At 41.3% G+C, this 72,089-nt stretch overlaps 3 protein-coding genes and 2 long non-coding RNA genes across 6 annotated transcripts; 1 reads left to right on the top strand and 4 right to left on the bottom strand.

The window, feature by feature from the left end:
• Nucleotides 1-28,415: 28,415 nt before the first annotated feature.
• LOC141760768 (uncharacterized) lies at nucleotides 28,416-44,836 on the bottom strand. Of its 2 annotated transcripts, none has more exons than XR_012592445.1 (3): nucleotides 44,707-44,836; nucleotides 29,007-29,087; nucleotides 28,416-28,559 (listed from the first exon to the last, which is right to left on the bottom strand). It is a non-coding gene; the product is annotated as an uncharacterized LOC141760768 (long non-coding RNA). The 2 variants fall into 2 exon arrangements; XR_012592446.1 differs by lacking the exon at nucleotides 44,707-44,836 and adding an exon at nucleotides 34,293-34,399.
• On the bottom strand, nucleotides 31,277-33,551 carry LOC141760764 (uncharacterized). The gene is made up of 2 exons (XM_074623828.1): nucleotides 31,906-33,551; nucleotides 31,277-31,760 (listed from the first exon to the last, which is right to left on the bottom strand). Exons 1-2 carry the CDS (start codon nucleotides 33,511-33,513, stop codon nucleotides 31,617-31,619), a joined length of 1,752 nt encoding a protein of 583 aa, XP_074479929.1. The 5' UTR covers nucleotides 33,514-33,551; the 3' UTR covers nucleotides 31,277-31,616.
• Nucleotides 32,647-43,234, top strand: LOC141760766 (uncharacterized). The gene is made up of 3 exons (XR_012592444.1): nucleotides 32,647-32,754; nucleotides 37,928-37,969; nucleotides 43,140-43,234. It is a non-coding gene; the product is annotated as an uncharacterized LOC141760766 (long non-coding RNA).
• On the bottom strand, nucleotides 36,264-38,774 carry LOC141760763 (uncharacterized). Its single transcript, XM_074623827.1, has 2 exons — nucleotides 37,100-38,774; nucleotides 36,264-36,954 (listed from the first exon to the last, which is right to left on the bottom strand). The coding sequence occupies exons 1-2, from the start codon at nucleotides 38,705-38,707 to the stop codon at nucleotides 36,811-36,813; spliced, it is 1,752 nt and encodes a 583-aa protein (XP_074479928.1). The 5' UTR covers nucleotides 38,708-38,774; the 3' UTR covers nucleotides 36,264-36,810.
• Nucleotides 41,476-43,987, bottom strand: LOC141760765 (uncharacterized). Its single transcript, XM_074623829.1, has 2 exons — nucleotides 42,312-43,987; nucleotides 41,476-42,166 (listed from the first exon to the last, which is right to left on the bottom strand). The coding sequence occupies exons 1-2, from the start codon at nucleotides 43,917-43,919 to the stop codon at nucleotides 42,023-42,025; spliced, it is 1,752 nt and encodes a 583-aa protein (XP_074479930.1). The 5' UTR covers nucleotides 43,920-43,987; the 3' UTR covers nucleotides 41,476-42,022.
• Nucleotides 44,837-72,089: the final 27,253 nt, after the last annotated feature.

The raw sequence follows: 72,089 nt of genomic DNA, 5'->3' as shown, positions 1-72,089 counted from the left end.
CGTTTTGGATCACTAACTTTCAGATTCTGTATAATTAATCAGTGTACTCAAGCCATTTCTTCATGTTCTTAGAGGCGCAGTGCGTAGGATTTGGGGGCATCTAGTGGTGAGGTTGCAGATTGCAAAGATGTCTCCAATGTGCCAAGGGTGTAGAAGAACTACGGTGGCCGACGCAAAAACGTGAATGACTCTCTGGTTTGTCCATTTTGGGCTACTGTAGAAACAATACGCCCTGCCCCGTGAAGAGAAGACCCGCTCCTTATGTAGATATAAATGGCTCATTCTAAGGTAACGAAAACACAATTCTTACTCTCAGGTGATTATCCACTAAAGAAAACACTAAATGTTAGACACTGCTCCTTTAAAAGATTTGCAGCTCTAATACTGGCTTTATTAAGCAGCCCGAGTATCAGCCAGACAACAAACCACAAACCAATACAGTTTGTCTGAAATATCTCCACATAGGATGGATTACTTTCTTCATCTAGCACCACCAGCAGGTATAAGCTTTCACTGATCCTGAAAAATGATTACATCTACTTTATAGATCGGCACAAACCTTTTGTACAAACAATTCATGGTTCCTAGACGATGACTTTTTGCCCAATGATCATCGGGTCAAAATTGCAATTTGTGCCATACTTTTGTTATGATTGAATACCAGCAATGGCATTCCCAACAGCCTCAGCTGCACTTTAGGTTTAGTGCTAATTAGCAATTGTCAGCATGCTAATATACAAGACTAAACATATTGTCATTATAACAGGTTAATATTGTGATTGTGAACACGATAGAAAGCTGACATAAGTATTTAAAGGTGCAGTGTGTAGGATGTAGCGGTGAGGTTGCAGATTGCAACCAACTTAAACTTGTCCCGTGTGACAAGCGTGTAACGGAACTACGGTAGCTGGCATGAAAATGTGAAAACGCTAGTGACCCTATCTAGAGCGGGTGTTTGGTTTGTCCGTTCTGGGCTACTGTAGAAACATGGCGGCCAGCTCTGTGAAGAGGACCCACTCCGTATGTAGATATAAACATTCTAAGGTAACAAACAAAATCCAAACTATTCTTATTTTAGAGGTGATTATACACCAAGGAAAACATAGTTATTAATATTATATGCCATTTATGCCAGTAGATCCCCCTAAATGCTACACGTGTTCCTTTAAAGCAATTACAAGGATTTTTAATTTTGAGTTGATTTTGGCACTGATGACAAACATTAAGAATAACTACAAAGAAATAGTCAATAGGTCATATAGAGGCATCAGTATTAGATTGAAACAGTTTCATAACCAGTTAGAAGTTCCTCGCAGTAACTTTAACTAAAGCATCGCTGCCTTTTGTGTCCAAGTAAAGCCTCCAAAACACCACTAGCATGGCTGTGGACTCTTAATCTTAGTCTACAACTAGACATTTGGTTGAGACACACTTTTTGTCCATAAATTATTTTTGAAATATTGCATGGACAAAAACACATTTCATCGCAAAGCTTAAGTAAAGGAAAGCAAATCAAAAAGTGAAGACTACATTACATTTTGTTAATGCCAAAGAGTTTTCATTAGCTGCTGTGTGGACACAGAAGAAGGCAAGTTTACACAATGTTTTTACACAATAGTAATCCTAATATAGTATCGGGTTCGAATCAGCACAGGCCTATAGCTAAAATGGAATTAGCAGATGACATCCTCCTATGAAACGTAATGCTTCTTTTCACTAAAATGAGGAAAACTCTTATCGAGTAGCATATTAGTGCGGCAATAAAAAAAAAAGAAAAGACTATAGCTGTGAGGTTACTATTTTTCGACACAAAATAGGGGCTATTTTTCACCCTGACAAGTGTAATGTGGCCATGTTATTGGCATAATGTGCCAGTGAGATGAGTAACAGGAGCTTCTTATTGGCCTCAACCTCCTCGTGTGAAAAAGGCTGTCATTTAGGTTGAAATTAAATTAGTGCGCTTGACACTTTGACACCGCAGTTCAGTCCCCCGTCCCCCCGTCTGCCCCCGAGAGTCATCTTTCAATTTCGCGAAATCAGAATTACGTTGTCAAATTGCCGCCTTGTCTCAAGATCCATCGCTCTCTCCCCCCCTTCATGTGGCAAGTGCCCACTGCACCTCTGTGGAAAGATTGAGTAATAGATTGATCTCAGGCAGAAAGAGGGATGGAGGGAGGCGTAGAGAGAGAGAGAGGGAGGGGGGGGGGTTACTGGAGAGGTAGCTGAGTGAATCAGATCTTCATTTTCTACCACTTTGACATGTGTCACAGTGGAGCCTGCCGCGATTACATAACAATGAGGACCCGCGGAGTTCACCGCCGGGCGGCTGCGATATCTGCCTGATAAATATACTCGGGGGCTTCGAAGGCGGGCACGCAACAAGCCACGTTTTAAAGGCCAGTGTCACATCAAGTGGTCACAAAGCATTATCAGCACAGCGTGTCGCGGGTAATGACAAGACAGCGCTGAGCACAGTTGCAAATTCCCTTTAAATATATGTCTGATCGCTATCAAAGCTCACCTGCTGGAAAAGAAATATTATGTCCAGCTGGGAAACAGGCAAACCAATTTAACATGTGCTGTAATAGCTGGAATATACTATATTATAAAAGTCAAACTCCTGTATGTTTAGACTTCAAAGAGAATTATTATCTATTATATCATGACAAGCTGTCTCAAAAAAAAAAAAAAATCACTTAAATATTAAATACCCTCTCCAATTTTTGAATAATAACATGGTTCTTTGTCATATAAAGCACTACAATGTGGATTTCCCCGCATATGATTTTCTTTCATGTCAGTACATCTTTACATCATCCTCCACTAAAGAAAAATAGTTCTCTCATTTTAACTTGGATGTTTGACCTTCACCGCGCAGAATAATGTATGTGCAATTTTTTTGACACTGAAGGGCTGTTTTCACAGTCATCTGCTGGAGGGAGAAAGTTTGAAGTGGAACTGAATAGACTTTTCAGTGAAGTACTGTGGGAGTCATCTTGTGTCCAGCGGTTGCATTTTTTAAAATGATCAGTATGTGTATATTCATAGATTCTGAATTTCCCAATGATGGAGAAAGAGAAGATGTAGTTGTAAGAATTTATAACTCCGTATTGAATATTTGTGGAAGGGAGACGTTAATTAGAAAATGGTTTGATCTAACGCTTAAAAGGTATAATATGTAACCGTTGTCGGTTGCAGTTTGTAAATACACCACATTCAATGTTAGCCCCTCCTCCACAGCTCTGTGAGCCAAAAGGGAGACGGAGAGCAGCGACGGTCGAGCGAGCTATAGAATGACTGAAGAGAGGGAGCGGTGTTAGTGAGAACAAAGCAGCAAATCAGAAAAATAAAACGTTACTTTCTGATTGTTTCCCGGTGGTTACGTTAAAAAAACACGCAACTAACTCCCCACGACTACGTACAACTCTGCAGGAAGATGCCGAGTTGCCGGATTTTGAATGAATGCAGGCTTCCTGTCTGCTAGCTGTGGATCAGCACTGCTCTCGTCAAACTACAGACACACACTGATCATAACACAATCCGTTCCCATCCGTGATATACAGCGGTTTTGGGCGTGTGATAAAGCGGCGATATTTTGGCCACCTGAACGGGCTGCACTCACACCCCCACACGGGGCCAAAAGGCTGTTTGCAGACGCCCAAAAATATCCAGAGTAAAGCAAAATAAGAAGAAAATAGAAAATACAGGCACCACCACACACTTCTAGTGGGGCATACGTGATGATTGAGAGAGATTATTTTATCATCAGTTTAATACATTGTGTTTTAGTTAACTCTTGCATATAATACCTTTAAACAATTAGTAAATCTATCATTTAGTACATCAAAAGAAAAACAATTAATGTTCATAATTGATTAATCATTTAAGTCATCTGTGTTGCAAACACTGCCAACTACTTCCTGATTTCATCTTCACAAATGTAAAATTTGCTGCTTTTCTTCATTTTATGTCCTTGAAGATTGAATATATTCGGGCTTTGGACTGTTGATCGGACCACACAAGCATTTTGAAGATGTCAGGTACAGCTCTGGGGAAATCATGAATGGGCATTTTTATAGACTGATAATAATCTTTAGTTGCAGCCCTACTGTAGTTTTGTGTGAATTTTAAATGCACCAATAGACCATTATTCTGAGTGACTACTTACTAAAAAGCCCAATAGAATTTAAAATTTCAATGCAATCTTCAAAAAGACCTTGGGGGTCTGAGTAGAAACTCTCAGCATTGCCTCTGAATTATCCAGCTAACTTCCCGAAAGTCCTCAAGTAAAAAAAAGTCACCTGAGCGGTGTAATCGCCTCAGATTTGATAAAACAACTCTTCACCATCCCTGCCTTGTCTGTCAGCCGGGTGGAGACTGATGGCCGGTCTCTGATGTGGTGCAGAGCATTAACCATGTCATGCATTTGCACAGAACGGTCCTCCATCACCTCCGCGAGCACTTAGCCCGGGCGGCGGGGGGAGACCCGGCTCATCCCACCCCTGACGGCTGAGACCATTAGGGTGATGCACGGCGGCTCATTCCTCATCCTACGCGGCGAAGGCTTGATGGATCCACTCCAGCCCCAGGCTCCAAATGAGGCCTCCCCTCGGTTGGAGCAGGTATCGGTGGGGGAATAGGCGTGGGCGCAGTTGTGGATGCGTGATGGAGAGTTATGAGGCTGAGCCGTGTGTAAAAGGGTGCAGAGGCACTTCCCTGCTGACCGAGGAGGTCACGGGTTCAGCTCCTTGCTAAAGGACAGTTAAAAATCTCATATTTATGAGCTATGGCACAGAGAGATACATTTTGTACAGCCAACATGGTGAACAATAGATGTTACAATAAAGGCACTATTCATTTTAGATAAAGACTCTTTTTTACATTTTATGATGATGGGAAATTTTAGCCGTGAAACCGAAGAAGAAAAGAGTAAAGCGAGTGGTAGGAAGCCATGTAAAAAGCTTTAATGGGCCAATGTGCTACTTATGTTATTAAATCTTCTGCACTGACACAAATTCAATTCGTTTGACTGCCTTAAATTTGGTTTCCCGACCTGAAATGCAATGGTAGGCATTCTGTTTTGTTGATAATTAATCACCAAGGTGAGAATGATAAAAAAATATATAAATTACCAAACTGTTAAACAACCTTGTTAACAGCAAAAGATACCCCCTTTCAGCACAATTCCTCTCTGATAATGAAATATAAAATACTGCTTACTGTACAAGTGCACACTACCAAACACACATCCTCATGAATACGCACACACACACACACACACACACACACACACACACACACACACACACACACTGAATGCAGTATAATGAATAATCACAAAGTCATAATTACCTTCTAACAACCTTTTTCTCACTACAGTGCATCTTTGTGATTGAAGTCCACCCACATTGAGTTAATTGCATTTATTCCCCGATGCCACAAATATGCAATTAAAATGCAGGCATTACACACAGCCCTGCGAAATCATCAATACGGCGCCGTAGTTAAAAATAGGGCCGGTGTTTTTGCCTCTCGAGTGCAACCTAAAATTTGTTTCTGGAGAAGTGAGGGGCAGTGAAAGACGTGGCTCTGTTTGAACTCTGTTATTCTGCATTAGCATCGCTGTTAATCTACTTCGATTGGAAAGAGATTTAAAGTATTATTGTAATGTAAAAATCAGCCTGGTAACAAAACATTATATGTGGTTAATTTTGGTGGAGAAAACATGACCTTTTTTAAAAATTAATCTCAGGAGTGAGTCAGGAATGAAAAGCTGAATACACTAAAAGAATGTTGAATCTTGCTGGTAGTGTTACATCACATTCCTCTCTCCTCTCGGTCTCCACTGTTTGTTTTATTTACCAAATATAATTAACTCAAGGGGGTTTCCACAGGTTAAACTGAAGCGGCTGCAGGTCACATCCATTCTTCAGTCTGTTCAATGGTTAATCAAGAATGTGTGCTCTTGGGAGGCCAATTGGAGTGCAATTACAGCAGGAGGAAAGTAAAAATATTTGGTAACAACTGGAGCTACCAATGCTGGTTCTATGTGAATAAGTTTGTCCGAACGCACAAAAAAAGGCGTATGAATGACATAATAATGCGCAAGGACATTTAGCATGTAATAAGAACGCCTTTCTTGGCGTGGATGGGTCCAACAAAGACAACTTTTAACCAGGAGACCGGTGTTCTGTTTTGTAAGTTAAGTTAGTGACTATTTTCACGTGTCTTTTAGTGACATTTATGACGTGTTTTTCGTACTTATGTTACGTTGCTTCTGTACGTATTTTACGTACTTATCTTAAGCCCAAGCATGATGTTTTTCCTAAACCTAACTAAGTGGTTTTGTTGCCTCAACCTAATTGCGGACGTTACCGTAGTTTTGTTGCGTGGCGTACAAATGACACACGAGAAGAGGTGTACAAAATGATGTTAAAATGCGTCCTCATGACACGTGGAATATCCTTTTAATGTTGTTATATATATATACGCCTTCCCGTGAGACTGGGTTGGTTAGACACTTGACTATAGTCGAGGATATAGAACATGCTGTAACTGTACAGTATATGTCTGTAATAATATGTCTTTCAGTCTATGTGATACAAAGGATTCTTGTGATGCAATTTTGGAGGAATCTGACGATATTGTAAGTTTAATTTTATTCAGTCATTTTGTGAATACTTAAAAGGGAAACTCCACTGGTTTTACACATCAAAGTCTACAGTTTACATGTCTTGGGGAGGATCACTGCATATTTGAAAAATTGCCTTTCGTGGCTCCAGAGGGAGCTGATAAATTGAGAGAAAACTAACAAATTTCCTTGGTTGGAGCTGAAGATTACAAGTTTGAAAATGAAAAAAAAAAAAATCTGGGGTTGCAATGTTAGAAAGAAATGAGCTTTACCAGACCTCTGTAGCCCGCTTTTCATTTCTACTTGAGGCTAGCTGTAGCAGCTCAAGGACACATTAGCTGCATAACACACCCTGATCTCTAACTTTTCGTACTCAAGTTGTATTGTGGGCGCTAGTTTTTGACAAGGAAGATGAGTGTGGATCAAAAAAAGATGTCCCTGTTTTTTTTCTTTTACTGTCCATCTTGAGTCTGACAGTGTTATAGGGGTGTAAAACTAAAAATGTAATATGAAGCAATGTCTACTTGCAACCCCTTCACAGTTCAAAAGCTGCAAGAAACAATGAGTGGTTTTCTCCTATTAGACCATTTCATTTTAGCGCCACTACAAACAGTTCAATTGATTGGTTAATCTGCCAATAGTTATTTTGATCAATTAATGCATTGTTAGATCTATAAAATGTAATAAAATAGTGAAAAATGCCTTTTCATAATTTCCTAAAACCCTAGGTGACTTTTTCAAATTGTTCATTTTTGTCCATCAAATAAGTCCAAAACGCAAAACAATTTTGAATTTACAATCACATGTGAGAAGCTGGAAGCAGGTAATGGTGGGCATTTTACTTCAACTAATCCTTGATTTCCAATTGAATACTTTAGAGACATCAAGAAGTCAAACTATTTTTTCACAAATGTACCTTAAAAGGGAGATTTGTCAAGTATTTAATACTTTTAACAACATGGGAGTGGACAAATATGCTGCTTTATGCAAATATATGTACCCTTTTGAAAATGGACATGATGTTTTTTCCTCGCCAAAATTTAGCGCAAGTTTGGAGCGTTATTTAACCTTCTTCATGAGCTAGTATGACATGGTTGGTACCAATGGATTCATTATGTTTTGGGGTTTCATGCCACTATCTTCACTATCGCTTCAAAACTGCAGCCTGATACAACCTCTGGAATATTGATTGTGTTAATACGTTAAAACAAATTAATGGCGTTAAAACAAATTTGCGTTAACATGTTATTATCACGTCAACTTTGACAGCCCTAGATGCAATCCATACATCGTCTTAATGGAGGAGCAAAATACAGTTTGAAACTAGAGACCATCACGCTATGGGATCTCACCAGCCATGACGCCAAATTGTATGGACTAGTGCACCATAAATTGGGTGGGGTCAATGGCCCTTTCTCTTCTTCCTACCCCCCTATTTCCGGCACCCTTTGCTCAGACCACACCTATCTTCAAACTCTCAACTGAGATGACAGCATATGACGATATCACATTGACAAAAATCTGTCCACAGACAGACAGACAGATGTATAAACAGCTGGCAAAGACCTCAAAACTGCTTCTGTGGTAGTCCCTCGCTACAATATAGGGCTCTCCAGTACCACATTTTGCCATAATGACACACAGACTCACAAGGTGAAAACAATGCCAGTGAATAAAAAAGTGGATCATCTATTATGGCTGCATCTACAAAACTTTGCTTTATGGGAAACCATTATCGGTGTTGTTTACATAAACGCAAGGACAAATTCCTATGGGAGGGAGAGCGAGAGAGAAAGAGAGAGATAGAGATGGAGGCCTGAGCATAAGTCATCATCTCTTCTAATGAAACACACCGAGTATTCGTATTGATCAGAGCCAGCCTGAGGGCCTGTACATGTGTCTGTGTTTGCTGGAGGCTGACATTTAGAAGATTGTGTATATAGGTAGAGTGTGTTTCAGTGTGTGTACTGTATGCGAGAGAGCAGAAGTACAGTAGACACGTTGAGCACAGAGGCAGAAACTCTTAATAATGCAGCTCGTCGAGCAGGTTGGCCCCTTCTCCATTCGCTCAGGCAGGTTGGTAGAACTGCTGATGATGCAATGTGCTGACCCAAATACACTACCTGCTCCCAGCAGACTGCGCCAGCTGGGGCAATCTCTGTCTCTCTCTCTCCCTTTCTCCCTCCGTCTCTTTCATAAACCCTTACCTCTCTTTTCATTTCCTCCTCTGATCGTTGGGGAAAAAAAGAGGGGCTCAATTGTATAAGCTCTTTCCTTATTGTCCTGCTTTTGCCCTTCTCTCTCTCTCTGCTTAATAGTGCTTTGCAATGTGCAACACGATCACACTCACAAGCCTTCAATGTCTTCTTTCTGGTCTAATTTTTTTCCTCACAATACCTTCTGTTGCGTGGCCTGACAAATGCCTATTATATGCCATTGTGTTAGCGAAGGAATCAAAAGCGAAGACGCTCGCTCGTGTAGTGCCGCAGACATAAAGGCTGATGAAACCGCTCACTGACAGGGTGAGGACAATTGTGCAGAAAATGAATCACAGATAGAATAAGAGCAGCCTTTTTGATCAGCTGCACGAGATAACGTCGACCAACACGTCGCTTGACCGCGCTCTCGCGCTGGTCAACTACAAACGTACCAATGGGACCAATTTCTCGCTCATTGCCCCTCACTATACAGGCAGATCAACAAAAAAAACAAAGCCATTACAAAACACTCCGGCTTTTTCTATTACCACTGGGCACCCAGGGGAACTGCTGTATGGAGCTGAAGCTGTATCCACCTGTAAACAGTCAGTACAATACCTGCAGGGTCACCATACATGACAGCCATTGTACCAGTGGTACAATGACATTTGGTTTAAATGTGGGCAGAAACAGAGCAAGTCCAAGACACTTGAGTCCAAGTCAAATGTCAAGTCAGTCGAGACTAGTCCCAGTCACATCTCAAGACATGTCGAAGGAAGTCTCAAGTCTTGTCAAAGCGAGTCTTAAGTCAAATCTGAAGTTGAGGTAAAGTCCATATCAACGGATTAGTCAGTCAACGCAAAAAGCCCAAGTCACTTGACAAGTCAGTCGAGACTAGTCCAAGTCACATCTCAAGACATGTTAAAGAAGGTCTCAAGTCTCGTCAAAGCAAGCCTTAAATCAAATCGGAAGTTGTTGAGGAAAAAATCCATATCAAGAGACAAGTCACTAAAGACAAGCCCAAGTTGCATCAAGTTGGTCGAGGGAAGTCCATATCAAGTGATGAGTCAATCATGACAATCCCGAGTCGCATCAAGTCAGTTGAGGTAAGTTCAAGTCAAGTGATGAGTCAGTCAAGACAAGCCCAAGTCGTGTCAAGTCAGTCAAGGTAAGTCCAAGTCAAGAGACGAGTCAGTCGAGACAAGCCCAAGTCACTTGACAAGTCAGTCGAGACTAGTCCAAGTCACATTTAAAGACATGTTAAAGAAAGTCTAAAGTCTCGTCAAAGCAAGCTTTAAGTAAAATCTGAAGTTGTTGAGGTAAAATCCATATCAAGAGAAAAGTCACTCAAGACAAGCCCAAGTTGCGTCAAGTCAGTCGAGACAAGTCCAAGTCACTTGACAGGTCAGTTGAGTTTAGTCCAATTCAAGGGGACAAGTTGGTTGAGACAAGTCAAAGTCACTCCGTAAGTCAGTTGAGAGAAGTCTCAAGTTGTCAAAGAAAGTCTCGTCAAAGCAATTCTTAAGTTAAATGTCAAGTCACTGATGGAAAATCAATGTTAAGTCAAAAATCTAGCAAATTCCAAGTCAATCCCAAGTCTTTCAGAACCCTGAATGGTGTCTGTTCAAATGCATAGGTCTAGTAATTAAATATCCACGGTGTGTAAGGCTTGATGGTCACTGTCCCAAAGTCAAGTCGAGTTTTTAAGGAGTCAAGTCTCACAGCAGACAAGTCCAAGTGGAATTTGTAGAATTTAAGTCGGTCCAAGTCAAATCTACCCCTCGGTGGAAGTAAGGATAATAATAATAATAATAATAATAATAATCTGGCCCTTTGTGGTTGGTTCTACAGAAGCAAGGAGTTGTTTTAACAAAGGGCAAATGCAACTGTGTTCAATTGACTTGTCCTTGATTAAACAAAAGACGTGAAAGAAAACACTAAAACCAAAGAATTGAGTGTTTCCAACAGAAAGCCCACTCGGGCTGTGCACATTCAATGCCACATTGGCTTCATCGGAAGATGCGAATGAAGAAAATAGACCGCCAATGGTTCATCGACTGCCTGTTCTGACTGCATTTTCATAAAGAACATTGGTTTGCGTTGCATGCAAGACAGAGTATAGAAAATGTATCGCTGTCAGAATATCAAAACTCAAACCAGAGATAATTCTGTGTAACCATAGCAGTTCTGAAACTCGAATCCTTTTTTTCGTGGCTGGATCAGTGTGGTTTTTAGCGAGGGGGCTTATGCGTATAATTACATAGACACACTTATTTTCTGCATGACAGCCTTCCTGCCATAATAGCTTCTGTTTTCAGGGGGAAAAAGAAGAATGGGTATCAGGTAAATTGGAATTCTCTCATGTTTTTTTCACTAAGCCTGTGTCCGAAATTACTTTTTCTCTTTCTTTTCTGAAAGGATGACTGTGTAACCAAAATGGAGAAGGCTAAAAGGGGCAAGTTGATATGGGGCTGTAAATCTTCACGTTAGATGCTACTCTAAATTCTCTTTTCATTCAGTGTCATGGACAGCCTGATGAATTCAGACTCCTCGCCTGGCACCACCAACAACTGGTTTAAGAATCAATTACTTCAACATGCTGCTCTTAATACCTTCATTTGCATATTTAATAGGGCTGGAAATCTCTTGGTACTTCACTCAATTTCCATTTCCATATTTTTTCTGTATTTTGATGACATCCGCCAACTTTTGACCACAGGGCTTTGGTTTGTGAGATGTTAATGAATGAAATATAAAAGGTCGCTGACAACGAAACATCTTCCCTCGCTTGGCCCTCATGTTTCTTCTAAATAGAGGTACAGAGGGCAATATCAAGGCATTCATTAAGAGGTTGTGGTTCGCACTTATTATTCAGTTATCGACCCTAATCTGAAATTTGCATCATGCTTTATTCTTTATTCAGTGGTAATCGATGTGTGCGAGCCTGTTGAGTTTTAAAACCGGTGATTGACATTGATAAATGGGGGTGCCAGTACAACACAGAACACAAAAACTGAGCCGAAGGAGACGAGACGCCGTGGAGGTGCAGAGGGACGCATTAGGGAAGAAGAAATACAAAATCATTAAACCCGAGGAAGATACGTGGAGACGGCCAACGTTTTACTGGAAGAGGTAAAGGAGAAAATAGATGATCCAAGTCTGTGGAGAAAGAAGAAAGCCTGGTTTTCAAGTTGATGTGCAGACACCCGATCAGACAGCCCTTCATCCCTTAACCCCCAGCCAAGAGTAGAGTAGCGAGATGAGAGGAGAAAAGGTGGAGGGGGAGGAATCAGCTTTAGAAGTGCTGAAGCTGGATTTTTTCCTTCTTTTTTTTGGGAGAAAGAAAGAAATATAGAAAGAAGTAAAAGGGAGGAGTTCGAGAGGAGAAAGAAAGCACAAGTGCTAATCTTCTAAAACAGGGAAAAAAGGCATGAGTCAGTCAAATGAGAGCAAGGTGGAAATGTGGAGCTGAAACAATGTGTTTTTTTCCTCCGCAGCCGAGCTTTCGAGCCTGTGAGACAAAGCTTAAAAGATTCAGGCTAAAGGATCTCAACACAATACCCTGTGCCAAAGCGGTGAAGATTTCACTCCTCTAATTCAGCTGCGCGGCTTCAGTTAGATTGAATTCACGGAGGAATATGAAGGTCAGGTGCTGTACTATGTACACTCTCAATCTCCGTGGCCATTAGTGCTTACTTATAAAGCCATTAATGTCCATTATCATAATTACCTTTGCTTACTCGCACAGTGAAATCTGCAGAAGTCCCCCAGAATTCTCTCTGCCAGAGCGTTTCTCACAGCCTCGCCAACCTCCCCCCCCCCCCCCGCGCCATCAGTCGTCTTCCGCTCTTCCACCTGACTGCCCTCACCTTCTTCCCGTTTTAAAAATACAACCCCGGAGCCGCCTCATGCATATGTTCGCTTGCCACGAAAAGGTGCGCCATTAATATGCGAGTGCATGTCATGAATTAGTAAACGCAGCCACCCTCTTCGCCAGCGCGGTGTGTGTCAAGTTCAGTGACAACGTAGCAGAAGGAAGACGTTTGGCGGGTTGTACCGATGCACCTCCCCGCCGACCGTTTGAACAAGCAGGGCTGTTGTTCCCCTTAAGGGGGCAATATGTCCCCGTTCCATACCTGCAATTCAGCTCCCAAAGGGACGCGGCTTCCTACGCAGCACAATCCCTTCTGCTGCGGAGAACTCACAAATAGAACTTTTTCGAGATCTCACTGTCGTCGGGACAAATGTGGACCGTGTAGGTTGTGCATTTTTTATCTCCTTGCTTAGTGCAAAAAAGAATCTCCCCTTATACATCCAATCCCTCCTAGACCTCATTAGTGAATGGCTCTCTCGTGACAGCGCGCCTCACTTTTCTTTGCCCACAACGGACATCCAGCGGCACTATATTTTTTTTTCTCCCTCGAGTGAGTTTTCTTTTTTTCCCGGCTGCTGAATTCGCCAAGCGCCGCGGTACTCGGGGTCAAAGGTTGATAACGGCCAACAATCCAATTTCACAGCGCCTGCCTCTGACAGACACCGTGTGATCTTGGGCGGGACCCCTCCCGATTCCTCTCTCTGCATATCCTCAAGAACACTCTGAACTTAATCAAACTTTAATTAGCCCTCTGCTTTTGGTGATAATTGGCAGTCGAGGCAGGGCCAGAACTCTGCTCCTGCAGGATGCGGTCTCTGAACGTATCCACGGCTAATCATGGAGGGGAAGATGTGGGAGCCATTGGCCATAATCTGTCCAACAAAAACTGACGAGACCAATGCGTGAATCTTTGTGTGTGTGTGTAACAGTATGTCAAGTACATTTACATGCACATATGTTGGTATTAAAGGCCAGTCTGTCTGGTCAGACTGCATACAAGAAAAAGAAGTGGCAGTCCAAGCTTTATTTACCGGACTCCATTCCTTCCACCCTACCTCTTTCCATTCATAAATTGAGTACTTTCACACAAAACGCGATTACGCGGCAAAAAACACTTTTTTTCCAAAGGCATCAAAAAATATATATGAAACAACAACACAGAGGCACCATAGTCCAGACAAAGACAGCAAATTGTATCACTCCTTTCAACCTTGACAAAGGCATCAATACCGGTATCCACTCCTTCCATTCTTACCTTTCACAATAAAAGCCCTAGAACATATAATATTCGCAAGGTAGTATTTCACATTTTTGTGTCGTTTCTTCGTCTGTAAATGCCTTAACCTTGTCTTGAACGTTAACACACATTTCCACAAAGACAGTGTGGTGAAACTTTTAGATAACTGGGCAGTGCACGCTACTTTTAGGAGTTTAGGATTACGCAATAAAAGGATGGAAGGAAGCAGAAAATGTACTAGTGGTTGAAAGAGTAATGATCGTTGGACGTGGTCAAAGCCTCTCAGTGAGGTAAAAAGACAGGCCTTGAAGCCGTAATTTCACATATGATGTCTGCCTGGACAAACAAAAGACAACATCAAAAATAACATTTTCAGTGATGCACCTCCACTGCACTCTATACATTAAAGGTTCATGGCTTAACCGAATAGAGTTTCTACAATATGAGAGCAGTAAAAGAATCGCATTGGAGAAAATTGACCCATGTCGGTGATGTGTGCGCGGTATCGAGCAGTATAGGCAGAAATATGATACATGGGGTATGTTTTAAGAGCTAAAAAGTAATAAAAAACAATTATGGTCTAAGCCTCTTTGACCTGATGGAGAAAATCCATGCCAACCCAATCTTGTTGTAGGTGCTATGATCTACTGAATCGAATGCCCTGTGAAATGAAATCAATGGAGTTACTCACTCCTGAGCCACATCAATCTGCTGAGATTGTGGTTGCGCATGTGGATTTAGAGGCCTACTGCCCCCCCTAAGAAGACTTGAGGTCAATAGCATTAATGTGAAAAGTTTGAGGATAGCAACAGGGCACATCCCCCCCCCCACTCAGGTTACAACACATTTTCGAGTCAGTGTTTAACACCGGCAGTGGTGGGCGACGAAGTGCAGTAGTTTCCTTTTTGCAAGAGAGCAACTAAACGGAATCACTCCAGTGTGACGAGACTTTATTCAGGTTTTTCCTGACAGTTGAAGTCTGTGCTTGGATAAGTGACTGTTTCCGCAGACACAAATAAGAGAATGCAAACGTTGCTGTACCGAAAAAAACCCCACAACAGAAGAGTAATCAATATCTTTGAGATAAGTTGAGTCTTGATTGAAGTGAAATTTGCAGAATTGATCGCTTTCTGTTTTATATGCCCGTTCCTTTTCTTCCCCCAACAAACTGCAGCTCCACTCATTACTTCCCTGCTTTATTTTACTCCTTGTCTATGTGCTGCCAAGAGTACCGATAGTCCTAGAGGCATTTAACAGCATTTATGATGTATGTACACAACAGCATGTGTGTCTGGATGTCTAATTGCACAGGCTGACGAGTCCAGAGACGGTGTCCTACTTCTTATGCATTAAAAAATTATACATTGATGTCCATAATTTGAGTTTTCATTGACTTTATAACCCTATGTGGGCAACGAGAACATCGTGAAGCAATATAATTCTGCATTTTATCTTTTATCACACTGCAGATTTAAGCATGAATAAATAACCCTGTCTCCTACAAAATTACATTTTCATATAACTATACTCCATACTCAATTACGTTTAGAGGGAAAAACATTTTCTCCTGAATTATGGTTTTAAACCAAACAAATAAAAATAAAAAACATCATGTTTGGCTTAAAATTAATAGGTTTGTTACATTATTAATAGGGCTATCAAACTTTAAAAATATTTGATTACAATTGATCACATGATTGTCCATGATAATAACAAATTAATAACAGATTTTTTTTTCTCTGTTCACAATGTACCTTAAAGAGAGATTTGTCAAGTATTTAATACTCATTAATATAGTAGTGGGCAAATATGCTGCTTTATGCAAATGTATGTATATATTTATTATTGGAAATCAATTAACAACACAAAACAATGACAAATATTGGCCTGAAACCCTCACAGGTACTGCATTTAGCATAAAAAATATGCTCAAATCATAACATGGCAAATTCAAGCCCAACAGGCAACAACAGCTGTCAGTGTGTCAGTGTGCTGACTTGCCCCAAACTGCATGTGATTATCATAAGGTAGGCATGTCTGTAAAGGGGAGACTCGTGGGTACCCAAAGAACCCATTTTCATTCACATATCTTGAGGTCAGAGGTCAAGGGACCCCTTTGAAAATGGCAATGCCAGTTTTTCCCTCGCCAAAATTTAGCTAAAGTTTGGAGCGCTACTTCGCCTCCTCTGCGACAAGCTAGTATGACATGGTTGGTACTAATGGATTCCTTAGGGTTTTTTTTTGTTTCATATGATGCCAGTTTTTTCACTCTAGCTGTAAAACGGAGTCCGATACAACCGAAAAATTGCAAGTTGCGTTAATGCGTTAAAACTATTGCGTTAACTTTGACAGCCCTAGTTTAAATTGAAACAAAACAAACCAAAAGAAAGCGTAACAATTACTTTGTTAGCTTTAGAAAAAAACATCATGGTGTGACTTAAAATAACTATGTTTGTTATGATATTAAGCTAATTTAAAATAAGTGAACTTTGACTTTTGGTTTCACACGGGACACGAACTCTTGGGTCCTGTGTTTCTTTGACTCATCCACCAGCCCGAACCTCCTCCCAGCACGGACTAATCATTACAAATGTATTAGCCTATAAGTCAAAAACAAATGTAATCCGCAACAAAATAAGTTTCCCCCTCGAAACATAATTTCAAAGTTTTGTTGTATGGGAACATGATTTGTAGGAGACAGGGCTGGAATAACATATGAGACAGGCTAATTAACACATCTTGCGACACAAGGACGGACAATCGTGAGTTCTTCTAAGTCATTTCTGCATCATTCCAGCTTCCAGTGTTACGACATGACTTTTTCATTCGGGGATTATTGTCGAGATTTATCTGAACATGCTCAAGTTCATTTGAGCTCCAGCTCTGAGCCTTTAAAACTTCTTAACATTAGCGTAGCAGTATCAAACTCTCCCAGTGTCTTTGGGCTTATCCTCTTTACTGCGTAGATTTATCCATTCCTTCAGTTGTCATATCCGTTTTGTCCGCCAGCCCGGTGTCATTACAAGTTACATGAGCTGTCTCGCTTGTCACTTTTGCAGCAAAGGAAATATGTATAAAGTGCTCTGAATTGGATTAATTAAACTTAATGTCATACATTATAGCCTTTTCTTTAACCGTGAGTCATTGACAGTCAGTGACATATTGACAACATGGACAAAAGACAGAACCAGGTAGAAGCAGCCTTGGGACTTTTGTATTATTCAATGGAATACCTGCTGGCTGTCCTTGGAAGCAAAGCACTACGACCATGACAGGAAAAAAATAGGACATTTAGCTAAAGACATCTGTCGAACTTTGAATGTCCCTCATTGATTATGAGGCTTCGTATTGACAGACTCTTAGGGCTGCTTATACATCGGTTGGTGTTTGTTTTTCTGGTTTACTCTTTGAGTGTGTGTTGGCCCAAGCCGCCCAAGGTCCAATACTCCGGGGGGATCCCTCTATGCGCTGATTTGTGATCGGATTTTGAAGTTCCCTTGTAGAGCACAACAAAGTTACCTCCCAAGGACGTAGTATTAGCATTCAAGGATACCAGACACAGACTGGGCTGGACTCGTCTCCCTGCTGGGCTGGTAAAAAAAGCAAACGGTGGGGGGAAAAAGGGAAAGGCCTTTGAAGCGCAGGCTTCACGGACTAGTCAATAGCTGGTATTGACCCTTCCCGCTTTTATTTAATAAGGTTCCCATTCCTAAGGCCTGATTTCCTGGCTGCTCATTGCTATGCTAGCGGTGCTGCAGCATGCTGTCATACTGCTGATGCCACGTATTTCCGCATTGATTACACCTCTGGGATTAGCTCAAATGCAAATGCGAGTGTGTGTGTGTGTGTGTGTTAAGAGTGCTTGAGAGGAGTGAGTAAAAGACTATCGCAGCCTTAGAAAAGACTTATCCACTTGTGATTGTTTGCACATGCTGGTATTATACAATCTATACTTTTCGAAACCAGCTGTCATGCTTGCAACACAGGCATGGAGATAAATAAATAAAGAAAAAAGGCAGTGTAAAGTCTATTCATGTCTATAAATATAGCATCTAACAGATTCCCTCCCCCACATATGCACCTAAAAAAACAATGGGAAGCCTCCAAACCATTGCAGGCACACTGTATACACTGGCAGCTGTGAGAATCTGGCTTCCTTGAAAAAGCCTGGGAAACGTTACAAGGGGAAAGGAAACGGCGTCAGGCAGGAGCGAGATTAACATGCAGCAAAAGATGTCCCCTGTCTTATAATTACGCTGTGGATTAAACTGTGATCAGGCCCCTCCGAATTGATCTTCATGAAAGCATCAGTGAGCCGCGGCGTCCTTGCGCGTTTACCGAGTGCAGTAACTGTACACTCAAGCATTTTACCTCATTAAGTAAATCCAATCTTGATTTGGTGAACAGCGCATGTTTGCAGATGTGAAGGTCAGTGCACGCCTTTGTGCCACGTTTAATTCATGTTTGCCTCTTTTGTGTGCAGGTGATGCTCCTTTTGTGTGTCGTGTGAGATGTTGAGCAATTCTTTGCAGGGTCGGGGAGTAACTAGTAACGTGTAATGTTGTTATGTGATTAAATTACAATAAATGTAATACCATACAGAAAAAAAAATCAAAATGTTGGTGATTTTAAAAGGGGTTACACCAGAATATATTATTTTTAGGTATAATGTGTAGAATATAACATTCATTCTTTGCGTTCTTTTAACTAGTGGATAAGTGGTCACAGGATGTTTTTTTCGACTCACCAGCCAACTCTCTCTCGCTCTCGCTGGTTTCTCGACTCTCCGGCCGTCTCTTTCTTTCTCTCGCTGGTTTTTCAACTCTCCGGCCGTCTCTCTCTCTCACTTCTATTTTTGAGTCACAATGCCATGATGTCTTATTTTTTGAGTCACCAGCCATCTCTCATATTTTATTTTTGAGTGACCAGCCATCTCTGTTTTATTTTGAGTCACCAGCCGTCTCTGTTTTATTTTAAGTCACCAAACATCTGTCTTTTATTTTATGAGTCACCAGCCATCCCTCTCTTTGTCCCCCCTCTCAGGCGTGTGGACCATGTTGTCGAACAAGAACGCCTTTAAGAGCTGGGAATTATTTTCCTTCTGAAATCCCAAATTAGCTCAAACATTGCTGTACAGTGGAAAGCGTTTTTCTTTTTTTTTTTTTATCAGGGGTGTAAAAGCTAGCAGCATCAGAATGCTTTATGTCAAACATGACAAATCATTTAGCTTTATTTATGTGTTAGAAAATTAATCAAAAAGCAATCAAATGGAATAAGTTACATTACAGTATTTTCGTGAAGTAATTCAAATAGTTACATTACGAATTACATTTTCAACAGGGTAACTCAGTAGTATGTAACCCGTTACATTTCAAAAGTAACCTTCCCGACACTGATTGTTTGTTGTACAGCAGGTACAGTACACTCCTGTGTTAAACATCGACTGTCCTATAGCTTGTTGAAGTCAGGCAGGTTGAAATCAGGTCATTCAATGACCTCCTTTCCCTCTCGTTTTAACAGCTTGATGTGTCAGTGCCATGACACTTGTAAGTCTCTTCTGTACCCGCCATGGTTGGATTTGAATAATTTTACAAGCTGCTTGTATGTGGCTAGCAATTTCAACAACCTGCTGATGCCTTCACCCAAATAAAATGCCCTAAATAACAACAGTGGTGGAAAATACCTCCATTTTCTGCTACCTTATACTCTTTCACTACATTTCAGAAGCTAACATTGTACGTTTTACTCCACTACATTTAAATGACAGCTTCAACCACCAGCTTTGAAGGTTATCAGCTGATTGAATGGTCATTAGCAATGGTTATCGGCACCATAGATATGGGTTAGAAGTTGCCTGCTACACATACTAGTATCTCTGGTGGCTGTATTAATTATAACTGGAGCAAAGGGGGAAGTCAGGTGACGTGGTATGAAGAGCGACAAAGTCTGTGTGTGGAGGAGGTTGGGGTGGATGGATGGATGGATTAAACAAACACAGGAATTTCACTCAGGAGACTGTTGTTCGTGTCCCATGTGAAACCAAAAAGTCAACGTTGACTTATTTTAAGTAACTTACGTACTTAACTAATGCCAAGTTGCGTAAGTTACGTAACAAGCATACTTATTTTAACCCAATCTTTTCCTAAACCTAAAGTTGTTTTGTTGCAATTCACAAAGTTAAGTTTCACTTTCACAACATGGTAGGTGCAATTTGGCCCGTCTAGAGGCATTAGAACGGTTGTGGTAACCACTGATAACGCCCATTCAATTGGCTGATAACATTCAAAATGGGTGATTCAACAAATGCAAAAGACAGCCCTGATGTTACAACAAAATCCTATAAGAACGGACCAGTAAGCTGGAACCAAAACTGTCCGAAGACCTTGCTGAAATGACTGGATATAAGAGATTCTCCATGAATGCCACTGCATGCAAAAAAATGTCTCAGAACTGTATAGAAAAAGATGGCTATATAAGTCATTTATTTCTTATTCTTTTATAAAATATTACTGTACAAACTTACTAATATAAAAGATTGACAAGAAAAAAAGTCAAACTTTCAGATTATTTGCAAGCACGTCTGTTTTAAAATCCCAAGAATTTTTTTTTTTAAAAGAAGTGATAAAAATTCCCAGTGAGTAATATTTTAAAAAGAAATCATAAAACCCAACTCCACAGCACATTCTGACTCACCCTCTGACAACCTCTCGCCACCTCATCTTCCAAGTTCCTCATAGGGCCAAAAAGGAAAAATAGACATACTGTCCACAGACTGTGGTCGTCTTTATCTAGTCTCTGCTGCCAAATCATGTTTATAAAACTGACATTCCCTTTACTGAGAAAGTTTCAGACCGCAGCTTCACTTCACACATGCACACCAACATGGTTTTCTTGTCTGGAAATAGCGAAGTGAGAGGTCTTTGGCTTCCCAGGGGAACCGTACCAAGCCGAGATGCCATATGGAGGTGGGTGTACTGTACCATGTCTGGTGGTGGGAGTGTGGCGGAACTACAGAAACAATCCAGGTATGGAGGATGTCACCATTAAAAAGTCAACCTCCCGAGGGACGGGGCATGATGGGAGTTGCGGTTCGCCATCAACCGCTCTCGCACCCCGGGTTCCGTTCGCACAGCTGTCACAGCTGCTTGGCTCGGATGACAGGTGGGGGACATCGATGGAAGAGATGGAGAGGGAGAATCGTTTCATAGTCCGCCAATGTAAAGTGCGAACATCTGTTTGCAATAAAATATAGACAAAGAATCAAGCTGCAAATCACAAGAGAGAAGTTATACAAGGCTTGATTTGTGCCAGAACATAAAGTCCAACCTTCCAGACTGGACCAACACCTACACTGTAGATTTGTGTCACAAGTACAACTTTGCTGACCTTTTTAACAAACAAAATGTGTGATATTGACCAGTTAAAATGGTTTTGACACTGTTGACATCTGAGGGGGCGGTCACACAGAGTCCAATACGACCGACATTTAGCTTCCAGTTTTTCTTCGGGTTTTTTTCTCGCTAGAAACAACTGCAATACCAAAGCCCTATGGGACAGTTTGTTGTCAGTCATGTTGCAGTATGGAATAGAGTGTCTTCTCACGTTAAATGTGTTGTTTTTATGTTTTTACAAGGGCTATCGAAGTTAACGCGCTAACAAGGTGTTAAAACTAATTTGTTTTAACACCACTAATTCCTTTAACACATTAACGTACTCTGACATTTTTTAGACTGCAGCGGGCACAGTTTTAAAGCTAGAGTGAAGATACTGGTATCATATGAAACTAGAACCTAAGGAATCCATTTGGTACCAGCCATGTCATACATAGCTCGCAGAGGAGGTTAAATAACGCTCCAAACTTTAGCTAAATCTTGGCAAGGAAATACTGGCATGGTCATTTTTAAAAGTGGTCCCCTTGACCTTTGACCTCAAGATATATGAATGAAAATGGGTTCTATGGGTACCCACGAGTCTCCCCTTTACAGACATGCTCACTTTATGATAATCACATGCAGTTTTGGGCAAGCCAAAGTCAAGTCAGCACACTGACACACTGACAGCTGTTGTTGCCTGTTGGGCTTGAGTTTGCCATGTTATGATTTGAGTATATATTGTATTGCTGAATGCAGCACCTGTGAGGTACTGTGAAGAATTGTCATTGTTGTGTTAATTGATTTCCAAGAATAAATAGAAGCATACATTTGCATAAAGCAAGCACGTTTGCCCACTCCCATGTTGATAAGAGTATTAAATAATAGGTACATTTTGAAAAGATAAAAAAATGTGTGATTAATTTGCAATTAACTATAAACAATCATGCAATATAATTGCAATTTAATATTTATATCGATTGACGGATTGTTTTTTACCAAACAAGTAGCAGCACGCGTAGCAATATTTTCATCCAAGTAGGATAACAGAAAAGGGGTCTCCTCATCCTTCAGTGATGTGTTGTAATGTAGCCCTCTTCCTTTTGTGCTTTCAAGAAACCATCTAAAGCTTGCTAACAGTAGGGCGTTGTCACCAGGTACTTGCGTAGCCCGCATGCAATGCTACCAGACATGACCGATAAACAAGACGAGAGAGAGGAGAACTTTCTCGCGTGGCACCTTTAACTCAGAATATCTACTGATGCCAAGTTCCAATCAGATACCAATCGAAAGCCCACCATGACTAAATTAATGTCAATGAGAGAAGAAATACTTTACTCATACTTTTTACATAAATAAATGTATGGGTGGGTTGATAAAAAAAAACCCTGAGGGCTTGTAAAAGGAGCCCACCTAACATTGAAATTAAAGACAGCTGTAAATAACAGTGAAATCGTTGTTTTTGAAAGGCTAAACGCCAACAAATATGGATTGAAACAGAATAGTTAGTTCGATTTTGCTACTAAGAAGCAAAAAATATATATATATTTTTTAAACAGTTTGATAAATAGACTTTTGTATAGATTAAATGGTGATCGGTGACATTGCGGATTTCTGATCTGCTCAATAAAAGGTCAGTATTGGCAATGGTACCAATCCGGCGAAGCATATCAGTGAATCCCTACTTGAAATCAGAAAGCAGGATTTGTTTTATTTACCATTCCTCTGTGTGGGGGGGTTTTACTGCTGCTGATTGGTTAGAGGAGCTGTCAATTATGGCTATAATGCCCAATGATGACCGTGAGTGTGGCATCATCTCAATTATTGGGGGAAACGGAGCACCAACATGTCACATCTTGCTGCATTGTATGCTGGCTTATTGTGGTTTGGTGTTTAAATTGCTTAGTCATATTTTGACAGAAAAAGACTCCCAGCTAAGCAAATGGGTGTCTGCGCTGTGTGGTGAAAGCATGACTAATGAAAACCGGTACGTCCCCATAGCTGTGGGCTTGTGCCTCTGCACTCTCGGCTCAGCCGTCACATCAGACGCGACGATATTCTGCTTTACAGTATACAGCCGGTTTGCACAACATTGTTTATGATGACTGTCTTGTTAGGGGCCCCGTGTTGTCCAATGTGCTCCAGGCACTGTGGTTTTGACTTTTTTTCTGTCCCCCTGACCCGTCAGATCAGCAGCATCTCTGTGTTGTGGGACAAAATCAAACACTTATTAGGGTAATTCTACCTCAGCTTGAATACGTTTCATTTAAACGATAAAAAAAAAGTTGAAACATCAACATTTCACAAGCTTATTTCGACGGGATATTGATAAAAATGGCTTACAACCAAAAAATGCAGCTTTTCTCAAAAGAAAAAAAATATGCCGAATCTGTGAAGAAAATGGAACCATGGTCCCAAATCAGAGTCATCACTATGTTTATGTTCAGCCCTGAACCTCTCCTTAAAAGCAATTTCCTTCCCTTCCCCGAAGTTGGGGACAATCTTTTGAAATCCTGCGAGTAAGAGGAAAGGGAAATATTGAACTGACATCTACAGAATTTCAATGTGGTGCAAGAAATATATTATCATACAGTAGGGTCCCTGCATGTTTCCACGTGTACATCAGGAGGAGGAGGAGGAGGAGGGAGTAGCTGTGTTATATAACGGACAAACTTTCTGACAATAAAAAACAATGCAGAAGTTGTGCGTGTGTGTGCTGAGGTATACATGTACTGTATGTAGATGTACTGTGTGGGTGAGAGTCTATGCAGTTGTAGCTACAGTATATTGTTCTGCGCCTTTGTGCATATTTGAGAGCGTGTGCATGCATGTGTGCGGACATATTTGTGTATGCACGTGTGTGTGTGTGTGTGTGTGTGTTTGTGGGAGCATGCTGAGCGAGCCTGATAACCGGAATGTGCGGTCACCTTGCTCCGTGATTAAAGGTTTGCGCTCTTTAGCTGCTTAAAAGGAGGCCGTTTGTCCTCAAAAGGGGAAAAAGGAACACAGCGAGAAAAAAAAGGCATGTTTTATCAGTCAAAGCCAGAACTCAATATTTTGCTATTTTTTTTTTCCTCAGATCGGGCTTATTCACAAGGTCCTATAGGTGAAATGCCTTCAAAGATAATAAAGAGATTAAGATCACATTCAGAAATCCCTACCAGGGCGAGAGAGGAAAGCTTTTGAAATAAACAAAGCGGTCCAACTTTCTACAATTTCACACTTTTTTTTTTTCTTGTCGCTGAGTGCTTTGGATTTGGCTTATGCTTAACTTCTTAAATGTTCACATTAAGATCTTCTGATGCATTCATGACGATTTTATTTTTTTTTCTTCCCAAGGTCAGCTATGGAAAAAAGGATAAAAAAAAACAAGAAACCAAACCCATAGACTGAATGATTAAAAAGAAGAAAAAAAATCTATCTTGGAAGATATTCATCTTCAGCAAAAAAAAAGGTTTCTGACTCAACCCGTGCTTGGAAAAAAAAATTAATTTGTGCAAATCGAATGAAAGCCGAAATTACAAATAATGTTTCTGGAACAGGAGATGAGATACTTGATTATTCTATTGGCCGTCTAATGAAAGCAGTGTATTGGTCACTCTCTTTCCAAGCTGTCATCCATTGTCATGCTGTCGGAGAATTTGGAGGGACACCACGTGGCCCCAGGTGTCAGTTTAGACTTGGAAATGACAATGTCACACTGCCAATGTCCTTTATCCTGCTTGCTCGATGATACCATAACTAGCAGGCAATCAGGACTCCTACAATTGGATACAGATGAATTGGCTTCACATTTATTAATCAAATTCCAAACTTCTGAAGTCATTTTCATGCCAAGCTGTGAAATTTATACGATGTGGGATGCAGGAGCTAACAATGACTAAGGCCTTTAGCCATCAAGTTAATATTTTTGACACTTGTTGTCATCTACTAAAGAGAATTTTTGACTTCCGTTCATCCTTTAATTAAACTAGTAAAATGCCCGTTCGGGGCATGGCCATTTTGGAGCACATGCTCGTTCAAAACCGGCCGATTGCTTGGCTCCTGGTATTCTATCACTAGGGCTGTCAAAGTTAACACTATAATAACGTGTTAACGCAAATTATTTTTAAAAGCAGTAATTTCTTTAACGCAAATCGATCTTCCGGAGGTTGTAGCAGGCTCAGTTTTAAAGCTAGAGACAAGATACTGGCATCATATGAAACTAGAACCTAAGGAATCCATTGGTACCAACCATACTAGCTCGTCGCGAAGGAGGTTAAATGACACCCCAAACTTACGCTAAATTTTGGCGAGGATTCTATGGGTACCCACGAGTCTCCCCTTTACAGACATGCCCACTTTATGATAATCACATGCAGTTTGGGGGCAAGTCATAGTCAAGTCAGCACACTGACACACTGACAGCTGTTGATGCCTGTTGGGCTTGTGTTTGCCATGTTATGATATGAGCATATTTTTAATGCAAAATGCAGTACCTGTGAGGGTTTCTGGACAATATTTGTCATTGTTTTGTGTTGTTAATGATTTCCAATAATAAATATAAACAAGCATTTGCATAAAGCAAGCATATTTGCCCACTCCCATGTTGATAAGAGTATTAAATACTTGATAATTCTCACTTTAAGGTACATTGTGAAAAGATAATAAGTGTGGGATTAATCACGATTAATCATGGACAATCAAACGATTAATCACAATTAACTTTTCTAATCGATTGACAGCCCTAATTAAAACTAAACATGCCGCATGTGCAAATTGCACCAACTTTGACAGTGCACGTCCCCGGCAATATACCCGCCAAGTGTGAAGTATATCGGACCGACGGTTCTCGAGATATGCAAAGGACATACCCACATGCAGATAGAGATTCCTTGCTTCAAAGTTAGAGTTCCTTTCTGCTTTCCTTGCCTTCCATCCACTCCTTAAGGTCAAGTGAGAAAGGTGACTGGTGTTGTCAGTGAATGCAGCATGCCCTCCTGTAGTAGCAATGTTGTTGAAATGACCCTCGCGCACAACCACTAATCAGGACTGTCACAAGGGAGGTCCTGCCCCCATCGACACATTGACAGCCATTGGTGCAGAGCCACTGCCCTGCTATTAATAAAAGAGTCACATTTACATAAGGTGACAGGTACACAGTGCTCACGCCCCGCCCACCCACAAGGACTCCGCACACACACTGACTCACTGGACCTACAGTAAAGTAAAAAGTGATGGTTACTCAGTTTCTTTATGCGTACGGAGCTCCTTTTATTGCTTGAGGAACGATCCATCATTAATTTTCTTAAATTTATCACACTGGATTTTGGAGATTGTGATTCATCTTCAGTGTGCTGAATGCCAATGTGACAGTTTGTCATACAGCATTACGCAGGATTAAACCAAACATTATTTTTGAATAACAATTATCACAACACGCAAGGCGACAGACTGCTTATGAACACCTTAAAAAAACAAGAAATCAAACTAAACAAAGAGATACATTAACAGGCAGAAGCTACAATTTCAGTTGTCACTTAAAGACAGTTTTTTTTTTGGCACTGTATTATTTTATGGCATCAAATCATCTCAGTCACTAAGAACACACATTAAGTAGAAGACATGAGAGCATCAACCCAATGGGCTATTTCAAATGTGGAGCTTTGCTATGTTACTTTATCTGCTAAACTGTAATTATGCCCAGAAAAAAGAGCCAATCATAATTCAAAACTTCTATACAAAATGTCCAAGGCCATGTTCAGACTGATTTTAGCCCTGCAGGACCCTCATTCACTTCAATGTAGCCAGTCCGGCATCAACGGCGGGCAAATTAAATACATGCAAACACACATTCCTGGTAGATTACTTTGCTATTTGTAGAGTTTGTTTATCCAATCTGATCTATCATATGAAAGGTTCAAATATCCTTAGATATAATATTAAGTAGGGTTGTGCAATATCCATCAGGTGTGGTGGAAGGTCAAGGGGTCTGTCATCTCTGCCAAAGTATCATCCGCATAGAATGATAATTTATGTTCCGTATTACCCACCTCAACATCTCTAATGCCGGCATTCGCCCTGATGCTTCAAGGCAATTTTTACGATCCAATCACACAAGGTTACGCACTGTCAGATCTTGGCGTCATGATCACAATTTAAGATTGTGGGGACAAGAGTCCACACAGGTTTTGAGTGATTTATGTCAGTGATATTCTACAGTTTTGTTTGTGTTCTGTATCCGTACATCTGGGCATGTTATAAGAGAGCGGTACGGGTGTGAGTAAGACCAATTATTGAAGCATTTGCTCGTGTTTTCAATTGTCAAATCTGCAATGTGTATCCGAGTGTTGTCTTTTTTTTCCGTCTCATTAACGGTTATCTGTCTAACTGAGACAAATGCCTCAAAGAAAGAAATTAAGGTGTAATATGTGACCTGCTCCATCATTATGAGTCACATTGACCCCGAAACACATTTTGAGTTATCTGTCTGACTGTAAAGAGGAAAGTCTCAGCTTTATGGCAATACCAAGATTATCTTTCTACGACAAATATTCAATGAGATATGCTCTTTCAAAGTTTGACTGTCATGAAACATTACTTTTGAGAAAAAGGGCATTAAAGATAAGAATTCATATTCAGCCATTTTTTGCATTGATTAAAACACATTTATTAAGACTCAAGTCTAAATGAACACAATATTTCTTGGTCAAAAGTGACAACCAACATTTCATAATGTAGCCTACACATACTTACATGCATACATGTGCATAGTCACGAGCACGTGATGTGCACGAGGCCACGTGCACGCGTATGACCACAAGCAGTACAGTAGATAGGGCTAGAAGTCCATGTAGAAAAGAATCCAAAATTGATGGAATAAAATTGATAAAATATATAAAAAATATACTGTACATATGATATAATATATAGTATATATGTTTATTTCAATATAATAATAATTATATGAAGAACACACAATTAAAAATATTAAATATGGAGCCATGTGCACACAGGTACATGCACAGTCCATATCCAAAAAATAAAAAAAACATACTAGAAAATGGATAACATATGAACAAATATTATGTACATATTATGTATGTACAATGTTATATAATATAATATATAATAGAAATATAGACATAATAGAAAGACTATGAAATGTGGTGCCTGTGCTCATTCTGCTGGCTTCTTCTGCAGCTCACTGTATCCTTTGACAGGGTCATGTGGGAGCTGATCTTCTCAAGGAGATCCAGATGTTTCTCATCTACAAAATGACATAAAGGGAAAAGCATAAAGTGAAAAATCAAGTCATCTCAAAGATTTTAGGCTGACTAAATCATGTTGAATCATTGTTGAATGAGGCCTGATCATTATCATATCAATACAGCCCTATATTCATTAACATAGCCTATTCACCATGTGATATCAGATTAATATACAACATATCATTTTACTATACATTAAGCTATTTCTTTTGCTATTTAAAATGATATCCTCCAAGAGACGCACACCTGAGACAGACAGACAACTCAGAGACACACCTGAGACAGACAGACCACCAGAGAGACACACCTGAGACAGACAGACTACACACAGTGACACACACATTATTAGCTGCTATTAATGCTTCTTAGCCTGCTCTAGGGATTTTAAAAGTCTTTAAAACAAACAGATAAAATAAGGATAGTGTAGTTTAACTATAAGAATTTACCATCAGTCATTTCTTTCATCTGGTCGCGTCTTCTCTCCATCTCCTCCGGTGTAGAGAGCGGCGCTGTTTTACAGTTTGCAGCTACACTGGTACTCCCGGCCGGGCGATCTCAGTCTCCATAACACTGTCCTGATTTAATAACTATAATCAGAGACATTTCGTGCCACCATCGGCTCAGCCATGAGTGGAATATCTTCCTCCTCGCCTTCCTCCAACTCTCTTTCTCCGTCCTGATCAGCGGATTGAGAGCTAGCCTAGCCTCTAGCGTTAGCAGGGCGTCCAACCCGACTCGGCGCACCCGCTGTCCTCATCGCCCGGTGCGGTGAAATAATCTGAAATTAAGTCGGTCCAGTTGTCGTCAGATGTAGCACCTCTAACAGGAATTTAATTTAAAAATCGAGCGATGTTTTCCTCACGTGAATTCATCTTGTCAAGCCAGTTATCTCCCCTGTCAACCAGCTCTATTGAGCCGCGTCAATACACAGCGGACTTCCGGTAAAAACTTTACGACAACGTTATGTTTAAGAGCTTCAAAACTAGACTTATCATTTGAATTTTACATCGATTCTTACTTTGTATTAAAGCTGAGACTTTATTTATTCAGAAACGAATAAAAAAAAAAAAAACTCAAAACACACTTTTTCATAAAAAAACGTGTTTTTACAAGAATGCGCTGCCGCGACTTACGACTCATTTTGATAGAGCGGGTCACATTTGGTGATGACGGCGTGCAGAGGATGGCTGGCGTTGTCCAGTATGGCCAGCAGTCTGTTGAATATTCTTTCCTCTGACACCGTCACCAGAAAGTCAAGCTCCATGCCGACCACGGAGCTGGTCCGCCGCCTGATCAGTTTGTCCAGTCTTGGATGTCCCTCTTATATAAAAAGCGTCTTGAGATAACTTCTGTTATGATTTGACGCTATATAAAAATAAATTTAATTGGATTGAAATTCTTTTAGCAGTGTGTATGCGAATGTGTCCTGGGCCACATTAAGCACCGCCTACTCTACTGATGTCCAGTCAGGTGGCCAGCTGATCCGCGGGATCACCGTGCCCTTCAGGTAAATAGACAGGCAGACACGGGCAATTGTCAGCATTGAAACGGTCTCTGTGCTCTACTGAAGCCTGTCGGTACGACTGTATTTTATTAAAATATATCTTGCTTATAGGCTACATATCTACAGACTATCAGACTAGGCACGCAAAGTGCATTATTATCATACTGTGGGTGTTTTTGTTCCGATGCTTTGCGCGGAGCTGACACCCGACCGCACGCCCGCCTGTTCTCTCTCCTCCCCGGCTCTCTGGAGCGCTGTACCTCGCTGTTGTCTTGCAAAGGCAGCGGTGCCGGCAACGCGGAGGTCCCCGGGGACCACCGGTACAATAACCTTTTTATTTTGATGTTAATACAATGTACCAGAATTCTTGAATATGTAAGATATTACTACTGACGGCTGCTGTATTAGCCGTGTGTTTACTACGTGTTTATTTGCATATAGAACGGGGAAGTGAGATCGGATCACAAGTGGTCACTGGAGACGCATTCTAATGCCAGGTGTGGACAGACGTACTTAAAGCTGTCCACTTGTGATCCGATCACTGAGGACGCATGTTAATGCCAGGTCTGAACAGGGCCAAAGAGGCCTGCAGGCCCCGAGGGGTCAAGTCATCATTTTGACTATTATATTTTATTCTAATTAATATTCTTCTCTTCATTGTGTTTTCTAATGCATTTCATCACCATAAAACCTTGAATTGTGGATGTATTTGAAAGGTGCTGCGGCACTAAATAAACCTTTTTGCCTTAAGTTCTTAAGCCACTTTAGACTCGTAAAAAAAGTGAAGTTCGTGAGTGTAAAGTTCAGGTGTTTTTTATTTGTTCATTCTCTTTGGATGACCAACAGAGACAAAAAAACTATATTTGGACCAACATATAATATAATCTGTTGAGCCAACGTACTGTATATTTTCAGGCTGTAGGGAGCAAATGAGAACTCATCAGTGCTTGTCCACTGATTTATACATCAAACAAAGCATTTCATATTAAACATGAGAGTGCAGTATAGAATTAACATTTTTTAGGTTTTATTTCCAGAAAAGTGAATTCACTTCACTTTCCATGAGTAAAATAAAGTGTCAACCCTCAAACAACCCTTTTCACAAGTGCTGTTTAGGGGTCAAGATGGAGTAATCCTCACAAGTACACAAGAACAAACTCCTGTGTATGTGTGTGGATTAGTAATCATATCTTTGTAAGGACCATATTTACACCAGAAAAGTGGATTCACATCACTTTCCCATAATAAAATAATGTGTCAACCCTCAAACAACCCTTTTCACAAGTGCTGTTTAGGGGTCAAGACGGAGTAATCCTCACAAGTACACAAGAACAAACTCCTGTGTATGTGTGTGGATTAGTAATCATATCTTTGTAAGGACCATATTTACACCAGAAAAGTGGATTCACATCACTTTCCCATAATAAAATAATGTGTCAACCCTCAAACAACCCTTTTCACAAGTGCTGTTTAAGGGTCAAGACTGATTGATCCTCACAAAGATACAAGAACAAAGGCGTGTATGTGCATTTTCTTTCTCCTGAGCGTGGCATCAGAAGATCTTATACCACTTGGTCCTGTTCTTTTTTTTGGCGATCTGGTTCTCAAGATCCGCCAGCTGGGACCTCAGGGAGCTCTCAGTGGTCGTCCACTCCTGTTCTTTCTCCTGCAGAGTCTGCTGGACGCTTTCGGTGGCCTAGGGATGATAATAATTAACAGTTTAATTGTTAACCGTTTAAGGAGAAAAGCTGGTCAACCGTAACAGCCCAACGCCCGACTTTAAAAGCTGGCGCACCGTCGAGGCATCGGTTAAGAACATTTTTCAAAATTAGCATCCCTACCTTGGCCTGAAGGAGGGATGACTCCTGGCACTCGATGCGATGGCTCTCTATCTGCTGCTCAGCCTTCTCCAGAGCAGCCACGAGGGTGTTGTTGCTCTGTTTTTGCTCGTGCAGCTGAGCAGCAAAGGAGGAGCTGGTTTTCACAGTCTCCTCCAGCAGGGAGGTTTTTTCCTGCTGCCAGAGGAGACGGTCACTCGCTAGCTGATCTTCAAACTTTGTCTTCAGATCAGCCACGATGGTCTTGTGCTCCTCGTCTTGCATCTTCAGCTGGGCAAGATGGGAGCGCTGGGATGTTTCCAGCTCTGCCAAGTGGGAAGACTTGTTCTCGTGTAGCTGAGCAGCAAAGGAGGAGCTGGTTTTCTCAGTCTCCTCCAGCAGAGAGTTTTTTTCCTGCTGCCAGAGGAGACGGTCACTAGCTAGCTGATCTTCAAAGTTTTTCTTCAGATCAGCCATGGTGTTCTTGTGCACCTCGTCCTGCTTATTCAGCTGGACAAGATGGGAGTGCTGGGATTTTTCCAGCTCTGCCAAGTGGGAAGACTTGTCCTCCCGCCACATGTCATGTACAGACTTCAGCTCCTCCTCAGAATACTTTAGAGCAGCCATGATCTGACTCTTATCGGCTCTGAGTTCTTCCATTGCAGGCAGACAGTCGGACATGAATTTGTCTGTCTCCTCCCGGATGGTGACAATCCTCGTCTGAAAGAATTGTTTCTCAGTCTTCAGCAGATCTTCTGACTTTTTCAGATCTGCTGTGAGCTTCTCTATCTCTGCTCTCTGCTCGTTCAGCTGGGCTTGATGGGGCTTCGCCTCATCCTTCGTCTTTTGGAGGTCCTCCTTTGTCTTTTGGAGGTCCGCCTTTGTCTTGTTCAGGTGTCCTTGTCGGTCTTCCCTCTCAGTCTGGAGCAAGCCCTCCATCTCCCACTCCATGTTTGTTCTAGCCACAGCGAGCATCTTCCTTTCAGCGAGGATCACAGACTCCTTTTCCTCCAATTCCTTTCGAAGTGCCTCAATCTCCCCCTTCAACTTCACCAACAGGAAGTTTTGGCTCTTGATGATGCCGTCTTTCTCGCTCAGGTCTTTTGGAGCATTGTTCATCATCAAGCCGACCTTCTTCAGCTGGAAGTCCTGGCTCTTAATGATTGTGTCCTTCTTGCTCAGGTCTTGTTGAGCGTTGTTCAGCATCAAGCCGATCTTCTTCAACTGGAAGTCCTGGTTCTTGATGATGCCAGCCTTCCTGCTCAGGTCTTTTTGAGCATTGTTCAGCGTCCAGCTGAGCTTATCCAACTCGGATTTCAGGGACTTATCCCTGGCCGGAGAGGGATCACGTTTAGCCTGAGCCTTAGCGAGCTGGGCTTTCAGGCCAGATATCTCCCTCTGCAACAGGTTCTTCTCTTGACCCCAGTTGTTGTCCTGCTGTTCAGGAAGACAATCAAAGAAATTGCCCAGTTCGTCCTGTTGGACCTCCAGGAGGATTCTCCCCTCAGATGTACTGGGGGTGATCTTCGCCTCGCTGTCGTTCAGTTGAACCCTGCATGTTTGTTCCAGGGTAGTGAGAAAGAAATCCCTCATTTCAAACTCCTTGCACTCGAAGTCAATGTATGCCGTCATTGTCTCAGTGTTTTGTTCTCGTCTTGATAACAACTCTGCCACAAACAGTAAAGTTACGATCTGATCCGAACTTCTTGTGTTGGGGGTATATGTAGACTCTCAACATTCTAGAACTGATGATGCGTCAAGGGCGATGACGGACCGTGTTCCATTCTACTCCTTCATTCCTTTGATCCTTCAATTCTATCGTTGCTATGGATACCAGTTTGATTACGTTTGAAATGTAGCCTATTCACCATGTGATATCAGATTAATATACAACATATCATTTTACTATATGTTAAGCTATTTCTTTTGCTATTTAAAATGATATCCTCACCTTTTGTGTCTCTCACAGCAACCCTGTCTGTCCCTGTCTCCTAGAAATTACGTTTGTATATTGTTTTCATAAAACCTGGTGTGGTGATGAGGTAACAGCTGCCTGGATTATGTTCAGATACAGTACTTCTTTGAATGAATTAAACACTTCACAACATTTCCTCATTAATAATAATAATTTATAGGAGACAGGCAGCTGAGAGACATACCTGAGACAGACAGACACCTATAGACTACACACACTGACACACACATTAGTAGCTGCTATTAATGCTTCTTAGCATGCTCTGTAGTGATTTTAGTGATTTAAAAGTCTTTAAAACAAACGGATAAAATAAGGATAGTGTAGTTTAACTATAAGAACTTACCATTAGTCATTTCTTTCATCTGGTCGCGTCTTCTCTCCATCTCCTCCGGTGTAGAGAGCGGCGCTGTTGTACAGTTTGCAGCTACACTGGTACTCCCGGCCGGGCGATCTCAGTCTCCATAACACTGTCCTGATTTAATAACTATAATCAGAGACATTTCGTGCCACCATCGGCTCAGCCATGAGTGGAATATCTTCCTCCTCGCCTTCCTCCAACTCTCTTTCTCCGTCCTGATCAGCGGATTGAGAGCTAGCCTAGCCTCTAGCGTTAGCAGGGCGTCCAACCCGACTCGGCGCACCCGCTGTCCTCATCACCCGGTGCGGTGAAATAATCTGAAATTAAGTCGGTCCAGTTGTCGTCAGATGTAGCACCTCTAACAGGAATTTAATTTAAAAATCGAGCGATGTTTTCCTCACGTGAATTCATCTTGTCAAGCCAGTTATCTCCCCTGTCAACCAGCTCTATTGAGCCGCGTCAATACACAGCGGACTTCCGGTAAAAACTTTACGACAACGTTATGTTTAAGAGCTTCAAAACTAGACTTATCATTTGAATTTTACATCGATTCTTACTTTGTATTAAAGCTGAGACTTTATTTATTCAGAAACGAATAAAAAAAAAAAAAAACTCAAAACACACTTTTTCATAAAAAACCGTGTTTTTACAAGAATGCGCTGCCGCGACTTACGACTCATTTTGATAGAGCGGGTCACATTTGGTGATGACGGCGTGCAGAGGATGGCTGGCGTTGTCCAGTATGGCCAGCAGTCTGTTGAATATTCTTTCCTCTGACACCGTCACCAGAAAGTCAAGCTCCATGCCGACCACGGAGCTGGTCCGCCGCCTGATCAGCTTGTCCAGTCTTGGATGTCCCTCTTATATAAAAAGCGTCTTGAGATAACTTCTGTTATGATTTGACGCTATATAAAAATAAATTTAATTGGATTGAAATTCTTTTAGCAGTGTGTATGCGAATGTGTCCTGGGCCACATTAAGCACCGCCTACTCTACTGATGTCCAGTCAGGTGGCCAGCTGATCCGCGGGATCACCGTGCCCTTCAGGTAAATAGACAGGCAGACACGGGCGATTGTCAGCATTGAAACGGTCTCTGTGCTCTACTGAAGCCTGTCGGTATGACTGTATTTTATTAAAATATATCTTGCTTATAGGCTACATATCTACAGACTATCAGACTAGGCACGCAAAGTGCATTATTATCATACTGTGGGTGTTTTTGTTCCGATGCTTTGCGCGGAGCTGACACCCGACCGCACGCCCGCCTGTTCTCTCTCCTCCCCGGCTCTCTGGAGCGCTGTACCTCGCTGTTGTCTTGCAAAGGCAGCGGTGCCGGCAACGCGGAGGTCCCCGGGGACCACCGGTACAATAACCTTTTTATTTTGATGTTAATACAATGTACCAGAATTCTTGAATATGTAAGATATTACTACTGACGGCTGCTGTATTAGCCGTGTGTTTACTACGTGTTTATTTGCATATAGAACGGGGAAGTGAGATCGGATCACAAGTGGTCACTGGAGACGCATTCTAATGCCAGGTGTGGACAGACGTACTTAAAGCTGTCCACTTGTGATCCGATCACTGAGGACGCATGTTAATGCCAGGTCTGAACAGGGCCAAAGAGGCCTGCAGGCCCCGAGGGGTCAAGTCATCATTTTGACTATTATATTTTATTCTAATTAATATTCTTCTCTTCATTGTGTTTTCTAATGCATTTCATCACCATAAAACCTTGAATTGTGGATGTATTTGAAAGGTGCTGCGGCACTAAATAAACCTTTTTGCCTTAAGTTCTTAAGCCACTTTAGACTCGTAAAAAAAGTGAAGTTCGTGAGTGTAAAGTTCAGGTGTTTTTTATTTGTTCATTCTCTTTGGATGACCAACAGAGACAAAAAAACTATATTTGGACCAACATATAATATAATCTGTTGAGCCAACGTACTGTATATTTTCAGGCTGTAGGGAGCAAATGAGAACTCATCAGTGCTTGTCCACTGATTTATACATCAAACAAAGCATTTCATATTAAACATGAGAGTGCAGTATAGAATTAACATTTTTTAGGTTTTATTTCCAGAAAAGTGAATTCACTTCACTTTCCATGAGTAAAATAAAGTGTCAACCCTCAAACAACCCTTTTCACAAGTGCTGTTTAGGGGTCAAGACGGAGTAATCCTCACAAGTACACAAGAACAAACTCCTGTGTATGTGTGTGGATTAGTAATCATATCTTTGTAAGGACCATATTTACACCAGAAAAGTGGATTCACATCACTTTCCCATAATAAAATAATGTGTCAACCCTCAAACAACCCTTTTCACAAGTGCTGTTTAGGGGTCAAGACGGAGTAATCCTCACAAGTACACAAGAACAAACTCCTGTGTATGTGTGTGGATTAGTAATCATATCTTTGTAAGGACCATATTTACACCAGAAAAGTGGATTCACATCACTTTCCCATAATAAAATAATGTGTCAACCCTCAAACAACCCTTTTCACAAGTGCTGTTTAAGGGTCAAGACTGATTGATCCTCACAAAGATACAAGAACAAAGGCGTGTATGTGCATTTTCTTTCTCCTGAGCGTGGCATCAGAAGATCTTATACCACTTGGTCCTGTTCTTTTTTTTGGCGATCTGGTTCTCAAGATCCGCCAGCTGGGACCTCAGGGAGCTCTCAGTGGTCGTCCACTCCTGTTCTTTCTCCTGCAGAGTCTGCTGGACGCTTTCGGTGGCCTAGGGATGATAATAATTAACAGTTTAATTGTTAACCGTTTAAGGAGAAAAGCTGGTCAACCGTAACAGCCCAACGCCCGACTTTAAAAGCTGGCGCACCGTCGAGGCATCGGTTAAGAACATTTTTCAAAATTAGCATCCCTACCTTGGCCTGAAGGAGGGATGACTCCTGGCACTCGATGCGATGGCTCTCTATCTGCTGCTCAGCCTTCTCCAGAGCAGCCACGAGGGTGTTGTTGCTCTGTTTTTGCTCGTGCAGCTGAGCAGCAAAGGAGGAGCTGGTTTTCACAGTCTCCTCCAGCAGGGAGGTTTTTTCCTGCTGCCAGAGGAGACGGTCACTCGCTAGCTGATCTTCAAACTTTGTCTTCAGATCAGCCACGATGGTCTTGTGCTCCTCGTCTTGCATCTTCAGCTGGGCAAGATGGGAGCGCTGGGATGTTTCCAGCTCTGCCAAGTGGGAAGACTTGTTCTCGTGTAGCTGAGCAGCAAAGGAGGAGCTGGTTTTCTCAGTCTCCTCCAGCAGAGAGGTTTTTTCCTGCTGCCAGAGGAGACGGTCACTAGCTAGCTGATCTTCAAAGTTTTTCTTCAGATCAGCCATGGTGTTCTTGTGCACCTCGTCCTGCTTATTCAGCTGGACAAGATGGGAGTGCTGGGATTTTTCCAGCTCTGCCAAGTGGGAAGACTTGTCCTCCCGCCACATGTCATGTACAGACTTCAGCTCCTCCTCAGAATACTTTAGAGCAGCCATGATCTGACTCTTATCGGCTCTGAGTTCTTCCATTGCAGGCAGACAGTCGGACATGAATTTGTCTGTCTCCTCCCGGATGGTGACAATCCTCGTCTGAAAGAATTGTTTCTCGGTCTTCAGCAGATCTTCTGACTTTTTCAGATCTGCTGTGAGCTTCTCTATCTCTGCTCTCTGCTCGTTCAGCTGGGCTTGATGGGGCTTCGCCTCATCCTTCGTCTTTTGGAGGTCCTCCTTTGTCTTTTGGAGGTCCGCCTTTGTCTTGTTCAGGTGTCCTTGTCGGTCTTCCCTCTCAGTCTGGAGCAAGCCCTCCATCTCCCACTCCATGTTTGTTCTAGCCACAGCGAGCATCTTCCTTTCAGCGAGGATCACAGACTCCTTTTCCTCCAATTCCTTTCGAAGTGCCTCAATCTCCCCCTTCAACTTCACCAACAGGAAGTTTTGGCTCTTGATGATGCCGTCTTTCTCGCTCAGGTCTTTTGGAGCATTGTTCATCATCAAGCCGACCTTCTTCAGCTGGAAGTCCTGGCTCTTAATGATTGTGTCCTTCTTGCTCAGGTCTTGTTGAGCGTTGTTCAGCATCAAGCCGATCTTCTTCAACTGGAAGTCCTGGTTCTTGATGATGCCAGCCTTCCTGCTCAGGTCTTTTTGAGCATTGTTCAGCGTCCAGCTGAGCTTATCCAACTCGGATTTCAGGGACTTATCCCTGGCCGGAGAGGGATCACGTTTAGCCTGAGCCTTAGCGAGCTGGGCTTTCAGGCCAGATATCTCCCTCTGCAACAGGTTCTTCTCTTGACCCCAGTTGTTGTCCTGCTGTTCAGGAAGACAATCAAAGAAATTGCCCAGTTCGTCCTGTTGGACCTCCAGGAGGATTCTCCCCTCAGATGTACTGGGGGTGATCTTCGCCTCGCTGTCGTTCAGTTGAACCCTGCATGTTTGTTCCAGGGTAGTGAGAAAGAAATCCCTCATTTCAAACTCCTTGCACTCGAAGTCAATGTATGCCGTCATTGTCTCAGTGTTTTGTTCTCGTCTTGATAACAACTCTGCCACAAACAGTCAAGTTACGATCTGATCCGAACTTCTTGTGTTGGGGGTATATGTAGACTCTCAACATTCTAGAACTGATGATGCGTCAAGGGCGATGACGGACCGTGTTCCATTCTACTCCTTCATTCCTTTGATCCTTCAATTCTATCGTTGCTATGGATTCTATCGTTGCTATGGATACCAGTTTGATTACGTTTGAAATGTAGCCTATTCACCATGTGATATCAGATTAATATACAACATATCATTTTACTATATGTTAAGCTATTTCTTTTGCTATTTAAAATGATATCCTCACCTTTTGTGTCTCTCACAGCAACCCTGTCTGTCCCTGTCTCCTAGAAATTACGTTTGTATATTGTTTTCATAAAACCTGGTGTGGTGATGAGGTAACAGCTGCCTGGATTATGTTCAGATACAGTACTTCTTTGAATGAATTAAACACTTCACAACATTTCCTCATTGATAATAATAATTTATAGGAGACAGGCAGCTGAGAGACATACCTGAGACAGACAGACACCTATAGACTACACACACTGACACACACATTAGTAGCTGCTATTAATGCTTCTTAGCATGCTCTGTAGTGATTTTAGTGATTTAAAAGTCTTTAAAACAAACGGATAAAATAAGGATAGTGTAGTTTAACTATAAGAACTTACCATTAGTCATTTCTTTCATCTGGTCGCGTCTTCTCTCCATCTCCTCCGGTGTAGAGAGCGGCGCTGTTGTACAGTTTGCAGCTACACTGGTACTCCCGGCCGGGCGATCTCAGTCTCCATAACACTGTCCTGATTTAATAACTATAATCAGAGACATTTCGTGCCACCATCGGCTCAGCCATGAGTGGAATATCTTCCTCCTCGCCTTCCTCCAACTCTCTTTCTCCGTCCTGATCAGCGGATTGAGAGCTAGCCTAGCCTCTAGCGTTAGCAGGGCGTCCAACCCGACTCGGCGCACCCGCTGTCCTCATCACCCGGTGCGGTGAAATAATCTGAAATTAAGTCGGTCCAGTTGTCGTCAGATGTAGCACCTCTAACAGGAATTTAATTTAAAAATCGAGCGATGTTTTCCTCACGTGAATTCATCTTGTCAAGCCAGTTATCTCCCCTGTCAACCAGCTCTATTGAGCCGCGTCAATACACAGCGGACTTCCGGTAAAAACTTTACGACAACGTTATGTTTAAGAGCTTCAAAACTAGACTTATCATTTGAATTTTACATCGATTCTTACTTTGTATTAAAGCTGAGACTTTATTTATTCAGAAACGAATAAAAAAAAAAAAAAACTCAAAACACACTTTTTCATAAAAAAACGTGTTTTTACAAGAATGCGCTGCCGCGACTTACGACTCATTTTGATAGAGCGGGTCACATTTGGTGATGACGGCGTGCAGAGGATGGCTGGCGTTGTCCAGTATGGCCAGCAGTCTGTTGAATATTCTTTCCTCTGACACCGTCACCAGAAAGTCAAGCTCCATGCCGACCACGGAGCTGGTCCGCCGCCTGATCAGCTTGTCCAGTCTTGGATGTCCCTCTTATATAAAAAGCGTCTTGAGATAACTTCTGTTATGATTTGACGCTATATAAAAATAAATTTAATTGGATTGAAATTCTTTTAGCAGTGTGTATGCGAATGTGTCCTGGGCCACATTAAGCACCGCCTACTCTACTGATGTCCAGTCAGGTGGCCAGCTGATCCGCGGGATCACCGTGCCCTTCAGGTAAATAGACAGGCAGACACGGGCGATTGTCAGCATTGAAACGGTCTCTGTGCTCTACTGAAGCCTGTCGGTACGACTGTATTTTATTAAAATATATCTTGCTTATAGGCTACATATCTACAGACTATCAGACTAGGCACGCAAAGTGCATTATTATCATACTGTGGGTGTTTTTGTTCCGATGCTTTGCGCGGAGCTGACACCCGACCGCACGCCCGCCTGTTCTCTCTCCTCCCCGGCTCTCTGGAGCGCTGTACCTCGCTGTTGTCTTGCAAAGGCAGCGGTGCCGGCAACGCGGAGGTCCCCGGGGACCACCGGTACAATAACCTTTTTATTTTGATGTTAATACAATGTACCAGAATTCTTGAATATGTAAGATATTACTACTGACGGCTGCTGTATTAGCCGTGTGTTTACTACGTGTTTATTTGCATATAGAACGGGGAAGTGAGATCGGATCACAAGTGGTCACTGGAGACGCATTCTAATGCCAGGTGTGGACAGACGTACTTAAAGCTGTCCACTTGTGATCCGATCACTGAGGACGCATGTTAATGCCAGGTCTGAACAGGGCCAAAGAGGCCTGCAGGCCCCGAGGGGTCAAGTCATCATTTTAACTATTATATTTTATTCTAATTAATATTCTTCTCTTCATTGTGTTTTCTAATGCATTTCATCACCATAAAACCTTGAATTGTGGATGTATTTGAAAGGTGCTGCGGCACTAAATAAACCTTTTTGCCTTAAGTTCTTAAGCCACTTTAGACTCGTAAAAAAAGTGAAGTTCGTGAGTGTAAAGTTCAGGTGTTTTTTATTTGTTCATTCTCTTTGGATGACCAACAGAGACAAAAAAACTATATTTGGACCAACATATAATATAATCTGTTGAGCCAACGTACTGTATATTTTCAGGCTGTAGGGAGCAAATGAGAACTCATCAGTGCTTGTCCACTGATTTATACATCAAACAAAGCATTTCATATTAAACATGAGAGTGCAGTATAGAATTAACATTTTTTAGGTTTTATTTCCAGAAAAGTGAATTCACTTCACTTTCCATGAGTAAAATAAAGTGTCAACCCTCAAACAACCCTTTTCACAAGTGCTGTTTAGGGGTCAAGACGGAGTAATCCTCACAAGTACACAAGAACAAACTCCTGTGTATGTGTGTGGATTAGTAATCATATCTTTGTAAGGACCATATTTACACCAGAAAAGTGGATTCACATCACTTTCCCATAATAAAATAATGTGTCAACCCTCAAACAACCCTTTTCACAAGTGCTGTTTAGGGGTCAAGACGGAGTAATCCTCACAAGTACACAAGAACAAACTCCTGTGTATGTGTGTGGATTAGTAATCATATCTTTGTAAGGACCATATTTACACCAGAAAAGTGGATTCACATCACTTTCCCATAATAAAATAATGTGTCAACCCTCAAACAACCCTTTTCACAAGTGCTGTTTAAGGGTCAAGACTGATTGATCCTCACAAAGATACAAGAACAAAGGCGTGTATGTGCATTTTCTTTCTCCTGAGCGTGGCATCAGAAGATCTTATACCACTTGGTCCTGTTCTTTTTTTTGGCGATCTGGTTCTCAAGATCCGCCAGCTGGGACCTCAGGGAGCTCTCAGTGGTCGTCCACTCCTGTTCTTTCTCCTGCAGAGTCTGCTGGACGCTTTCGGTGGCCTAGGGATGATAATAATTAACAGTTTAATTGTTAACCGTTTAAGGAGAAAAGCTGGTCAACCGTAACAGCCCAACGCCCGGCTTTAAAAGCTGGCGCACCGTCGAGGCATCGGTTAAGAACATTTTTCAAAATTAGCATCCCTACCTTGGCCTGAAGGAGGGATGACTCCTGGCACTCGATGCGATGGCTCTCTATCTGCTGCTCAGCCTTCTCCAGAGCAGCCACGAGGGTGTTGTTGCTCTGTTTTTGCTCGTGCAGCTGAGCAGCAAAGGAGGAGCTGATTTTCACAGTCTCCTCCAGCAGGGAGGTTTTTTCCTGCTGCCAGAGGAGACGGTCACTCGCTAGCTGATCTTCAAACTTTGTCTTCAGATCAGCCACGATGGTCTTGTGCTCCTCGTCTTGCATCTTCAGCTGGGCAAGATGGGAGCGCTGGGATGTTTCCAGCTCTGCCAAGTGGGAAGACTTGTTCTCGTGTAGCTGAGCAGCAAAGGAGGAGCTGGTTTTCTCAGTCTCCTCCAGCAGAGAGGTTTTTTCCTGCTGCCAGAGGAGACGGTCACTAGCTAGCTGATCTTCAAAGTTTTTCTTCAGATCAGCCATGGTGTTCTTGTGCACCTCGTCCTGCTTATTCAGCTGGACAAGATGGGAGTGCTGGGATTTTTCCAGCTCTGCCAAGTGGGAAGACTTGTCCTCCCGCCACATGTCATGTACAGACTTCAGCTCCTCCTCAGAATACTTTAGAGCAGCCATGATCTGACTCTTATCGGCTCTGAGTTCTTCCATTGCAGGCAGACAGTCGGACATGAATTTGTCTGTCTCCTCCCGGATGGTGACAATCCTCGTCTGAAAGAATTGTTTCTCAGTCTTCAGCAGATCTTCTGACTTTTTCAGATCTGCTGTGAGCTTCTCTATCTCTGCTCTCTGCTCGTTCAGCTGGGCTTGATGGGGCTTCGCCTCATCCTTCGTCTTTTGGAGGTCCTCCTTTGTCTTTTGGAGGTCCGCCTTTGTCTTGTTCAGGTGTCCTTGTCGGTCTTCCCTCTCAGTCTGGAGCAAGCCCTCCATCTCCCACTCCATGTTTGTTCTAGCCACAGCGAGCATCTTCCTTTCAGCGAGGATCACAGACTCCTTTTCCTCCAATTCCTTTCGAAGTGCCTCAATCTCCCCCTTCAACTTCACCAACAGGAAGTTTTGGCTCTTGATGATGCCGTCTTTCTCGCTCAGGTCTTTTGGAGCATTGTTCATCATCAAGCCGACCTTCTTCAGCTGGAAGTCCTGGCTCTTAATGATTGTGTCCTTCTTGCTCAGGTCTTGTTGAGCGTTGTTCAGCATCAAGCCGATCTTCTTCAACTGGAAGTCCTGGTTCTTGATGATGCCAGCCTTCCTGCTCAGGTCTTTTTGAGCATTGTTCAGCGTCCAGCTGAGCTTATCCAACTCGGATTTCAGGGACTTATCCCTGGCCGGAGAGGGATCACGTTTAGCCTGAGCCTTAGCGAGCTGGGCTTTCAGGCCAGATATCTCCCTCTGCAACAGGTTCTTCTCTTGACCCCAGTTGTTGTCCTGCTGTTCAGGAAGACAATCAAAGAAATTGCCCAGTTCGTCCTGTTGGACCTCCAGGAGGATTCTCCCCTCAGATGTACTGGGGGTGATCTTCGCCTCGCTGTCGTTCAGTTGAACCCTGCATGTTTGTTCCAGGGTAGTGAGAAAGAAATCCCTCATTTCAAACTCCTTGCACTCGAAGTCAATGTATGCCGTCATTGTCTCAGTGTTTTGTTCTCGTCTTGATAACAACTCTGCCACAAACAGTCAAGTTACGATCTGATCCGAACTTCTTGTGTTGGGGGTATATGTAGACTCTCAACATTCTAGAACTGATGATGCGTCAAGGGCGATGACGGACCGTGTTCCATTCTACTCCTTCATTCCTTTGATCCTTCAATTCTATCGTTGCTATGGATTCTATCGTTGCTATGGATACCAGTTTGATTACGTTTGAAATGTAGCCTATTCACCATGTGATATCAGATTAATATACAACATATCATTTTACTATATGTTAAGCTATTTCTTTTGCTATTTAAAATGATATCCTCACCTTTTGTGTCTCTCACAGCAACCCTGTCTGTCCCTGTCTCCTAGAAATTACGTTTGTATATTGTTTTCATAAAACCTGGTGTGGTGATGAGGTAACAGCTGCCTGGATTATGTTCAGATACAGTACTTCTTTGAATGAATTAAACACTTCACAACATTTCCTCATTAATAATAATAATTTATAGGAGACAGGCAGCTGAGAGACATACCTGAGACAGACAGACACCTATAGACTACACACACATTAGTAGCTGCTATTAATGCTTCTTAGCATGCTCTAGAGTGATTTTAGTGATTTAAAAGTCTTTAAAACAAACGGATAAAATAAGGATAGTGTAGTTTAACTATAAGAACTTACCATTAGTCATTTCTTTCATCTGGTCGCGTCTTCTCTCCATCTCCTCCGGTGTAGAGAGCGGCGCTGTTGTACAGTTTGCAGCTACACTGGTACTCCCGGCCGGGCGATCTGAGTCTCTATAACACTGTCCTGATTTAATAACTATAATCAGAGACATTTCGTGCCACCATCGGCTCAGCCATGAGTGGAATATCTTCCTCCTCGCCTTCCTCCAACTCTCTTTCTCCGTCCTGATCAGCGGATTGAGAGCTAGCCTAGCCTCTAGCGTTAGCAGGGCGTCCGACCCGACTCGGCGCACCCGCTGTCCTGATCACCCGGTGCGGTGAAATAATCTGAAATTAAGTCGGTCCAGTTGTCGTCAGATGTAGCACCTCTAACAGGAATTTAATTTAAAAATCGAGCGATGTTTTCCTCACGTGAATTCATCTTGTCAAGCCAGTTATCTCCTCTGTCAACCAGCTCTATTGAGCCGCGTCAATACAGCAGACTTCCGGTAAAAACTTTACGACAACGTTATGTTTAAGAGCTTCAAAACTAGACTTATCATTTTAATTTTACATTGATTCTTACTTTTTATGAAAGCTGAGACTTTATTTATTCATAAACGCATAAAAAAACAAGAAAAAAAACAACACTTTTTCATAAAAAAACGTGTTTTTACAAGAATGCACTGCCGCGACTTACGACTCATTTTGATAGAGCGGGTCACATATTAAGTGTGGTCGTTCAACACTCTTGACAGTTGTCTCTCTAAAGAAATGACAATTTTTTCAACAGACAAAAGTTGTTGCAGGACTTACCTGTCATCGTCACACTTTGGTTGATTAAAGACTGTCAAACTGTTTGAATGAATAGCCACTTTAGCCTCTTTACGAAAAGGCTGGAAGAAGAACGTTGTCACTTCAATTAATCATCTGTATAGATATACAGTACATTGCTGTTTTTATTTCTCTGCTCCGAGAGGAAGAAACTAGAGGATTCTTGTCAGAGTTGGTAGGGTGGAAGAAGTACAAACGCTCCATTGAAAGTTGTTTTTATAGACCTCCTCACTGGTTAAAATATGTGGCGATGCGCAACATGTCATCTTTGGTTAAGAGACAACTGTGGAGAGTGTCAAGTGATTAAGTGTAAAAGGTTTTAGTCTCAGTCACAACAACATGCAAATTTAGACATATAGCAGCGTTTATCAAATAAATAACTTTACAAATGAACTTTTATGATCTTGAAAGTCAATACAATATGAAAAACTGTTGATAGGAGTGTATGCTGAGCTTTAAGTGGCGGAGGGGTGGGGTGGTTCTACTAGAAGCATCTTGGTTGAGGGCTGAGAGCAGATGGCAGGAGGATTGTGGAAAAATGGCAAATCCTTTGATATGTCTGCAACATCTCATTCACAAGAGCCATCAGCAAATATGTGCAAAAGCTGTGTTTTGAGCGCACATAGGAACTGGTGACAAATTGGAACTTGGAGACGTGAGTATATTCCCCTGAGATTGATCAATGCTGACAGTGCTTAGACAGCAGCAGAATTAAACATTTGCACGCAGCATGTTACAGGTTTCCACTATTTACCTTTAATGATTCAATATTTATACATTTACACAGAATTTGAGAACACAAATGACTCCAACTTAACCAATCTAATTAAGTATGAAGTTTTACCTGCAACATACAGCGTTATTCTTTCCAACTTGCAGTGTAATTTCATATACTAACTGAATCCGTATAGAAAGTACGGATGCATACATGTAGGCACTCCCACTCACTTCACTAGGTACCTGGTAGTTAAACACACTTACTTAGGAGCCATACTTACTTCAATTAATCACATGATTGTCCATAGTTAATCACGTTTAATTGCATATTTTTTTATCTCTTCAAAATGTACCTTTAAGGGAGATTTTTCTAGTATTAGTATTTAATACTCGTATCAACATGGGAGTGTGCTGACTTGACTATGACTTGCCAAAAACAGCATGAGATTATCATAAAGTGGGCATGTCTGTAAAGGGGAAACTCGTAGGTCCCCGTATTCGGGCCAAGGGACCCCTTTGAAAATGTCCATGGCAGTTTTTCCTCAGCAAAATTGAGTGCAAGTTTGGAGCGTTATTTAGCCTCCTTCCCGACAAGCTAGTATGACAAATATTTATCCATTTTTTTCACTATAATTTTCACTTGGAACTGTTAATTTTTTTTAGAAAATACTCAGTACTTCTCGTTTGACAAGTGATTTATTCCCACAGGAGTATGCAAAAATAGGCTTTACCAAGTGGTTATTCCATATTGACTATTTATTGTATTATAAGAGAACATATATAATAAAATAAAACATATATTGTGATATGTATTGTGATACAAATCCCCAAATGTAATGTATGTAACAGTAAATACTGTAATGGTAGACCAAAGTACACTGTAAATTTGTGAACTATCACGCTGTATGTTGCCATCTAAAGTGTTATCTTAATTAGTAGCACAAAGTAGCAGAAGTAAAATGTAATGTAAATGTATGATCATGTAAAAAGGCTCCACAGGTAAATGCTTTACGTCAAAGACAGAAAAGAAGGGATTTTCCTTCGAAGGGGGGGGAAGTACCTCTATGGCCCAAAAGTACTGAGATACTTCTGTTACGTTTGTTGAAAAAGTTCTACCAGATAACTATGAGAAAACATGGCAACTGAATACAAAAACACCACAAACCTGAGGACACATTTCTGTCCCCACCAACAAGCACAGTGCAATGATTTCATTCATGCACTTTGATCCTATAGTATTAAAATTAAAATAAAGACATGTCATGTCAAACTGTAGTGCATGTATTCGACAGAGTCGTCTGAAGATCAACTCTCCATATTACAGGAGATGCCTCCTATCCATAAAGCCCCGCAGTCACGATTTAATGCTATCCAAATAGAATAAAACGTGTTATTCAAACCGCACTGGGAAATGCAAATGTCATGCCCGTTTCTCAACTTAACGGCAGGTCTGGCAATAAATTGTATGGGGCCCCCCCCATCTCCCTTAAGAAGCTCATTCTATAATTCAAAATATATTATAATTGGCACATTCATAAAATATATGTGTTTCTCTGTAAACACTGATGGGGGGCTAGGTAATTCAATTCACCATACATGGGAAATTTACACTGCTGTGCATCAGTGACTAATTTCCTTGGGGAAATTAATCTCTGTAGGGTCTCGGATGAACACTGACCACTGTCTTCTGTGTAAATATTGACGGTATGGGGAGAATGAGGTGGCTATAACTAGCTCGTACATGTGACAGCTAAATTATGTCTTCACAGAAGTTTATATTAACAGCACGCCTGGTATTTATGAAATCCATACTTGGACTGAAATTAATCAGTTGGGGTCTGATAGAGGGAAAAGCCAAGTCAAGTGCATGAGCTTAAGAAGTTTTAGCTTTTATTTGATGGGAGTTACACATAGGCTTTGGAAGCTTGACCACTCGTCTTCTCGGATCCGAGACATTTAAATGCACAGCCAATCAAAATGGCAGCAGTGACAGCTGTTGCAGCTGGCTTTCCCTATACTTGACATTCACTTTCTTTCACCGATCGATGCACGCCATTCACAAAACAGTTACGACAACATGACAAACAGTGGCGAGCAATGGCTTTGTCTCCAACTGCTGCAAGGCTCCACAAACCACCCGACAGCTGCCTTGGATTGGAGCACGCCATGTATGGCTTTTGAAGACTCCCTTGGCATGCATTCACTGCTGGGCTTCATCGGTGGTCTGATGGTGCCAGTAAGGTCCTATCTTTGTATCTGTTTAGCCATGCATCCTCTATTTATGCAGAGATATGTCCGCTGTCCAAAGAATTATCGCAGGATTGACTGCACAGCGCTCCCGCCCCCCATTTTTGACATTTACCTGGACCTCGGCCAATGACTAATTATATCCAGGAGGAAGACTACAAGTCAGCAAAGGCAGACTTTTAGCCCACCAAGTATCCGCAAAGTGAGGGAGCTTGTGGACACGGAATGGTCGTACCTCCATGCAGGCCAAGGCCAAGACCCAAGATCGTGTTTGGATGACATATTCGCGCCTCCTTCCACATCTCTGCTTCTGTCCCGGTCTAAACATTTGACCCTGGACTTTCAGCATGGTTAGAAGTGAAGGTTTTGGTGCACCAACAGCGTTGCCCTGCCATCAAATGATGAGAAGCCGATGGCAGATAGGTACAATTATGTAGATGAGGGTGTTCTTCTATTTGCACAATCCTTGCCATAGAACAACATGGATTTAAAAAGACTGAGGGGTTGGTACTTGCCTCTAGTTTATCTCTTGTTGCTAGGTATTATCTTATCTACAATTGCCTGATTCATGTTTCTGTATAGTAGAGTCAGTACATGTACTTGAATTCTGAAGAACCCCAGGGGAATATGCTGTATCTATCAGAGTACTATATCACCAGAAACAGGCTCAAAATCTGTGGGCAGAAGGCCGAGGAGGTACAGGAGGTTGTACAGTTTTTGGGAATTGACTCCCCTCGAGCATATCCTGACCTTTAGTGGCTCCCACTGAGGCAAGAGTGTTGAAGACTAAGGCATACTGTGGTCACAGCTTAACTGATCTGACATACACTATGGAGTGCTATACTTGATATGTCAGATACAAAGAAGTAAAAGATTACAAAGAACCCTAATCTACTAAAAATCCTATTTCTGTATGATGAATTTCAAAGCCATAGCAGAATGCAGCAAGGCAGGAAACAGTGGTGACTAACACATCTTATTTGATAATCATTGTCAGATCGGTCTGTAAAATCAATCTAAATAAATTCCCAGAATTATTCCCCCAGAGACATTCACCCATTTCTATCAATCCCTGGCTGTTGCCCCACTCCTAACAATAACATTAAGCACTCTGGATTTTCCCCCTGCACAACACCTGCCACATTATGTGATGACGTGAACCATCCCACCATCCCCGCTCCCATCTGGCAGCTGCCAACATTATAACTGTTTGCTAACATGGGGGTTAATGAAACCCCCGTGTTAGCAAACGCACCTCTGCGTTCGGGGGCTCAAGCTGCCTGGAGATCCGCGCGCAGCCCTAAAGGATTGGCTCCATTATGGATGCCAGCACGGGGTTACACACACTTCCTGAATAAAATAATGCTCACACCTGCTCCCTGGACTCAGCTGTTGCCATGCAACGTTCGAGATGAAGCATTTCTGCTATCTGTTCTCATGCTGTGTGCACAATGTCTGCAATTACAATGTGATTAGTGGACTTCCAAAAGTGTATGTACAAGGGCCATTGTTTTTTGCTACCGCCAAATATTTACCTCATGATTTAACAAACTCTTGACTTAGGTGTTTGATATAATTTTACTTTAGACCACTTCCCCGCACCTCATTCCTGTCCGAGTGGATGTTGCGCACATATATTGATTGTCAGTGTCTCATCATTGTCCAAGAATGTAAAGCAAATGCAAAGAAAAGATCCCATTTATGATGATATATTTAACATACCAACCAGCTCATCATTCTAATCTGGATATACATAAATTAATCCATCAATATCTATATCATTATATATACTGACACTACACGTTTTTGTAACGTACTAAACTGTTTTGGTGGTAAAACTGTTCAATTCATATTTAATACAGAACTATGTTTAAGGGCCCAAATTCTCAACAATTGGACTTCTGTTACAAGCCGAGCTAGTGTTCCAATTCAAACAGTGGCTTGCTCAATAATCCGTTAAGTTTTGCCGCTTAAGGAAGCATGCTGGGAGGCTTGAGCATGCAGGCACTCAAGGGGGAGCCTGACCATTTGCATCCGGCTTCATGGGGCGTGAGGAGGAGGGGGGGCCGCCATCGATACCGTTGCCTGCTCTCTCTTTTTCTTTCTCTGTACACTTAGTGAATGCCAGATGAAAGATCCAGACCTTTCCTCTCTGGCTTTTAAAACCCTTTGAGGATGCAACCCCGACATTTATCGCAGGCAATGTCTTTGAAACAACATGAAAAGGGGAAATTTCTGATATAAAGGAGGGGGGGTGGTTTAGGTTTATGAGAAGGGACGTCAAAGTTGCTCAGGTACAGACCAATGTAACAAGAATATCTTTGGTATGCTTTTACCTCAGTGTTGTATAGCCTCACAACAAGCTTTATTACAACAAACATCAAATGGTGAACAGAACTAAGTTCTGTCATTGTAGATCAGAGCATCATAACACTGTTAAATCGCTGATTAATCACATTTATCATGTTTTTTTCCTGGCATTTCTGAAATTGTCCTCTTTTTTATGCAAAGCCGAAGTGGTAGGGATCAAAGCTCTTCCAGCTACCTCATGTTGAGCCTCAGCTTCAAAAGGAGTGAGCATCCTGTGAAAATACATTAACTAAACAACAATTAGTGCTTGTATCACTGCATTTTAGATAAGTGTTAAGTATTGTAGTTCCAACGGGTCGTTGGCTATGATCAGCAGCGTAACATAATTGCGATTGGCCCCGGTGCAAATTTTTTTCTTGGGCCCCTGCCCCAAAAGCAAGCACAAGCACGGACAACACAGCTACACCAGACAATTGCAAAGCAAGACAACTGCTATGGCACCATTGTGACTCCATCCTACAAATCAGACAGATCGACCAAATATATCAACTTGCCCTGAGCTTAATGGCCAGATGTTATCACAGACACATATTAACAGGTGCATATTTTCCAACGGACAAGATGTAACAATTACATTGCTATACATTTAAATTCATGATCCCCACTCCATAATAACAAAGAGAAACCTGTACTCCACCATTACAAGTTCATCCTACAGGCCCCATGCTCAGCAAAGCCATTAAAACTGCTCATGAACCGTATCCTAACTGAATGGAACGTAAGGGAGCGTTAGCAAAAAAAAAAAATCAGCTAGATTGTATTGCTTTCTATTGAAATTTCCTTACTGACCATAAGCGACGCGCCACTTTGAGTTGAACTTTTGTCAGACACCCTGTTTCTTTTTATTCCCGTAGCTCGCTTTTGAAAGTGTCGCAATGGACGAAAGGACGGCCGATTTGTGTTGAAATGAGGGATTGTCGTTACGATACCTCCTCATTTCACTACAAAAACCTAAATAAGGTGGCAGCTGGCTGGAGGGAGACATCTAGAGAACCTCCAGTCTGATCTCAAGCGCACAGCTGATAGGCCTGGTTTGTTTACATGATGTAACAGAAGTGAATAGTAACAGATTCAGTGTGGACAGAGAGCGCTCGATGTCCTAGTCGGACGCTCCTTTGCTTTTGGGCCCTTCTGGGGTTTGCACCATCAATATTTACGCCATTGGCTGTGATCCATTTCCAATCATAGCCCACTTCAAACAATCTCTGCTTCACACGAGAGGAAACGCATCCATGATTTCCTTTCAAATGTGTTCAATGACAAGGTTTGAAGAGCTGGTTTAAAAGGTAGAAGTGGCTTTGTCATATTGAGTGAGGTATTCTGTGACTTTCTCTAGTGGTACAACCTGGCATCAACTATGCGGGAGGGATTCACGATCACATAAGCACACTCACACATATACCGCTGTCCTCTAACCTGTCATCTCCATCTCCCCCTCATTCTTTTTGCCATTATACAGATGGGATGCTCTCACACGCTAATCAATCTCTCAAAAAATCTCTTCTCCAAGGAGAATCAAGGTGTAGGAGCATTTATTGTATGTAGATGCGGAGTATTTTAAGCGAATATGTAAAATAGGTCTGTGAAGAATCGGCAAACATAGAGACAAGGACCTGGGGAATAGTACCGGCTCCGTTTGATAAGTGATTTAAGAGTCCAAGCGAGAGGCAGAGGAGTCAATGATGCAGATGATGGTCTGATGCAAAGGGCTTTTATCTATAATTACAGGTCACTTGCATCGACATGAGCTCATTTACCCAGAGGAGCTCCTGCCTCTGTCTCTTTCGCCGTTACCTTTCTCAACAGCCCCATTCGCCGCACTCCCTGTGTCTTTGCTGATTGGGAGCCAGAGGTGAACTTGAGTTACTGTCATAGATTTCTGTGATCGGCAATCAAAAGACCTTCAGACATGATGGCAGACGTTTCATGGAAGGCATGATGACATGCCTCGCACATACATCAAAATGCAGGAATGTTCTCCATACGATCCCTTTTCAAGTTTCGCAAAGATACTGGCACCATACGAGACTAGAAGACTATGGAATCCATTGATACCAACCATGTCATACTATATATAGCTTGTTGCAAAAGAGGTTAAATAACGCTACATAGTCGCACTAAATTTTGCCATATTATGATTTGAGCATTTTTTTTTATGCTCGTCTACCTTTGAGGGTTTCTGGACACTATTTGTCATTGTTTTGTGTTGTTAATTGATTTCCATTAATACATATATACATACATTTGCATAAAGCAGCATATTTGCCCACTCCTATGTTGATAAGAGAATTAAATACTTCTATCTCAATCTCCCTTTAAGTTACATTCTGAACAGATAAAAATGTGCGATTAAATATTTTAATCGATTGACAGACCTAGAAACTAGTAAATACATAGATAATGCATTTGCTGAATTGTTATTTATCATTAGAGTAATAATCTTGCACCATAGCAACTTGGTAAAAACTCACAATTCAAGTATAAACCTTTTTATCGCAGCAACAAATTGGTCAAAACTTAAACAGGAATTAAAATTCCAGTATACAATGTATAGTATAGTATATAAACATAGAATTTAAATGACTATCAGCCTCATTGTAATATCTGATCCAGCAATTTGAGTCAGTATCAACCCAATATCGTATCGGTGCACACTGTTGGCCTCCCTTCAGAGAAAATTGGGACAATTGCATGCTATCATTAGCTAGCACCTCTTTTACAAATCACACACTGAGGCCACGGTGAGTCACTCATCAGTCCGAGTGAAACCCCAGCTTGGGGTACATTCATCCAACGTGATCATATTTCTTACGTATTTGTTCAGCTCCTGTAGTTTCCGGCTGCAAAGTCCTTGGTATCAAAATCACTTCATTTGAATCTATTTCAAGCACTTTAATTGCCGCCATGTGCTGTGCATCACACTGCGTCTCCGCGGCATAAGCTGAGAGCAAAGTGTTCCGTGTGCGTCTCCGCAGTAGGTCATACGCGTTTTGGCAAGTGCTCAGAGGCCAATGCACAATCACTGTAGTTACGCACGTAATGCACAATAAGACAATAAGACACCCTCCGTTTGCGGTCAGAACACCAGCATGCATGCTCAACCTCCCGCAATATCTTTGCCTCCCCATCATCCCCCCACGCGGGACGCCAAGCCTCGCAATTTGAAAACCTCTGCACTCAACTAAGATGGTGACTGTGGTAATCATAACTGCTGAACATCAGCATTGTCATTGTGAGCGAGTTGCTATGCTGGTGTTTAGCATTTAGCTCAATGCAACCATGGTGCCAAAGTACAGCCTCGCGGAGCCGCTGGACTCGTTGTTTTACTGCGTCCTCAATCTTTGAACGGATACCGTATTGGTATGAGTGATGAATAAGAGATGTGTGTGACTGATGCATAATAATATACTCTCTGATGTGCCCGACACTAACCCGTCCAAACAGTTCAGCATCTAACCGTGTCTGAGATCTTAACATTCATCTGATTTATTATTCCCATTACTTTCAACTTTCTAAGACCCTGCCGATTGATTACTGCGCAAAAACGTAAGTACATATGGATGAAGGCGTTGACTTAGTACAAGGGCGGTTGTCATTGATGTCGGCGTAATTTGATTTATCCTGACTAGTCACTCCGCTGATTGGATACGACAGTGATGACCTTAAAATGTGTCTTTATGTAGATGGTGTTGCATTCAAAAAGGCCTCCAAGGTCATAATGCTACCTTCCACTCAAGCGCCATTACTGTTTTAGCCGATGATGTGTTGATTAAGGTACGTTTTCAATATTAAACACTTGTCACTCAATTTTCTGACATCAATTTCCTTTGGCAATGACAAAGCGTTTGATTTGCTAATTTGCCTTTGAATTGCAAATGGGGTCTCCTTGGAGCTTTTCTGCGTGCCACCGCTCAATTTAGCTCCCTTTTTGTTTGACTTTTTTTGGGGGAGGTCAGCGCCGACAATGCCGCCATTCCTTGGTGGAATCCTCTGACCCGATAAGACGCGGGACATAAAAAACCCAACAGAGCGATATCAGCTGCGGCATGCGTGGCGAAAGCGCCGGAGAGCATGATATGAAAGGATAAGCAGAGGAGGGAGCTCGGGCTTGGTCAAAACTCCACACAGATGGAAGTGTTGTGATTCGCTTGCAAATGCAACAACCTGCAAATGTTTTAACGGTACAATAGGGAGAATTAAAAGGGAGCAGGCACTTCTACATTTCATGCTCGCCTATTGTAATATGTGTTTTTGCCTGTGCACTTGGGGCTGCAAATGCTTGAAAGTGTGAACACCTAACTCAGTTCATTCCTGGCTAAAAAAGCCCAACCAATTCACAGGCTCTACAGTTTCTCCAACTGCCCTGGTCACACCTCGATATTTCTTTCTCTCCTAAGCATCTTGTTTATGACACAAGTGTATAGATGCTCCAACAGACATGGCCAATTACCTTTCATTAGAGAGGAAGCTAATCAAAGTTCATCATCTTGACCTGTCAATAAATAACGTCACGTAACCGTGACACATGCCATTCAGCTGCTGTACGTCGGCATCCATAACACACAGGAAAAAAGCTGAACCATGTGATTATATCAGCCGATCACAAAGGCTTTTTTTTTTTTTTTTAATCCTGCTGCATCATCAACAGATGGCTTGGAATGGCTACAGTAAAATAATAAGGCACCTACTGTGATAAAGATATGACGTTAATTTGTTTTTGATGGCAGCACCTGTCTTTTTTGATCACGGACTGGCTATGTCACAGCTCTAACATCACTTGGTGGGCTGATTGTTTTTTCTCATTACCTGGATTTACTCACTGGCCTCTCAGAGATTTGAATTACCTTGTATTATACCATGGCCTGCGTCAGTAGTCACTAAGTAGTTCCAGTGAAACCGTCTATCTCAATATCTTATTTACAACACTGAGTGTAATGTTAACCGTCAGTGCCTCATCCCCTGAGCACCACAGGGTGGCGACTGTAGCACACAAGCTGCAAGAAGTAAGACTACACTGCCGCTCTGAACTGAAACCATCACATAAGCGATGATCTTGCATCCCAGTCGCTATTCAACTCGCTACTTCAGGCTGCGGCCGATAGCACACGTGGCCTCTCATTTGGGATATCTTGATATAGATTTGGGAACAATGACATGGCCGGATAGCTAGCTAGTCTTGTTGTTAAACATACTGTCAAATTATATTTTTACGTTTTTTCATCGTACGCAATGTTGTTGACTTTCTTGTCTTAGCTTTATGCTAGCGTTTTGATTATCAAGATTTCGTGAAACTTCGGATATTGATTTGGGGACAATGACATGGCTGGATCGCTAGCTAGTCTTGTTGTTGAACACACTGTCAAATAAGATATTACGTTTTTTTAACCGTACGTAATGTTATTGACTTTCTAGCGTTAGCTTTATGCTAGCGTTTTGCTAATCAAGATTTCGTGAAACTCACTATATTGATTTGGGGACAATGACATGACTGGATAGCTAGCTAGTCTTGTTGCTAAACATACTGTCGAATTATATTTGTTTTTTCACCCGTACGCAATGTTATTGACTTTCTTAGGTGCATAACAACCTTATGGGATGTTAATGAATTTTCAAGGTATTAGCAAACCCTCAGGGTTACCATGGAAACATTGAATGGACTGTGAACTTTAGATTGTGTTGCAAAACGCATGAAATTATAAATTAATGTTCTTCATTTTTTTTTCTTTTGCAAGCAGGATAGTGCCAGCTCATTGGGCATTATCCCTTCACTAAAACGACAACTTATGTCCTTGTAGTTTTTTTTTTTCTTCTTTTCATTCTTTGTCATCTTGCGACCTCGGTTTCACTCAAACCATGTGTGGCGGGAACACACCTGTCAAAGCTTTCTTGCTCTCTCCATCATATACAACACATGACCGAATTATATATACACAATAGCATCATATTTCTCTTTCAGTTACATCTGAAAGATATCCTCTATGCTCATTGAGCCGCTAATGAGAAACATAAAATAAACAAATAGGCCAGCGTACTGGTGACCCAACCTAACATCACAGCGACCTATCGTAGATGAGTTTTTTTTTCCCTTGCTGCTAATATACTCAGCATTGTCTTCCCTGCGCATCAAAAATCAATTTCAATAGCATGGCAATGAGCATTACCTGGCCCTGAATGTAATATGATTGCTGCGTCAATTACTAGTTGTGTTTGCCGGTGCCCTTGGTCATATTGACGTTCTTAAATTGAGCTGTGTGAGGATGAAGGACTCAACTGCTACTGCCTGAGTGTATTCTGGAGGAGTAATCCGCCTCACCACAGAGTGTAGCTCTGGCAGTGCATTCAGCAAGGGATCTGCATGTCATAATGGGATATCATTACTTCACTACCCTCATTACAAGGTCCTCATCTGCCGGGGCTTGAGTGTAATGTTAATTATTACGGAGGAGTAAGACCGAAAGGGGCATTGTAGCTCAAAATGCCATTTTGATTGGATTCTGCTCCCTTTCATCTCATTAAGAAGTCAATAACGGCTTGTTTGGCTGTCAACAAGACGATGGTTATACATATGCTTCTTATAATATATCTCTTCAAGGCAAATACAGTAGCTTACATACTTTGTTACTGCACAGTTGAGGTGTATGCTTCAACTATAAGTTTAAACTGGCAGTAGCTTTTTTGCATTGGAGCTCAATTACCAGCTCAGCTGTAATGTACAGTATGTTGTTAACAAGCTAACTTTACAAATTACACTATTAAGAAATTGTTCTTACTGAAATACTGTGAATCCACAGAAACATTACAGTATGTTGCAGATTGTTCCTGATAAACTGTGCTTAAACAGGCCTGGTTTCATAATAATGAATAAAACCGTCAAACCAGTAACCGGCTGAACTTATTCTTCTGCTTATCCTCAAAAACAAACTTGCCATATGGTGACTACAAACTCATTTAACTGAATACAAATGTGTATTTCAAAGTTCCACCTCCACTAAAACTGGAAAGATTAAGCCAGAGTTTAACCCCAAATTTGTCAATTTTACAATCTGGTCAAATTTCTGCCATATCAGCTGTTATTTCGACATTCAGTTTGAGAAACTTTGCAACACCGGATTAACTGCCAGAATTATGTCCAAAAATGTGATTGATTCGAGCAATTCCAGAATGCAATTATCTCACATAGTTGCTGTTTAAAGATCAAAAATAATGTGAATTATTATTGGAGTAGTATTTCACATGTTGTGGCAAACTTGTTCTCTTGACTCTGCTGTGATAGAAATAAAAGAAGTCATCTAAATTAAATGACAAAATACTTTTTTTTTTGTCCATGCCCTTCAGAAGGTCACGCAATGCTGCTTTTCTGTTTTTTTTTATCAGTTTTTAAGGATGTGGTCTGTGGTTTGAATACAACTTTATTTGTATTGTACAAGATACAAAACAGATCATGTGTTGGATGTTTAGTGTCTGAGCATTAAAATCGAATGCTTTGGCTGTTTAGAAAGGGCGATTCAATTGTGTAGTGTGAGTTAACACAATATAAAAGATTTAAAAAATTGCTACTATCTGCCGTGCTTAAAAAATGTACATGTACACACATTTACCAGGGCTGTCAAAGTTAGCGCGATAATAATGCGTTAACGCAAATTTCTTCAACACAGCTTGCAATTTTTAAAGTGAAAGTGAAACTTAAAAGCAACATGTTCCTTCTCCTGTCATGAGTTGTCCTGTTCCTTATTTGATCATGCATGTGAATCGATGATAAAACCTACTAATGAGCGTAGCAGGCTCTTTCTGACCCAAATCTATGAGCCTTATAACCACTGATAGCACCCATTTAATGAGATGATGACAGTTTAACCCCGATGAATATAACATTGATCTTTAACATAAAAATTTAGCATATTTACACAATATAAAATATCTATCTCCACTGAAGGAAAAACCACATACTGACATCTTGGTGTTTTTTGTCACCTTACTTTTATATGAACATATTACGTGACCAAAAACTTTTTTGGTATGTAGAAAGAAAGCAAACCACAGAGAGGTTGTTTTACATGCCACAGTACTTCAATGCTTGTACCTTCATTAAGTGCTTTGGAAAATAATGACTTTTTAACACAATGTCACGCCATATTTGTTATACAAAGTCCAGTAAACATCTACGGTTTAGCAGCGATGTGTGTGGAATTAGAGTCGCGGGGATTACAGCAGTCAGATATGAATGGCTTTGGGTCGAATGTGTATGCTGCGTCACACACAAGGTTTGTGTGTCGAAGTATAGTAACGGGCTGTCAGGAGAGTCCCTCGGGGGCATTTTCCTCTTTTTTTCCCCCCTGTTGTCGGTGTCATTTCACTCGTTTGTGGCACTCCACACCTGACCCTTTGCACTTTTGAAAGAGCGTGTGTATGTCTCCGTCTTTCATGTGTGCCTGTCACGCTGTCACGCATCATGTCTGAACTTATATGTGCATCTCTACCACTCACACTATCTTGGCCTCTCACACACACACATTGGGTCAGGGTCTTTGAATGGGAAGACCCACAGGTAGGGCTCGTATCCAGGCTTTCTCTGCTGTTTGAGCTCAGCTGTCTCGCTCTCGTCCGCCTTTGAAGTGGATGCAGACAGTTGGATGTCGGAGGAGCCGCGTGCTCTTTGGCTGAGGAGAAAGCTCGGAGAAAACATCAATGGGGCCGAGGCTTGACATGGTCATGCCATCACACGCGCGTACTGTAAATGCAGTTCTCGCCGAGGCAGGAGAGGGACGGGAAAAAACAACAACTTTCCAACAGAGGAGAGTAAACTCCAAAACTCGGAGTGTAAACAAAAACCGCACGAGCTACGGATGTTGACCGCTGGAGATCCTGACCTTATCAGTCAAAGGAAAACCCAAAGGTGTAGGATGAGCGGTGGTTTCCATTAGGTCCGGACAGCTGAAGCCCAGTAAAAACTACTGTAGCTTCGTAGAAAAAAGAGCCTGAAGGTTGAAGTGAGTAACAGAGGAGTGCAAGTAAAGTGTTTTCAGCTGACTGCTGTGAGGGAATGGCGGAGGGGTGGTGCTTGAGAGGTCATGGAGCAGAAGTAGGAGGGGATGGATATATACCCAGAGAGAGCTGCCACGATGGGAGTGATCAAATCGCAGTGTGTAGCAGCTCCACAATGGTCTCTTCAGCAGGGATGAGTCTCCTAATCTACACCAAAAAACAAAGCAACACTGACCTTAAGTAGGAACAGATGGTTTGGTGATTTGTTTGTTCTCTGCTTTAGTTCAAGTGTGAAGCTTGGTAAAACTAGCCAGCGGAAATATAAATTGTATTCCTGAAAAAAAACAAAAACACAATTCTGCAGTCCCTGATATCCACAACAAAAACAGGCAAAACCATCTGCCATTTGTTTTTTATCTTCAGCTTTAAAATTAAAAATCAGTGCAGTGACAGCATGGAGCAGTGTGAAGCGACGCCGTTTTTAAACTTTGTTGTATTATAAAGCAGAACTGACTTTTCTGCAAGAGTAGGGAATACTCAAAAGTTGAAAAAGTTACTTCAAAAAGTAGTTCATGGTCCCTCCAATCTACTAAACAACTAGGGTTGCAACTAATTCTTATTATTGACCAATTATCTTTTTTTGTTTGGTTGTTTTTTTTAACATTACTTGTCTTCATGCGTTTCAGCAATAATGATTAGACAAGGACTTTTTTGTCTTTTAAAGGGGGTATATGATGCACATTTTCACATTCTTACTTGTATTTTGGGTTTCTACTAGAACATGTTTACATGCTTTAATGTCAAAAACACTTTATTTTGTCCCATACTGTCTGTCTGAATATACCTGTATTCACCCTCTGTCTGAAATGCTCCGTTTTAGCGTCTGTCTCTTTAAGACCCCCTCCCGAAAAAGCCCACTCTGATTGGTCTGTATCTTTGTGACATCACAACTTTACGGAAGTCCTGATGGCACAGTTTCTGAATACGATTGTGTGCATTTCTCCATGGTTTTAGCGTTTTGATACTTTCAGAGTATTTATATAGCACACAGACCTGTTATATAATCCAAAAAAATTAATTTAACTTTCTACAATATGGGACCTTTAACTTACTGTCTACACCTGAAGAGGCGATGTGTTGTGTCCCACCTACATTTTAACAAATATCTGACCAGTGTTAAGAAACTCCAGCCTGAAAGCTGCCAGAGCTGGAAGAAAATTAGACACCTTCTTCTACAGCAGTCTCACAAACATCGATCGCTATTTACAGTGGTGCTAATTGGATCAGTTCTCCGACCACACAGCGTTGGGATCAACTAGTCATGTCACTGTTATAATAGTCATGGTGACCGGTCACATTGTGTAGGTATTTGTGTTTTATAACTGTATGATATAGCAGCAGAGACACATTGGAGACTTATTTAGTTAAAATATTTGTACACAAAGTTAAATTTTCCATGATATGGGCTTATTATTGGGAAACAGGTTGATTATTACAAATTATATTATCAATAAAATATATATTATATTACATAGTTGGGTTGAAAGATGTGTTTTATTTCATATTGATAAATCAGTAAAGTAAAAAATAATCTGGTTTAGTGACCGTTTATGAAGAATGCAAATAATGTTAATAACTTCATAGCCTGTATCATGGTACTGATAATGCAAATCGTCACTGTAAAAATAAACCTCAGCAACATACAGTTGCGATAGTTGTAAACTAGTTGATGCTAAACACTTTGAACTGAGGATTGTCTTTTTAATCCGAAGGGGGCGTTAGGCCACGTGACCTCCTTATAAATGTGGATTTTTGTTCAAACCTAAAATATATAGTAGGCTCTGTGAACCAATCAGGACCAAGTATTTTTACTTATATCAGTCGGCAGTAACATCTGGGAGTTAGCAGACTAACTGAAAATACAACAAATAATGGAAAAAATGGAAAACATTAAAAAAAAAAAGAACACACATATCACATCTTCATCACATTCTTCATCTTAATTTTCCTTGTTTTGTTCAACCAACAATCTAAAATCCAAATATATTCAATTTACAGTGATATAAAACTGAGGAAACAGAAAATTCCTAAATTTAAGAAGCTTAAACCAGAGAACTTTTGCATGATTGATGACTTAAACATCCCTGAATGTCCAAATTGTTGCTAATTAATTTCCAGTCAATCGATGAAATGATTAATCAGTTAATGGTTTCAGCTTCCAATTACATTGATCCACATCATAGGGCAGATTGGGGTTTTAAAGAAAGATTAATTAAAGTCTGAATTAATTCTCTGATAATATGGATATTAACATTGCTGCAAATATACATACAATTACATCTATGCATAATCTGGTATGTCATAATCCCTGCATTGAGATCAGATGTAAATTAAAATCATGACATGGAGGAAGAGTGGTAGAGAATATTGAGTGATGCACCATTTACCTCCATACATGGTTTGCTTGTCTGTAACCAACATATACAGACAACTGACATTTCTTGTATTTATTGCCACCAAGAGGAAGAAAACCAATCGATTCCCGTGACCCTGAGACCTTTACTCAAGCGGTATCAGGCCAAACTCTCCACTGTCATCTCCTGACCCCTTACTCATTCCGATACATTTCCCGTGCACCGCTGTGCTCTCAGTGTGAGCAAACTGTTGATTTTGGAGACCCTGTGACCTTTGTTCTGGCGTCACCACTGGGCTAAACTTTCAAATTTCCACAGTGCACCCCATCTACAGTGCAGTGGCTGTAGTCGAAAAAAAAGTAGTTGCTGTGTGCTCATTAATGCAACCAACTGGAAAAAAAATCTATTAAATCCACTGTAAGAAATACATTATTAAAATGGTTAAACCCAATGTGCTGACCTTATGACCTTTACTCTGTACTGCAGCATTAATGTATGTAATGATCATTGGGAGCGAATGGGGGAAACGGCAATATCACTTTAGGCTTAATACTATTTGAATATTACTATTTGCATTCGCCGGCAGATCATATAAGAGTATAACATTATAACAGATGAGAAGTCCTTAAAGTGCTAAAAAAAAAAAAAAAGTCCATGACAACTGGGCAAACTCCATTTACTGACAACGATCATGTGATGTGACCAAAAGCTCCAGAGCTGCTGCAAAATGGACCTTGTGGTGAGACCTTGGTGGACCTTGTTTCACTGCTGTTTCCAAGTTCAATAATGAAATTTGACCCTTAACTTTAAAGCCAACAGGATGAAAAGTCTTCAAAGATCTCCAAAAAAAAATAGGACACTAGCTCGAGAAAAGCTACCAAATGGACCTAGTGGTTTTCTCAAAAGATTATAATGTTATTAAATGTAAATTATTCTAGCCGGACTCCATTTCCTGCCACAAGATAAAGCCAATCTTGTGAGCACTCTCAGTTTGGTACCAAGGCCGTTTGACTCCAACGAAGATGCACACTGCATCGAAAAATTAGCCCTCGCACCCAATAAATAATGATTACAGAACAATCCAGAGCCCTCCAGTTTCCTTCTGGGCTTAATTAGCCATGGATTTTGATCGACACTTAGGATAATACCTCATCAGCCAAGGAGTGTGCAAGCCAATCAAAATCAAGGAGGGTATTCAGGGATGTACTCTGTATGGATTTGGTTGTTTTTGTCCAACATCCTTCAAATCTGACAACATTGTTACCCAATAGTCATTGGTAAATATTTCATTTTCAAGCCATCAGAAATGTTGTTTTTTTATTCTATTTGTTCCCAGCTTTTATCCAGCTTTTATCCATCCATTTTGATTTCTTTACTTACGTGGTGGGCATTTTGTCTCGGAACGAAGCTCACTTTGTTCAGCTTGTTCTTTTGTTGATAACATGTCTGAAAGTAGTGCGGAAAATTGCTTCTTCTAATCCGCCGGTGAGTTCCTGTGGTTTTATCTCCATTTATATGTGTACGAGCTCTTTTGCTCTCTACTGAAGTGGGCCGGCTCTGTCTTTTTTTTTTTTTCTTTCTCCTCTTTGACCACTAACAGAAAATAGCCTTTTGAGGCCATACGTGAGAGGGGACACCATTAGAGAGGTTGATAATTGCACAGCACTCTAGTTCTTCTACAGCATGTGGTCTTGGAAAAAGCACCGCTAAAAACCTTAATAGCACTGGATGATGGAGCAAGACAGAGGAAGTAATACTCAGAGAAAGAAACAAACTTTACAAAAGATGTGTGATTTTTTTTTCCTTCCATTTGGCCAACTTTAACATTGAGTCATAAGCATGTACTGTACAGTCTGACAGCATCCTGAGAAAGGCCGTGATAGCTGAGGCAGGCTTGAATTAAAGTTGATAGGCCATAATTTTAGCATAACGTAGCCAACGGAAGAAGTAGACATGTATATTGTAAAGCCTATGACTGGCCAAACGTGCTTGTTTAAAATGGTAATTGCCAGGACCAAGAACACCCTTCTTCTCCACACTTCCAACTATAACACCAAGAGGTTTGAATATGAAATAAAACGTGTCTTGTGTATTTAGATTGTCAATTTTTGGTGCAGATTCCTTTGGATTGCTGTTTATAACATAAAATGTATTGTAATAGAAATATAGGCTTTATATAAGTGGCAATTTTCTGGTGTTTTTATTTATTTTTTTGTCATGTTTATGCATATATTTTAATGTTTCCTGTAGGGCTGTCAAAGTTAACGCGATAATAGCACGTTAACACAATTTTGCTTTAACACCACAATTTTTTTTAACGCACTAAAGCAATTTGCGATTTTTAAGTTGTAGCGGGATCAGTTATAAAGCTAGAGTGAAGACTGGACACTGCCGGTCACTGGCATCTTACGAAACTTGAAAAAAACCTAAGGAATCCATTGGTACCAACCATGTCATACTAGCTTGTCGCAGAGGAGGCCAAATAACGCTACGAAGTTATGCTAAATTTTGGCGAGGAAAAACTGGCATGGCCAATTTCAAAAAGGGCCCCTTGACCTCCGACCTCAAGATATGTGAATGAAAATGGGTTCTATGGGTACCCATGAGACTCCCCTTTATATATATATCCCCACTTTATGATAATCCCATGCAGGGTTGGTCAAGTCAGAGTCAAGTAAGCACACTGACACACTTGACAGCTGTTGTTGCCTGTTGGGCTTCAGTTTGCAATGTTATGATTTGAGCATATTTGTTATGCTAAATGCAGTACCTGTGAGGGTTTCTTGACAATATTTGTCATTGTTTTGTGTCGTTAATTGATTTCCAATAATAAATATATAAATACATTTGCATAAAGCAATCATATTTGAACACTCCCATGTTGACAAGAGTATTAACTACTTGACAAATCTGCCTTTAAGGTACATTTTGAACAGATGAAAAAAATGTGTGATTAATCATGATTAACTATGGACAATCTATTTTAATCGATTGACAGCCCTAGTTTCCTGTCATGTAACCGAAAACTAGTTGACATTTTTCACATATTTTTAATATAGTAGACATACCGTATGTAGTTGATGCATTATCGTCTCTGTACTCCAAATCGTTGAAATGAATGTACTTTTGATTGAGTTTGCATTGTCTGCTTATTACCTTGTTAATTGTTTTGAGATAACAGGGCTGGTTGGATGGTTGGCCACACCTGTCACCAGAGTCACATTTATTACCCTAAATATATATTTGGGTGATCCGACTCAAATTGTTATCCATCTAAATAAGTGTGTGGTTTTTGCGGTCTTTTCTATTTCAACAAGCAATACGACTATGACACTGATATGTTGTGATATTTAATCAATGGCCATGAATCAGAAGTCTACATCATGTTTCCGTTATTATAGCTCTGATGCTCTCCTGCTCACACATTCGCTAGTATGGCATGGTGTGAGGCCATTCGTCAGTGGGAAATAATTAGCTAATTTCCATCCGTCTGTATAATAATGGGGCTCATTTGGTAGGGCCAGATTAAGAATGAGGGGGAATACATCTCGTTCTAAACAAAGGAGAGATCACAAATAGCAATATCTTGAAAAGTGTGGCCTATGTATGAGAGACTGCAAACTACATAGATTTGCAAAGTCAGAGGAGACACTGTTTCTGAATGTACTTTTCCACCCCCACCTTTTCTTTTAATGATATCGTCAATGTTCGTATACCATGAACCCCTACATCCCCGGTTCAAGTCCAGGCCGGGGACATTTGTTGCATGTCATTCCCCATCGCTTTGACATGTTATATCAACAGTTTTAATGATTTCAACTTTGTCCCTGACCAATCTTGCTTTGTCCGTCAGTTTGGATTGGCAGGTGGCTCTAAATACTACAATACCTACAAGCCTTGGCTGCTGTTGCTAAGGAGAGGAAGCCAGTCATAAGCCTGAATCAGAGCTGTAGAGGATTCAAAATGCTTTGTTGTGAACAAAACACGGCGCCGCGGTCGCCGAGTTCATCCAAAACTGTTCCAGTTAAAAAAAGTGAATTCAGATGCAGCACATGGTGCCTTCAAAATGGGGTCGTGTTTACCGTGTCCACGAGAAGAGTCCATATATATGAACGCCCCCCTCTTGTGGTATTCACGAACTCGTAAGTGAAAGTTTCTGAAAGAGTTCATGACTTGTGACATGTTTGTTGACGTTGTCAGAAATGGCGGAGGCCTTGGAAGTTAATTTTTGGATGCATGATAAGTTAATATATTTTAATTTTAGTTGTACATTGTTTTTCTTCGTAATTTTATAATATGTCTGAGGAAATTCTTGATACTTTCAATGGCCTCATCTTTTTCCTCTGTCATTATGCCTTTGCATTTACTGCATTATGTTACCCACTTGCTAGCTCGTTATATTGTTAGCCTCAGTGGCTTGTAGACGCCGACAGTAACGTTAATATTGCCGTTTCTTAGCAGCGGTGTTCTTCACGACTAAACCACCTGAAAGCAAAGCAAATTGTGTGCACAACTTCCCATGTTGTGAACACAAGCTCACGAGTTTCATTTGAAGGCACCGACACATAACCAGAACTTCAAGGTCTGTGATTGAATATTTTTAGGGGAAATGCACCTTGGGAGTTGTAGTTAACTTCCCCATCTTATGTTTTAATGTACACAAGCGTGTACCTTCGACGTTTTATCGAAACAACCAGATATTTTCTGACACAGCTTTTCATGATTGAACTGGGAGAGTTTCATGTCCATCTGAGTATGGAAGCGCTATGGAAGGCTATTGGCTATGGAAGAAAATAAATGTGACTTCCATAACCAGCGGTGCCTGAAATACTTCCTCCCGCTTTGCAACTCAATTATATTGGGCAAAATAAATTAACAGAGTATATGTCTATACGTCTATTTTTTTGTTTTAAAGTGAACATGTTAAAGGGTACATTTCATGAAAAACTCTTGCACATGCATTCGGGTATCTGGAGTGCCAACCAACCCACAAACTGTGAAATAAGACAATTATGCTCTCCTTCCTATGTCACATGCAGGCTAATTAGAATATACCACCCACGGCTTGAGAACTACCTTTGCAAAGGTGCACCATATTTTTCTCGCTCGCCAATCAGAGTAGAGGCTTTTTCGGGAGGGGGTCTTAAAGAGACAGGCGCTAAAACGGAGCGTTTCAGACAGAGGGTGAATACAGGTAAATTCAGACAGACAGTATGAGGGAAAATAATGTGTTTTCTGAACATTAAAGCATGTAACAATGTTCTAGTAGAAACCCAAAATACAACCTGAAAATGAGCACGATATGTCCCCTTTAAGTAAACGCCACTGAGCCGGCTCCTCACATCTCAAGTTTACAACACCTCGAATGATAACGGTAATTACATCCACCATCTGTATCCTACAAGAGCATCTGCAGTAAGTGCTTAAAAACTACGGCCATTATGCACTCGGTGCATTTTGTCGTTATCCCCATAAAGGCATTGTAATTACACACGTGCGATAGTTGTGAAGGGGCCGGAGAATTGGCTGTGTATGTATAAGTCTTGAATGCTGTTGAGGTTGAAGTGGCAATGTTCTTGACTGTGTTTGTATGTGTGAGTGAGAGAAGAAGTAGTAGACGCAGTGACAGAGAGATAGAGAGAGAAAGAGCTCCCCATGCTACAGTAGCTCCGTCAGCATGCTTTCCTTCACTTCACACACACTCCACTTCTCGCCCTGCACCTCCCCTCTGCCTCTCTCGTTGCTTGGCACCATTACCTTACTGCAGATTTCAGCCCCTTACACACTGAATGTATTGCATCTGTGATTTAAGAGGTGGGGGAATTTAATGGTGTGGGAAGCGAGGAAAGGTTGCTTTCTGTTTAATTCAACCTGGGCAAAGTCCAGCGCCCAAGCAGAAGCAGTGTTAGGTGCCAAGCTCTCATAAAACAAAGTGAGAGACACCTGGATAAGGGTTGCGATCGCCTATGCGTAGCTCATATCGTTGCACAATAGTCCCTCCAGTATTCGGTGCATTATCCGTCTCTCTTTCCCTTCATCCTCTGCCTCTCTCTTTGCTCGTTTCATTTCCTCCGTCTCCCTCTCTCATTTCCTCTTTGCGTTTCCCCTCTCGAAGCTCTCTCCTCTTATTCCCCGTTTGCAGAGGCATTAACCAGACCATTAATGTGACGGCAATCTACATATGAAATGTAATTTGCAAGAAATTAATTTATACCCTCCATCTGTACATTTGCTCTCGTCCTTAATTTGTTTTGGAGGAACAATTCCATTGGTCACCATCTGGGCGTTTGGGAGAGAAAAAAAAGGAGATGTATTCATTTAATGTTAATAGCATGTGTGAGAAAATAAACTAAAAGAAAGGAATAAATAAATAAAAATCACATTGAAGGAACGCAGATGTCATATTAAACATTTAAAGAGGGGCGAATGGAAGTGTCCCATTAACAAACACAAATACCACTTCAAACGGCGGGAAAAAAAAAATCAGTGACAACAGATGCGCAACATAATATCAGGTTTAGGAAACTCATTTTGGGGGTGATAGAGAAGGCTGCTAACTCATTATGCCCCGCGCCCACTTTAAAATCATCACAGTTGGTTCCTGCACCAATGGCTCCCCGATGTTACAGGCTGGTGTTTACCAGTTTGCCGCGCCAAACTCGCAAACGAGAAAACATTCTCTCTGCTGTCCCACTATCGCGGCCCTGGCAGCGAGCGTTTGGAGGCGAGGGGGGAAGTGCGGGCGATGGAAGAGCAGAAAAGGCACATGTCTTTGGCTCGTATCGTCCAAACCCCCCAATTAAAGCATTTCGAATCAGCCACTAGGCAGAGTTCGGAGGTTGGGATGGAGCCAAGTCAAGTCTGGGGGACGAGACTTTTGGAGAGGAAAGAGGGTGACCAGAAAACAAGGCTGCATAACAACAAGAAAACAACAGCAAGATGGTAAGAATGTAAAGCTTGTAACAGAGTAATCTGGGAAGTGGCAACGGTGAGCTATAGAGTGTGATTGCTGTGCATAATACTGCTTTATATCTTTACTGAAAACAGGAAAAATACAAGGGCAAAAACACACAGTATTATCGAAGTTTGTTCTCCTAAAAGAAAACTTGCAACAAGTCTGCAACTTCATAATTACACCGATAAAAGGAGAGGGACCTTTACTACGAGCAGACTAGTGCAGAGATTCAGGAACTGGAACCACCAACAAGATTAATCTACTGTCTAGCAGTGGGAAATGGCTAAAGCCAGGAGACTTAAAAAAACAAAGTTAAAAAGGAGTGACCAGAAGTATATCTGCAAGGCAAACACAAATACCCCTGGACCTACAGGAGAGCACAGGACACTAGGATGAGCAGCAAACACAGGTGCAGCCATTGGCCTTGAACATTTAACATCGTGGCTTCTGAAAGCATTTATGTTTATGATGATACTGATGGGGGGGATTTCTATGTTCCTCTGGCTTCTAGATTTAAATCTCTTGGTGCAAATTGGCAATTTCAGGAAACTTCCATGCTAATACAGCCCACTGGGTTTTATGGTTTGGGGCTGATGTGTAGGTTGGAGTTAAGTGAGGAAATGAGAGCCACAATGGAAGTCACGAGAAAAGCACCCTCCACATGGACAGCTAGAAAACCCAGCAAGTGAACCACACTCGACATTGCTTTTGGGGAAATTGAATTCTCATTGAAAAAAGAAATTGCCTACTTACTACTGGTGGATCTTTTTTTTTTTTTGTACTTGGTAAAGAATCTTCTTCCAGGCAAGTATGCTTTAGGGCGCCAAGGTCGGCCTAATTTAGCAGTAGAGCGCATAGAGCTCATTAGCTGTACAACAAACATAGGGCAAATGTGTATTCGAGTGTGGATGCCACGATTCTTCAACACATTATCTACATAAAACTTCAAAAACCAACCAACTTATTTGCATTGGGATTTAGCTGAGCATTTATACTACATTTCCAGTGCACTATCAATTGTATGTATCCCACAAAATCAATTTCTATGTAATCCACATACTGTGTGATATCCCAAAGTTTGACAGTTAAGAATCTTGGCGTTACGTTCGATTCAACTCTTTCTTTTGATCAGCACATTAAACATATCACCTACGCAAGATCCTAATTCACACCTTTGTGTCATCCAGACTGGATTATTGTAATGTTTTGCTATCATCTGATATAGTCTTCAAGTGGTTCAGAACGCTGCAGCCATAATCTTAACTAAAACTTGAAAATCTTACCATATTACACCAGTTCAGTTCAGCTTCATTGCACGGGCTCCCGATCCATGTTAGATCAGACTTTAAGGTGCTTCTGATGACCTCTGAATCTGTAAATGGGCACACTCTTTCCTACTTGTCTGATCTACTTAAACCGTATGCTCCAATCAGAACTCAGTGAACAGTGAAAAAGAAGTCAGCAGGCCAACGGGCTTTTTTCTTATCAAGTCCCTTTCCTCTGGAATAACCTCCCTATGAACATCAGACCGTCTGAATCTGTGGAGGCCTTTGAATCCGAACCGAAAACCCATCTTTTTGGCCCTAACCTTCAATTAGTTAGTTATTCTATTATTATTCGGCTGGCAGGTCGGTCTCAGTCTCTATGTATAATTTAAGCCTAGTAGTCCTGCCAACGAGAATAATGTTAACTTTAACCCTCTGTTGTTTATGTCCCACAAGCACTGCTGTGTCTGTCTTATCTGAATCATCAACTAAACCCATGCATCTGTAGCGGGGGTCATCATTTTCAGTTTTCTTATTTCTCAACATACTGTAATTGTAGAGATTTCAGTAAGATGTTAATAGAGAATTATTTCGGTCAGTTTTTTAGGTCGTCATGAGAGATCTTACTCTAGCCCTACACTGAGAAATGATTACTGCATTTCATAATAAAAGACAACTGAAGACAGGAATCATGTTTTATTTGCAGAATTAAAGGGAATTAGTTTCCAACAAATGCTGGCCCAGTCTGCTGCAGCATAAATCCTCATTACAACACTTTAGAAACTTGGACAATAACTTTTATTATTAGTTATTAAACTTATCTTGTGCTGCTGAAGGTTTATTTGCATCAGTGATAATTGTAAAAATAAACTGATCAACACACTATATGAAACTGTTTTCAAAAGTTATTACTCTAGACTCATTGTACATTATAAGCATCTTAGAAGTGTCTACATACTTGGAATAATTTGATGTTAGTGTTGCAAATATCCTTTCATTAAGGACAAATGGAGTGCTTGAAATTAATTTTCAATTCCTGAGCTTTCTCAATTTGAGGGTTGTGCTGCTTTATTCATCAGCAAACCATTAGAATATTAGCTAGATATTCACGTTACATGCCAATATTAAACTATTGTGAAACACTACTAGCAAGTTTACTCTTTTGCTAGCCTGATTTTACCTCAATTTTTAAAATGACACGGTTGCTTCAAAGTTTACCTGAAGTTCTTAGCATCAGAGCAAGTACTGTGCTCGAGGCAGAGACTGTATATATAAAAAAAAGTGGACGTAGTCACCGTGGCGTCACCCATTGGTTTGTGGACTGTCGTTTTGAAGACTCGAGTTTGGCATTTTGGCCGTCGCCATCTTGGTTTTTGGCCGCCGCCATCTTGGTTTTTTGCAACCAGGAGTGACAGGAGAGGGCGGAGCTAAGTACAACCAAACGCTGAAGACATTTTGAGGCAACCAAAATGTTACAAGTCACTTTCATGAACTGTAAGCACACCGTGAAAGGGTTATAGCTCTAACACAAAAAAGCTGACAACTCCCAGACCTGACAACGCTGTGGTAGCGGCCTGTCAACCACAATTTTTACTCTACATGGGACCGTAATTTACTAAATGAACATCATGTTGTATTGAAGACTTGAAACTAGCGATTGAGACCATAAACTCATGTTTACAATGTTTACTGAGGTAATAAATCAAGT

Source organism: Sebastes fasciatus, chromosome 22 (genome assembly GCF_043250625.1).
Source record: "Sebastes fasciatus isolate fSebFas1 chromosome 22, fSebFas1.pri, whole genome shotgun sequence".
Taxonomy (NCBI): Eukaryota; Metazoa; Chordata; class Actinopteri; order Perciformes; family Sebastidae; genus Sebastes; species Sebastes fasciatus.
The sequence above is the reverse complement of the archived record's forward strand: the minus strand, read 5'-3'. Positions and strand labels throughout refer to the sequence as shown.

Coding starts and splice junctions, on each gene's coding strand:
- LOC141760763 (XM_074623827.1), bottom strand. CDS start 38,707: ATGACGGCATACATTGACTTCGAGTGCAAGGAGTTTGAAATGAGGGAT. Junction 36,955..37,099: donor CATCCCTCCTTCAGGCCAAG/GTAGGGATGCTA, acceptor TATCATCCCTAG/GCCACCGAAAGCGTCCAGCA.
- LOC141760765 (XM_074623829.1), bottom strand. CDS start 43,919: ATGACGGCATACATTGACTTCGAGTGCAAGGAGTTTGAAATGAGGGAT. Junction 42,167..42,311: donor CATCCCTCCTTCAGGCCAAG/GTAGGGATGCTA, acceptor TATCATCCCTAG/GCCACCGAAAGCGTCCAGCA.
- LOC141760764 (XM_074623828.1), bottom strand. CDS start 33,513: ATGACGGCATACATTGACTTCGAGTGCAAGGAGTTTGAAATGAGGGAT. Junction 31,761..31,905: donor CATCCCTCCTTCAGGCCAAG/GTAGGGATGCTA, acceptor TATCATCCCTAG/GCCACCGAAAGCGTCCAGCA.